The 72,089-nt window shown below is 40.5% G+C and overlaps 2 pseudogenes; one reads left to right on the plus strand and one right to left on the minus strand.

Moving 5' to 3' along the window:
• The first annotated feature begins 16,076 nt into the window (after positions 1-16,076).
• Positions 16,077-49,002, plus strand: LOC101599619 (annotated as a pseudogene).
• A 7,051-nt stretch (positions 49,003-56,053) lies between these two features.
• LOC101599910 lies at positions 56,054-56,688 on the minus strand (annotated as a pseudogene).
• Positions 56,689-72,089: the final 15,401 nt, after the last annotated feature.

The raw sequence follows: 72,089 nt of genomic DNA on the forward strand, positions 1-72,089 counted from the left end.
GACGGGGAATGCATTTTTCATGTTTGTAGAATAGCCTTCATAGCCTGCTTCCTGCCTTTAGAAGTTGGAAACTTACAAATCCTTTTAAATCTTGAATAGAATTGTTTATTTTTATACTAGGTTTGTAGGGTACTTCTTTTCTCAAAATTTTCCTAAGGATATATTGCCAATTTGTCTCATTAAAGCACAGTTACAGCCACTATTCCTGTTTTTTGTTCTGAGGTAGGGTATTGCTCTAGCCCAGGCTGACCTGGAATTCACTATCAGGGTGATTATCCCACCTCTGCCTCCTAAGTGCTGTAGTTAAAGGGATGTACCATGATGCCTGGTTCCTCTATTCTTTTATTATTATTTTTAAATTTCTTATTAATTTGCAAGCAGGTAGAGATAGAAGAAAGGTGAGAGAGGGAGGGGGAGAGAGATAGAGAGAGAGGGAGCTAGAGAGAATGAATATGGGCACATCAGGGCCTCCAGCTGTTGCAAACAAACTCCAAGATGGATGCACCACTTTGTGCATTTGTCTTTATGTGGGTACTGGGGAATTGAACATGGGTCATTAGGCTTTGCGGGCAAGCATCTTAATCATTGAGCCATCCCTCCAGCCCCAATATCCACTATTTTTATAGGCATACATATAGTTTTCTCTTTACACAGGTAGTTTGGTCACTTCAGGCTGGGACAAGATGTTTAATGTCCCAGTAGTCTCGCTGGGTATAGTTGAAAGGATCCCCTGTATGGTACCTCCATCCTTTCCAAGGTCCTACCAAAGGGTCATCCCTTTGATTTGATCCTTATCTCTAGAAAGTGTCAAGCTAACTGAGCTTTTGTGTTCTCTTTTCCTTGAGCTGGAGGAATGTGCATGTTGGGATTTGGACTCAGGATCTTGAACATGCTAGGCAAGTGCTCTGGCACTCAGCTTATATCCTTAGCCCTTAGATTTTAAAGACAGAGTCTCGCTACAGCCCAAGTTGGGCTTTGAACTCTTGACCCTCCTGTCTTTGCCTATCAAATGCTGAGATTATAAAAGTGTTCACCACCACAGTACTCTTGTTATTTGATGAGAAATAGTTTCGTTTTTTCCAACTCTGCAGCTTCTTTTATTTTCACACTCTTCTAAGTCCACTCAGCAGTGAATTCTTCCACCCTCAGGTCTTCTTGCTTTCTTCCCCTGATACTTTATCAATGAAGCTAGCAGCAATCAACGGCCTGCCTCAAAACCACATTGTAAGTAATCACAGATGGCAGATTTACCCAGGTCTTACAATTAATAGAGCATCACTTTCTAGCATATCATAATAGTTTCTGGGACACCTGGTGCCCTGTCACCATGCCAAATCACTTCTAGTTACATGATTCTGTATTAGTCAAACAAACCACCAGTGTGCTGTATAACAAGGCATTACAAAACCAGCTTCATATAAAGAAGCATTGATTTCCCTGTTGACTGACCTGAACACCCACTGTTGCCCAGCTAATTCTGGCTTGGTTTACCTGTTTAGCTGTGCTGTGAGTAGTGGGTCAGCTGCCTGAGATTCCAGCTTTGGGCTGAGCTCAGGTACACTCAGATATGTGTATTTTGGGTTCCAGATTGAAAGGACAGCAGCTACTAGGAGGAGACTCTTTTCATGGAGGATTACATGATAGGAGAGGGCAAGCCTGTGTCCAAGTGCCATTCAAGGCCTTGCGTATTACTAATATCCCATTGGCTAAAGTAAGTCCCACAGCCAAGCCCAAAGTCAAGGGTGAGAGGCACCTTGCCTTCCATGAAGCCACAGCAAGGATGAGGTATATAATACCCCAGGAGCATGAAGGGTTAGGGCAAATGATACTACACTTACAAATTGCTATTTTCATTTGCCTTTTCCCATTAGATAAGAGTCCGATTGATGTGGTATTTAATATGGGGAAAGGAGAAGCATTCTAAAATCCTGTTAGTGAACCTCTGTTCCTGGGCTATGACCTTCAAAATCAATCACTTCTCAGCTTCTTCATTCCCTCTTATTTTCCATGAGGAAGAGTGGCTGGAATTGAGTATTTCCATTTTCCCAGCCTGTTGGGCTCTGGAAGATACAGTTGCTAGGCTCTCATAAAACAGTTTCCCTTGAGGACAGGTGTTTTGTGAAGAAGAACAGAATGTTCTGGGCTTCTGCCAGTGTAGCTCTTTGACTCTCCCCAGTGTCTTCTGTGCCCTCTTTCTTCATTAGCTCTGGACTTGGCCATGGGACTTTGATCAGTGGAACATGGGTAAGTCGGAAGAAAGAAGTTCTTGCACATTGGTTCTTTCTCTCAGAACTAGTTGTTAGGAATGGAGCCCAGGCTGTCCTGATGAGGAGGGCACATGAAGAGAATCAAGGTACAACAGCTCAAGGTGACCACCAGACCTGTGAGAAAGGGTGAAAGGCTGTCAGGACACAGCCAGCTTTTAGCCAAACTACTAGTTGACTGCACCTGTGTAAGAGACCAAGTGAGACTTGTACAGGCACTGCGTAGGTGAGGCCAACCTGAACTGCTGACTGATGAAATAATGAGCAATAGTATGGTTGCATTAAGCCACCAAACTCTGGGGTGATGTTTCAAAACTTTTCTTTTATTGACAACTTCCATAATTATAGAAAATAAACCATGATAATTCCCTCCCCTCATCCACTTTCCCCTTCACAAATCCACTGTCCATCATATCCCCTCCCATTCTCAATTAGTCTCTCATTTGTTTTGATACCATAATCTTTTCCTCCTATTTTGAGGGTCTTGTGTAGGTAGTGCCAGACACTGTGAGGTCATGGATATCAAGACCAAATTGTTTATGGAAGACGGCATTGTAAGCAGTTCTACCCTTCCCTTGGCTCTTACATTCTTCCGGCTACTTCTTTCACAATGGACACTGAGCCTTGGAGGGTGTGATGGAGATGTACCAGTGCTGAACTCTCCTCTGTCACTTCTTCTCAGTACTACGGTGCCTCTTGAGTCATCCCAGTGGTCACTGCCATCCGAAAAGAGAAGCTTCTTTAACTAAAAGTGAGAGTAGCACTAATATATGGATATGAATGTTATAAAAAATGCTTACAGGGAAGTTCGGTGAGTATAATATATGCATTTAGCCAGACAAAAGCAGGAGTTACACCTCTAAGGCTTGTGACCCATCTCCCTATGCCATAGGCTTTTGACTAGGTTTGCAGTACCAGGCATGTATTCCCTTCCACAGAACAGTTGGTTTCCCCCATAACAGACATACTACAATTGCATGAGTTGGCTCATTTGGCCTGGCTGGCCAGTCTTAAATCTCGCAGTGTCCACTGCTGTTTATCACCACTGATGATCTCTCTCATAGGGCTACATACAGTGCAGTTTTTTCCAGGTTTCTGTCAGCTGGTCTATAGGGAGGAGGTTTTCACCTCAGCTCCAGATGGATTTCTCAGTGGCCTGCAGTCCAAGCATGTAGAGTCTTTAGCAATAGGGTCTTACCATCTATTTCTGGTGGGAAACTAAGAGCCTTGGCAATAGCCTATAATGTTTTGGGGGCATCAGAGACCTCCCTGGCCAACAAGTCACTGGAAGGTATCCCATCCCTGGCATTGAAAACTTTCTAGTAACAATCTATGGCTTCTGGGTATACCATTATCCAATAAAGTTGGTTTCCATATGGCTTATTCATAACATCTTAATTTTTGAAAATTTATTTATTTATTAGAGAGAGAGAGAAAGATTAAGAGTGAGTGAAAATGGGCACGCCAGGGCATCTAGCCACTGCAACTGAATTCCAGATGCATGTGCCACCATTTGCATCTGGCTTACATAGGACATGGGGAATTGACCCAGGTCCTTAGTCTTCACACACATGTGCCTTAACTGTTAAGCCATCTCTCCAGCCCCATAACACCTTAAATTTTGGTTAACCCTTCCTCACACTTTCATTACTCAATCTCTTCCCTTGACCTCACTTAGGCCATTCCACTCCCAGTAATCTGTTCAAGTACTTACATATATACAATACCATTTCCTTAAGTCCTCCCCTTTCCTCCCTCCCTTATAGCCCCCTTTTAGCTTACTGGCCTCTGCTACCAATTTTTACTCCAAATAACATACAAATCTAAACATTTGTAGCTATGAGAGAGAACATGTGATGCTTAGCTTTCTGGGTTGGGTTACCTCACAAAGTTTAATCCTTTCCAGATCCACCCATTTGCCAGCAAATTTCATAATTGTTTTTTCTTCAGAATTTCATTTTTCTTTACCACTGAATACAACTCAATTGTATAAATGCACCACATCTTAATTATCCATTCATCATTTGAGAGACATCTATGCTGGTTCTATTTCCTAGCTGTTGTGAATAGAGCAGTAATAAATATGGGTGAGCAAGTATCTCTAAGGTAGTTAGACTAATCCTTAGGATATATGTCTAGGAGTGATATAGCTGAATCATATGGCAAATCTATTTTTTTTTATTAGTTTTGTACTCAGTGTATACAGTCAAGTTGATACCATTGTTAGCCTCTTCCCTGTCCTCCTACCTCCATAGGGACCCTCATCATTGGGGAATATGGGTCGTGCATTGTAGGGTTAACCATCAGTTATGGGTAGGAGGCAATGTCTCTATATGTCATGACCCAATGTGTGGCTCTGACATTCTTTCCGCCCCCTCTTCCACAAATTTCCCTGAGCCATGTTGGGTTTATTTTAAGTCTGCTTCAGTGATGAGGTAGGTCACATAGCTGTCTCATGAACCTCCACACTGATTTCCACAATGGCTGTACCAGTTTACATTCCCACCAATAGTGTAGAAGAGTTTTTCTTTTTCCACATCCTCACCAGTATTTATTGTCATTTGTTTTCTTGATGTCAGCAATTCTGACAGAAGCGAGATGGAATTTCAAAATAGCTTTAATTTGCATTTTCCTGATGGCTAAGGATATGGAATATATGGAATATGTTTTCAGATGCTTACTGGCTATCTGTATGTCTTCTTTTGAGAAGTCTCTATTTAGTTCCATAGTGAATTTTTAATTGGGTTGTTTGATTTATTATTTAGTTTTTTTAGTTCTTTGTATATCCTGGATATTAATCCTCTGTCAGATGTGTAGCTGGCAAAGATTTTCTCCCATTCTGTAGGTTGCTTCTTTGTTCTACTCAGTGTCATTTGCTGTATAAAAGCTTTGTAATTTCACCCACCCCCACCCCACTAAAAAAAAAAAAAAAAAAAAAAGCTTTGTAGCTTTGTAATTTCATGATGTCCCAGTGGTTGGTCTGTGGTTTTATTTCCTGAGCAACTGGGGTTATATTCAGAAAGTCATGGCCTATTTCAAGATGTTGAAGTGTTTCCCCTACTTTTTCCTCAAGCAGTTTTTAAATACTTCTTAAAAACTATATTCCCTAGTATAAATATAGAATGAATGCATCGAAGATTTACTGAACTTATAACAAGAAAATCATGTAGATGGTAAGGCTGGTGTCAATCATTTGAAGAACTTTTAGACACTGAAAAAGGAATGACAAATATAAGATTAGATATTAGATTAGATATTTACCTAGTTAACATAATGACCAATGAAACTATAACTTCATGGTTATTCTTTCTGCAGTACAAATTACTTGCATCTCAACTAGATGAAAATCTATAAATTATCATCTAACCTTATAGTGTCTTTTCTCCAACCAATAGTAAACAGTAAATCAAATCATACTATATCTGTTAGAAAATGAAATACTTTTGAAATGGACCTGATAGACAAAGTTCCAGTATAACATGAAGGGAGAGGCAGTCCTCCTTTTGCCTAATTTCTGATATCGGGTAACTTCTCTTAACAGTGGTATATATCTCATTATCGTCTAGTGGCTTCTTTTTGTTTCTATTTTCAATGTTTGCATGCATACGTGTATGCATATGTATATGTCTATGCATGTGTATGTATGTAGATGTGTTTGGGTGCATACTTGCCATGGTGGTCACAGGTAACCTCAGGGTGTTTTTCTTCTTCTATTCTTTTGAGACAGGATCTCTCTTGCTGCTTGTGAGCTTCTGGATTTTCCTGCTCCACCTCCTATTGCCTCAGCTGTGTCAGTATTACAAATATATGCTCCAGTCAGGCTTGATGTGGGCACTGAAGAAGATCGGGCTATGTTTTGTATTTTTTCTTAGATGACAGAAAATTCCATTTATTTCATATATCTTGATGATTTCATTAGAAATTTGAGAGACTGAGCCAGAAGAGAGCAAATCATTCTACTTTTAGCATTTTTTTAAACTTTTTAATTTACCAAATGTCATGTAAGATTTTATATGTTTATACACACATGAAACAACATATTAAAACCATATTTTACATCAAAATGAATATTTGGATCTGTTGACTTTTCTTAAATTATTTTATAGAACAAAATGAGCTGTCTATATTATTGCGCTATAGGATGTATCATTATTGTCAGTAATATAATTCATTGAAGAAAAATAATTTTTGTGAAAATACCTTTTTTTTTTTATTAAGTAGAAACTTTGTATGGACACATCATTTGTTGGTACCATCATTTCCTTCCTCTGAACTCCCACTCCACTGAACGTCTCCTTACTGGGATTGCTGGTATTCATCATGTAGTTGTGGGTTATGAGTTGTGACAGCAGCAGCCTGTCACTGTGGGGAGGGCTATGTCTCTGGATATTGTTTCCCACTCTATGGCTCTTATGTTCTTTCCACCCCCACTTGTGCACACTTCCCTGAGCTGTGGTGGGTGTGCTTTCATTCCACTTTAGTGTTGAGTTCTCAGCAGCTTTTGGATTTCTGCTTTGGTGCATTTTGAGTCTCCTCAGTGTCTGTCTGCACCACCCTGGCCCAGGTTGTCAGGTTCACTGTGGAAGCCAAACACTTACTCACCTCACTAGCTCCTCTGTGGTTTCACCTGGGCGCTGGCTGCTATGTGAGGGTGATTCATCTCCTGTCAAGGAGTCAGATATCTTGTCTTGGTAAATTATGGCTGTCCTTGGTTCTTGCTGCTTTCTGAAAAAGAAAAACAGTTTCTCTAACAGAGAGTGAGATCAGGATAGGTTAAAGGTTAAAGGGGATAAGCATTGTTAGTTTAGAGAGAGATGATGAGTGTAGCCTCACTTTTAGACAAAAGGTAGTGGGAATTTCTCATACCAATGTTTGATTATATGGTTTTATAATATATGTTAAGTAGAGTAATGCCTCCTGCTCCCCCCCCTCAAGTTTTCTCTGACCATCTGAGGTTTCTTTTGATTCATATGAATGTTAGGATTTTCTTTTAGCCTTTAATGAATGACAATGATATTTGGATAGGAACTGAAATGAATCTATAGGTCATTATAGGTAGTTATGGACATTTAAACAAGATTAAATTTTTTAAATTTTTATTAGCATTTTCCATGATTATAAAAAAATATCCCATATTAATTCCTTCCCCCCCCCCCACTTAAGATTAATTTTTTAAGTTCATGGAAATGGGACTTTTTTTTTTTTAAACATTATTTATTTATTTATTTATTTGAGAGCGACAGACACAGAGAGAAAGACAGAGGGAGAGAGAGAGAATGGGCGTGCCAGGGCTTCCAGCCTCTGCAAACGAACTCCAGACGCGTGCGCCCCCTTGTGCATCTGGCTAACGTGGGACCTGGGGAACCGAGCCTCGAACCGGGGTCCTTAGGCTTCACAGGCAAGCGCTCAACCGCTAAGCCATCTCTCCAGCCCGGGACTTTTTTTTTTGAGGTAGGGTCTCACTCTAGCTCAGGCTGACCTGGAATTCACTCTGTAGTCTCAGGGTGTCCTTGAACTCATGGTGATCCTTCTACCTCTGCCTCCTGAGTGCTGGAGTTAAAGGCGTGTGCCACCATGCCCGTCTCTATTGTTATATTTTTTGTGTGCTATCTTCAGTTTCTTTCATCAGTGTTTTGCAGGATTTGTTGTAGAGATCTTTGCCCTTTTTGGTTAAATTTGTTTTTAGATATTTTTATTTTAAGGCAAGCCCAACAGACTGGCCTTTTAAAAAAATGTGATATGTAATTTGTGGATATTGCAAATGTGATTGCTGTCTTGATTCTTATTCAAATTATTGACTATGTGTGGAAAAACTCATATCTTTGAATTGGAGAATTTAACTCACTTATATATAAGGTAGGTATTGATAAGCAATTTTATTATTATTCGTAGTTGATTATTGTTTTCTATAATTTTCCAGTTATTTTCTTCCTATTTCCTTTTTGTACAGTGTGTTCATGGCTCTGTGATTTTATCTTATAGCGTGCCCTGATTTCTTGCTTATTATTTTTTTCACATCTATTATTGATTGTTTTCCTCTTTTGTTGAGGATGTCTGAAGTCCCCCTGGCATGAGCCCACAGAGGCCTTGCACAATTCTGGCAGGGCTTCCAGGGGTTTCTCGTGCACAGGGGAAGCCTGGCAGTTTGCAGGCTGACCAGTGGGGATCAGGGTGGACCGGGTTTTACCTTTTGGCTCCTACAAGGCTTACTGAAACATCCTTTGATTAGAACTACCTTCTTTGAAATGATGGCAGCTTAATATTGATTGTTAAGATAGAAAAATACACAAAGTACAAATACAATTCCACATTTAATACTGAATTCTTTCCTTCCTTCCCACATTGTGAATTTGTGATGTTCCATTTTACATGCTTTATACTGATTATATTTTAGACATATCAGTGTAAATATTACTTTGTTATTTTTCTTTTGAGTCTTTATTTTAAATATAAATGCTTTATCACTGTTTATAATAAAACATTTTGAATTTGTGCATGGTTACTCCTATCAGTGAGTTTTATAGCTTCCAACATTTTCTTCTTACAAGTTATTGTCTCTTTCAGTTTGAAAAATTCTCCTATTAGCATTTCTCATAGAACAGGCTTAATGGTGATAAATTCTCCCAGCTTTTGTTTGTGTAGGGATGTTTTTATCTCTCTTTAATTTGTGAAGTATAACTTTTTGGGGCACAGTATTCTTGGTTGGCTGGTTTTATTTTCTTTCTTCACACTGTGAATATTTCATCCCATCCGCTACTGTACTGTAAGGTTTCTGTGAAGCAGCCTGCTGTCAGGTGAGTTGGAACACACATTTTTCATTTGAATTCATTTCCCTTCTTGCTTCTTTTGGATTCTCAAGGCCCTTTTTTAATGCTTGAGAATTTGGTGTTAAGATGTCTTATTTAAGTTGAATCTACACTGGTGACCTTTGGTCTTCCTTTGTGGACATTTATTCTCCTCTGGATCTGTGAAGCTTTCTATTACTATATCTTTGCATAAGCTTTTTGCCCCTTGGTCATTCTCAGGTCCCTCCTTGAGCCTCAGTAAATTGAATGTCTGTAATTACATTTCTGTCTCACCATTCCCCTAGGCTTCATTCATTCCTCTTCATTCTCTTTTCCACTTCAACGGTGTATTTTCAAATAGCACAACTTTGAGCTCACTAAATTTTCTTGTTTGATTGGCTTTGCTATTGATGCCTTGTACAACATTTCCATTCAATTTTGTGTATATCTTTGTTCAATGATTTTTGTTTGATATAAAACTAGTCTAATGCCTGTCATCTCTGTTAAACTAATAAATTGTTGCCTTAATGTTTGTTTCCATAAAGCAGCTATTGCAAGTTCTGTGTCCAAAAGTGTGAACACATTGGTTGGCTCAAGGTTACTCTTTGATGCTTTATTTTGTCGTTTAGGTGAGGTCATGGCCGCCTGAAAGTCCCTGGTGCTTGTTGGAATACAGCATCATCTAGGTATTGAATGCTCTGGCTTTATCCCAGTCTTCATAGTTTGGCTTTCTTTCTTTCTTTTATTTATTTATTTATTTTTTTTAAGGTAGGGTATTGCTCTAGCCCAGGCTGACCTGGAATTCACTCTGTCATCTCAGGGCCACCATGTCTGGCTTTACTGGTGTCTGTTCTTCCAGGAATTCTGAATAGGCTGTTCTTTTTTCACTTTCATTTTTATTTTTTTTTTTCTTCACACTCTGCCATGTTGACTGTGAGGATCAAATCAGCTCAGCAGTATCAAGGCGCCAGGCAGAACGTCAAAGAGTGAAAGTACACCAGACATTAGAATACAGGTACATGAGTAGTAGAAACGATTGTGACTACAAATCCTACAAAACTATCAGACAGTTTCTAATGCAAGATGCAGTGTGGAGTAATATTTGTGGAAAGATCCCTGTGGGAATACAATAGCATATTTACACATTCTTTCCTTCCAAAAATCATAGGCATAACAATGAGAAATTTCTCTGACTATTTAAAGAAAATAAATTCATCACAATAAAATAAAATATCCATCCAGAAATGTACCATGCTAAACAAGAGCTTTAACCCTAAAACATAATACATTCTCCATGGAAAATAAGGCAAACAACAGAACTTAATTAGCGAAAGCCTTCTCTTCTTTTTCCTCTTCTTCCTTTCTTACAAAGAAATGCTTTCAGAATGCTTACGAGGCTGTTCTTTTCTGAGCCTGTAATCACCACCCCAATTTTAGCCCTAAGTCCATGTTCGTCCATGTTTGGTGTGTTTTCACTCTCTCAGCACCAGAGGGCACCCCAAAGCCATCTTTGTAGTAAATCTGCAGTTGATGTCGCTTTCTGGATGGACAGGGTATTAAAAGTGGTTTTAGAAATTAATGTAGAAATTTTTAAAGAAAGCATTTACAATTACGTAAAAATGGTGTAAGTTTTCTTTCAAACCAGATACCAGAATACCCAATTTGAGAAGTTACAAGATGAGGAGCGTCAGTCACTAAGAGCTTATTTGAAACCAGCAGCTCTGGAATAGAGTATCTTCCTGTTTTGTCATTCATCTTTGCTCTAAAATATTTTCTTGGCTAAAATGTCTTGTTTTGAGGTATCTGCCGTACACTATATGTACTAAGCAGAAAAAAGAGCATACTGCTGAACTCTAATAGGTCTACGTGCCCCACCAGCTGTGACGTGGCCCTCGTAGAATGAGGCCCTGTCCTCAAAGACTCGGAGCTCTATTCTGTCAAGACGAACAACAACCAAGAGAAGGAGAGAAAAAGGAGGAAGAAACTGCTTTATCTCCTGCAGCTTGCACTTTTAGATATTTTCATTCTCATTTTTTTTCTGAAAAGAAAGTGAGACTTAGAAATATGAAGTAACACATATAATATTGCTGGTAAGTCTAGGTTTATTAATGCCAAGATAGTTGTTTTTCTTTCATTGAAAATGACACATTACCACTTGCATTTAGGATGACCCAGCAAAGCAGATGATCCATAGATTCTCCTTGTTTCCAGCACTTGTATTTTCATCTAGTTTGTTAATAAAGTTTTGCTTCTGGAAGAACACAGTGAGCATTCGGTATATGCCAGCTATGACTTCCCTTATTTCCTTTGCATGATACCTCCTCCTATTGATATTAGAACAGATATGTACAGGTTTTATTAGAGAGAGAAAGAGAAAGAGGAAGGGGAGAGAGCAAGAGAGAAAGAGAAAGGGAGGGAGAGAGTGGGGGACAGAATGGGTGCACACGGGCCTCCAGCCACTGAAAATGAACTCTAGACACATGTGCCACCTTGTGCATCTAGCTTATGTGGGTCCTGGGGAATCAAACTTGGGTCCTTTGGCTTTGCAGGCAAGCACCTTAACCACTTAGCTATCATTTTAGCCCAAATGCAAACAGGTTTTAATTCCTCAAAGCTCTGCAACTTCCTGAATATATTTTTAAAAATATTTTATTGATTTGTTTATTTGCAAGCAGACAGAGATAGATATATGGAGAGAGAGAGAGAGAAAGAAAGAATGAGCATGCCAGGGCTCTTGCCATTCCAAACAAACTCTAGATGCATGTACCACATTGTGCACCTGGCTTTATGTGGGTACTGGGGAATTGAACCCAAACACACAGACTTTGTAAGCAGTGCCTTTAACTGCTAAGCTATCTTCCCAGCCCCATTTCCTGTATCTTACTTGATTCTTACAGCGATCCTGTGAGCAGGTATTGTTTCGGTTACTCTGCAGATACATCGAGTGGTCTTCCCGCAATAAGAACACGCAGTAAGAAGCTGATGTGGAACTTAAATGCAGGCCCCCGGGCCCGCCGCTCAGTCCTGCTGCTCCTGCCGTCACTGCAGCTTCTCTGCTGCACTCTCGCTGCTTCCCACATCAAGCCTGACTAACTGTGGTGCGCTTCACTCCTTACATTCAGTATTAACCTCCACCTCCTCCTGTTCAAATTTTATGAGTTTGGAAACTAAAAACAAAAAACAAACAAACGAGCTGGGCATGGTGACCTTTGATCCCAGTGCTCAAGAGGCTGAAGTAGAAGGATTGCCATGAGTTCAATGAGCTCAAGTCAGCCTGAGACTACAGAGTGAATTCCAGGCCAGCCTGGACTAGAGAGAGACCTTACCTCAAAAAAAACAAAAAAACAAAAAAAACAAAACAGGGCTGGAGAGATGGCTTAGCGGTTAAGCGCTTGCCTGTGAAGCCTAAGGACCCCGGTTCGAGGCTCGGTTCCCCAGGTCCCACGTTAGCCAGATGCACAAGGGGGCGTCTGGAGTTCGTTTGCAGAGGCTGGCAGCCCTGGCGCACCCATTCTCTCTCTCTCTCTCCCTCTATCTGTCTTTCTCTCTGTGCCTGTCGCTCTCAAATAAAAAATTAAAAAAAAAACAAAAACAAAAAACAAAAACCAAAAACAAAAAACCGGGCATTGTGGCACATGCATTTAATCCCAGCACTCGGGAGGCAGAGGTAGGAGGATCGCCATGAGTTCGAAGGCACCCTGAGACTACATAGTGACTTCCAGGTCAGCCTGGGCTAGAGTGAGACTCTACCTTGAAAAACAAATCAAAACACAACCAAAAATCAATAAGCAAACAGATAAACAACAACAACAACAAGAAGACTCCCCACATAGCAACAGTACCTAAAGCCAAAGGTCCTGTAGAGCAAGGAAGGCCTGAAGGCTGGGCGCACCCTCTGTTGTCCTTATGGGTAGAGCAGGAGCTCAGCAGGCTGGATGTGGGAGAAAGATGGAAGATACATAGCAAGTGGGGAGATAGCTCAGTGGTTAAAAGTGCTTGCTTGTAAAGTCTGTGGACCTGTGTTCAATTCCCTAGTACCCATGTAAATCCAGATACACAAGGTGGTGCATATATCTGGAATTTGTAGGGGCAAGAGGCCCTGGCTTGCCTATATTTTCACTCTCTCTTCCTCCTTCCCTCTCTCTTTCTCACTCACACACACTAATTCACAGTCCAGAGGAAATAAGTAATGGAGAGATTTGTTTTGTTCCACTTGTTATTTCTCAATACTGTGAGGGTTTGAAAAATTTAAGTGAGAGTTCTAAAAATAATAAGAATATGGTTTATATTACAAAAGAGCTTAGACTCCTTAGAATCAGACACAAAAGGGTTTAATACCACTCTCTTATTTTGGCCTTTGGGTAGTTACTACTCCCCTTTCTAGCCTCACTTCCCCCTTCTATGAAAATGAAATGTGCCAAGGGCCTCACATGGTATGTGGATGCATAGACACTCACTGGAAAAAATAAAGAGTAAAATCAAGAAGGAGGCTGGAGAGATAGCTTAGAGGTTAAGTGTTTGCCTATGAAGCCTAAGGACCCTGGTTCAAGGGTTGATTCCCCAGGACCCATGTAAGCCAGATGCACAAGGGGGCGCATGTGCATTGAGTTCATTTGCAGTGGCTGGAGGCCCTGGCGTGCCCATTCTCTCCCTCTCTCTCTCCCTCTCTCTCTCTCTCTCTCTCCTCTCTGCCTCTTTTTCTCTCTGTTGCTCTTAAATAAATAAATAAATAAATAAATAAATAAAATCAAGGAGTAAGCCATAGTGAGCATTCAAAATGCCCACTGAGACTGTTTTAATAGGAAACTATGTCCACTTGATAATATGGAATTATTTTATGTATGGTTTCCTGAATGTTGCTACTTTTATATTTTTAGGCACACATTGATTGCGTAGATTATTGAATTTTCCCTAAATGTAACAGTCTCCTTAGTTCCAACAACACTGTGCTTATGCATGTGGAGGCCAGAGGAGGACTTCCAGGCCCCTTCTCACTGCTTATCCATGTATCCCTTGAGGCAGGCTCTCTCGCTCAACCCAGAGCTGCTGCCGGTTTTGGTCAGCAAGCCCCAGTAGTTATGTGGCCCATCTCTTCCCTCAGTCCCATCATGTCATGCAGACTGAGGTTACAGATGTGCATGACAACACCCAGCTTTTTGTTCATTGTAGCATTTAAATTTTTTATTAATTATTCACTTTACTATATAAAAAAATCATGTGTTGGCCATACTCCCCTCTTATATCCTCTCTTTCATCTCTTCTCCCCTGCTCCTATTCCACTGAGGGGCCTGCTCAGTAGGGTTGTTGGTATTCATTGTGGGTTCATGAATTCATCATTCAGTCTCTGTGGATTGTGGGGAGTTGAACAGGAAGTCTTAGGCCATCCTGCTTAAGAGTCAAGTGCTTTTTATCACTGATCCATCTTTCCCGCCCTATTGTTGTCTTTGAAAGGAGAAATAAAAGATAACATCCTAATGACGAGACAGAATTCTGAGTCTGTGGGTGATTGGGCTTCACTACATGCCAGATCTTTTCTAGTAAGTTCTTAGAGGCTCACGCCCGGTACCTCAGGGGATGCACTCTGTGTCTTCATGCCACAGGGGCAGCAACAGCAATGACAGTGGCAATATTGGTAGCTGACAGCAACAGACAGCCTCCTTATTTCTTTCTATTTTCTTGTCACTCCTAATTCTCTTACGGGACTAATTTATTCTAACAAGTGGATTTAATAGACCTAAAAGAATAGTACAAGTAGCAAAACAATTAGGAGGGAACAAGTTTGAAGGTATTCATCATTTTCATGTTTAGCATAATTTATTTACAGTTTAATTTTTAAGAATGACTGTGTTTAAAAATGACTGCCTGCCCCAAGTCCCTTGAATCTAACAGCTGGCTTTCATGAGCTGTTATATATCTGGGGAATAATTCAAAGAACCAGCTACTGTATATTTATGAAGAAATGGGTTTAGGGTTACCCAGTGTGAATAGGTTTACTAGGAAAGGGAATAATGACTTTTATTTTGTCACTCATAATAGAAGAAAGAAAAATACACAATTTAACTTCAGTAAACCTGTAAGATTAGTGGCAATCTGGAGATATTTCCTAAGACTTGCTGTTGTCTCCACTCAGCCTCTCTGAATAGGATATTCTGGAGAAGACAGTTGTGTTGAGATATAATTTACATAATTATATAATTTGTCAGAAGGTTTCCCATTTGATGTGTGATCAGATGGTTTTGCATAGCTGTTCTGACTGACCGGCAGAAGCTTCAGTCTTTCTCTGGTGATTGGGAAGAAACTAAGTCAAGTTCCATTTTGATTCCCAATTTCAAAGGTTTATGACTATCTGATCATATTTTATAGCTTTTGCTTCCAGCACAACCTAGAAACATTTGCAACAAAGTGGTTTCTTCTTGGATTAGCCTCAAGTTAAAGGGAGAGACATCTTAACAGGAGAATGCCAGGTCCCAAGGCAGTAGTGGAGCTGGTTTATGTGCTGAGTACCTGAGCTCACTCCTCTAGCTTAGCAGCTCATATTTACTGGGTTTCAGGCACTGTCCGTTACACCTACTATCCCTCAGCTTGTGGACAGGAACATAAATGGTGACCATAGGACCGAAAACTAAAATTCACTAGAAACCTATCAATCTCTTCATATGCGTTATAATCAATGAAATAACAATTTGTTATGGTTTAGATATAAAACGTCTCTCAGAGGTTATGTGTTTGAATACTTGGTCTCTACCTGGTGGTGTTTTGGAAGGTTAGGGAATCTTTGGAAGGTGGAGGCCTAGCTGGAGGAAGTGAATCTAGGTGGGGGCCGACCTTAAGGGTTGTGGCCAGGTCAGGCTTCCTCTTCTCTTATACCCTGACCGTCCCTGATGCGAGCAAGCATCTTCATGCTTCTGCTGCCAGCTGAGAGCTGCTCCTGCCGCTGTGCCTTTCCCTTCAATTTTGAGCCAAATTAAATCCTCCCTCCAGCAGTGAGAATAGTAACTAGAATACTTTTAAATTCCGCATTTTAAAGATGAGGCAGTTGGGGCTTAGAGTGAATAGCCAGTCTGAAGTTACTCAGCTGATTAGTGGTGAAGCAGATACTGCAGTGATGCGATGTGAAACCCTATCTGGGTCCGTCAGGTGTTCTGGAAGCTCTTGGTCTGAGAGTACGGGCGAGAAAAGTAAATCACATCCAGAGCAGGTCTCAGTTTAACTAAGCAGAGGTGACTGCGTTCTCTGTGGTAGAAGAAGAGCGGTTTTCTCATAGCCCAGTGTTGCAGTCCGGTTCGCATTGCTGGTAGAAATCACCCAACCAAGAGCAGCTTCTGGGAAAAAGAGATTTATTTTGGCTTACAGGCTCGAGGGGAAGCTCCACGATGGCAGGGGAAAACGATGGCATGAGCAGAGGGTGGACATCACCCCCTGGCCAACAGAAGATGGACCACAGCAACAGGAGGGTGTGCCAAACACTGGCATGGGGAAACTGGCTATAAAGCCCATAAGCCCGTCCCCAACAATACACTCCTTCCAGGAGGCATTAATTCCCAAATCTCCATCAGCTGGGAACCTAGCATTCAGAACACCTAGGTTTATGGGGGACACCTGAATCAAACCACCACACCCAGGCTGTCCTTGAACTTGTGATACTCCTGACTTTTGCCTCTTGTGTGCCGCTGCAGTCAGGTTTGCACTGCTGGCAGAAATCATCTGACCAAGAGCAGCTTTTGGGACAAAAGGGTTTATTTTGGCTTAAAGACTCGATGGTGGCAGGGGAAAATGATGGCATGAGCAGAAGGTGAACATTCCCCCCGGCCAACATAAGGTGGACAGTAGCAATAGGAGAGTGTGCTAACCCCTGGCAGGGGGAACTGACTATAACAGCCATAAGTCCGCTCCAACAATGCACTGACTGCCTCCAGGAGGCATTAATTCCCAAATCTTCACCAGCTGGGAACCTAGCATTCAGAACAACTAAGTTTATGGGGGACACCTGAATCAAACCCCCACATGGGCTGGGATTATACGAGCATGCACCACTGTGTCCAGCATAAGAAGCTACCTTATTTAAAGAAAAGAGTTAAGTACAGAGAAGAAAAAAGAAGGCTCAGTTAGACATTCAACAAATATTTGTGACATGCTAATAGCTATACCTCTCCTTCACAGAACTTATACAAACTTTAAGGGGTGTTTATTGGTCATCAGAAAAAAAAAAAGACTAATATGATCTCGGATTTTTGTTGTTGTTGTTTTCGAGGTAGGGTTTCACTCTAGCTCAGGCCTGGAATTCACTGTAGTCTCAGGGTGGCCTCGATAACTCACAGCGATCCTCCTACCTCTGCCTCCTGAGTGCTGGGAAAGGTGTGTGCCACCACGCCCGGCTTGATCCCAGGTTTTAAAAAAACATTTATTACTTATGGACATGCTTAGTATGTTTGTAAGTTCTGGGGACCCACACTCCAGTCCTCATGCTTGTGCGGCAAGCACTTTATCCGCTGCACCATCTCCCCAGCCCATGATCTCACTGTTAAGAAATGAAATGGTGGAAAGGCCATCATAGGCACATTGCCATTTCCTGTCATAACATCAGCATTAAAAGTTAGAGCATATGTAGCCACTAGGTGGTAACATAGTAGTGCAGTTAGAACTAATGGTCTCAGATTTTGCATTTGCCAAAACCTTTGACTAACGATTATTAGCAGCTGCTCAGAGAGGTAGGTAAGTGCGTGAGGAAATAAATCAAATGTTTCCCACTACCAGATTCTATGTTCTTTCTTTTGTAAAGTGCTCGTTTGTCCACATAGCTGTTAGAACTCAGGCTTTTATAATAGTATTGCATAAAACAATTTATGGCTAAGATGTTGTTCTCTAGCTGATATTTTGATCAAGATAGCCAGGGCTGGGGTTGAGGAGAGATGGCTCAGTAGTTTTATGCATAGTCTGTTGGTCCATGTTCAATTCCCCAGCAACCCATGTAAAGCTGCAAGCAAAAATTGGCACGTTGCAGCTGGAGTTTGCAGTGGCTAGAGGCTTTGGCATTCCCTTCCTCTCTCTCATCTGCCTCTCTCTCAAATAAATAAATAAATATTAAAACATAAAAATATGTATATGAGGCTTAGCAGTTAAGATGTTTGCCTGCAAAGCCAAAGGACCCACATAAACCAGATGCATAAGGGGGTACATGCATCAAGAGTTCATTTGCAGTGGCTGGAGGCCCTGGCAAGCCCATTCTCTCTCTTCCTTTTTCTCTCTCTCTCTCTCTCAAATAAATAAACATAAGCCAGGCATGGTGGCGCATGCCTTTAATCCCAGCACTTGGAAGCAGAGGTATGAGGATCACCTTGAGTTTGAGGCCATCCTGAGACTACATAGTGAATTCCAGGTCAGTCTGGACTAGAGTGAGACCCTACTTTGAAAAATAAATAAATAAATATATATATGAAAGAGAATACATAATATTTGTCTCTTTGAATCTGGGTTACTCAACGTAATAATTTCCAGATCCACCACTTTTTCTGCAAATATCATAATTTCATTTTTTCTTATTATTGAACAAAATTCCATTTTGTTATGTACTACATTTTCATTATCCATTAATGTAAGAACCATAGTTTCTGAGGCTTGATCTGATCTTACCCTATATGTCTGTATGTATCTTATGTAACATGGACAACTTTGTAATCAGAAAGATTTGTGCTTAAATCCTTGACCTACTTCCTATCTGCATGACTTCAGGCAAATTACAGTTTCCTATCTGCAGAATGGGCTAATAACAATTTTTCTATGTAGTGAAAAGAGCCCTTTATATGGATGTTAAATGTTCTAAGTGAAAATCTGTCTATAACTACTGTCTATATCTCCATTAATATATGCCAATGATGTCACCATGCAATGATAGGCTACCAACAATTCCTCTACTTCTCATGCCAATCAGTTTTGTAGACAGATGATCTCACCTACAGATTTCTCATACACACCTTCAGCTGGTGTTGAAGTGGAACACAACTAGGAAAATGAATGTCCTTTCATCATTCTTCACTTTTGAAAATTTCGTCTTTTTCTTGAGATTCATCTCAAGCATGGCTTTCTCCTTGTCATAATTATTACATGCCTACACATTTTATGGTCTTACTTTGTTATTTCAGGTAAGGATATTTTGATTTTCTAAAATGAGGACAAAATTCCTCAGAACACCAGCAGATGTGGACCTTGAGTACCCTATTATATCAGCACAGTGCTGAGCATGTAAAGACAGGATATTAAAGAACATGAACTAAAACTAGGGCTCCTGGCTCTTAAGAGCAATGCATAGAAGGAACATTTTCTAGTGATATTTTTTACTAGTGATTTTTGATTTAGAAAATCATACCAATATTTTGATTTAGTTATTCTGATTCAGAATTACTCTCTATTCCAGCTTTTGGTGAATTTGTTTCATGGCTCTCAAAATATTTATTCACTGGTATGTATTATATATATTTATTGACAACTTCCATGATTGTAAACAATATCCCATGGTAATTCCCTCCCTCTGGCTTTCCCCTTTGCAACTCCACTCTCCATCATACTCATTCCCTCTTCTCAATCAGTTCTTTTTTATTTTGATGTCATGGTTTTTTTCCTCCTATTATGATGGTCTTGTGTAGCTAGTATCAGGCACTGTGAGGTCATGGGTATCCAGGCCATTTTGTATCTGGAGGAGCACATTTTAATGAGTCCTACCCTTCCTTTGGCTCTAACATTCTTTCTGCCACCTCTTCCGCAATGGACCCTGAGTCTTGGAAGGTGTGATAGGGATATTTCAGTGCTGAGCACTCCTTTGTCACTTCTTCTCAGTACCATGGTGCCTTTTGAGTCATCACAAGGTCTCTGCCAACTGAAAAGAGAAGGTTGTCTAACCAAAAGTGAGAGTAGCATTAGTATATGGGTATGAATATTAAGAGAAGTGCTTACTGGGCATTTTGGTGAGCATAGTATGTACATTTAGCCAGACATCAGTAGATGTTACACCCCTAGGGCTCATGACTACCCCTGTTATAGGTTTCCAGTATCAGGGATGTATTCCCTCCCATGGAGTGGGCCTCCAGTCCAATTAGAGGGCAGTTGGTTTCCTCCATAACAGACATGCTACATATTGCATCCATTGACTCATTTGGCCTGGGTGGCCAAATTTAAGGCTTGCAGTGTCCACTGTTAAGTATCTTCACTGGTGTTTTCTCCTTCTCCCATTGAACTGCATGCAGTGTGGCTTTTTCCAGCTTTCTTTTAGCTGGTCTACATGGAGGAGGTTTTCAGCTCAGCTCCAGCAGGATTTCTCAGTGATCTTGCAACCCAAGTATATGGAGTTTTCAGCAATAGGGTCTTACCAAGGGCCTTGGCATTGACCTGTAATGTTTTGGGGGCATCAGGGACCTCCCTGGTCAACAACTCACTGGAAGGTATCCCATCTCTGGCACTGAAAATTTTCTAGTAACAAGCTATGGCTCCAGTGTGTTCCATTGTCCAAAAAATAGGTTTCCATATGACTTATTTATATTCTCTTAGATTTTGATTAGCCCTCCCTCCACCTTTCCTTTACTCAATCTCTTCCCCTGACCTGTATACATGTAAGTAGAAGAACAGATTAATGGGGGTAAATATTATATTGATAGACATTCTATAAAGAAGAAAGTGTAACTAAAATATGTGGCATAATTTGATCTCGTCAGAAAATTTTCTTATTTGTTTACTTTTGAGATAGGGTCTCTCTCTCTCACTTCCTCTCTAGCCCAGGCTGGCTTGTAACTTACTGTGTAGCTCAGGTTGGGGCTTCAAATGGCAAGTCCCCTGCCTTATCTGCCCAGTACTAGAATTACAGAATCAAATGACGACATCTGGTTTGTACACTATTTCATTAAGAATCTGGCTGGTCTTGTCATTAGAAGACATTTAGCTTGTTCCTTACCATTGTTTTTGAGGTGATTCATCTTGACTGAACTTGAATCCCAATTTGTCTGTCCCTTTTCAGCCAGGATTGCCTTGTAATTGTGATATAGATACTCTGAGCCGATGTAGACTTATATTACAATTGATATTTCTCTTATTGATCAAAGCTAAACATACTTAATAAAGTCAAATTTCTGTGGAAAAGTATAAGATACAGAAATACAAACCAATTTTGAACTACATGCCATGTACCACTGACTCTATTGTCTTTAGTCATCTTTGATGGTTTACATTGCTTGTCAGCTTGAGAGGACCTAGAATCATCTGTAAGGGATTATCTTGATTAGGTTCATTGAAGTGGGAAGATCCACCCTAACTGTGGGCAGTACCATTCCATGGGTCTGGAGTCCTGGGCTGTATAAAAGAGACAATTGCCTGAGTGCCTTCAGTCATTCCTCTGTGGTTTTTATCAGGTTTTTGTCCTAGCAATGAGAAGGTAACTTTTTTTTATTTTTATTTTTTGAGGCAAGGCCAACAGACATTTTTTATGTGTGTGTGTGTGTGTGTGTGTGTGTGTGTGTGTGTGTGTGTGTGAGAGAGAGAGAGAGAGAGAGAGAGAGAGAGAGAGAGAGAGAGAGAGAGAGGGAGAGATTGGTGCACCAGTGTGCATCTGGCTTGTGTGGGACCTGCAGAGTCAAACATGAGTCCTTAGTCTTTGCAGGCAAGTGCCTTAACTTCTAAGCCATCTCACCAGCCCAAGAAGGTAATTTTATTACATCATCTCATCAGGTGTTCACTGACTGATCATGGTTTATAATGATGACGTATTTTGTGATATTTCCCCAAGATCCTAAAATCAGGAAGATTTGAATGGTTCCTGGCGGATTCTACAAGTAGTGTCTGTGTCCTCCCCTGAAAAGGAAGTCTTCTGTTCTTGTTTATTCTTGGAGAAAAAGAGAGAACTGTCTATGCAGGATCAATCTTCTAGCCTGCCTAACATCCAAGCAAATAAAATGAAATGGGATAAACATAGTAAGCTAAACATACTTCATTATAAATTTCTGAACTTAATTAAAAATGCAGTAATTATATCTATTTGTCTTTTTTTGCCTATTGTATGTGTGTGGCATATACACATACATGTATATATGTGTGTGTGTGCAAATATGTGTGTGTGCATGCAGAGGCCAGAGGACAATAGGACAATCTCAGGTGTCATCCTCACGAACAATGTTTACTCTTTTGAGACAGTCTTTCACTGGTTAGAAGCTCATCAATTAGACCAGTGAGCCTCTGGGACCATCTTGTCTTTGCCTCCCCAGCTCTAGGATTATAGGCACACAACATCACACTGTAGAGATAAAGCTAATCCACAAAAAAAAAAAAAAAAAAAAAAAAATACAGGAAACTCACAGCTTCTCCAGAGATTTCCTGATAAACATAAAGGAACAACTCATGATCTGATCTGGTGCGTACTTGTGATCTGTCTTGTGCTCAGACTCCCCATTGTTTTGACTACCTGAATCTAAATAAGAGCTGTGAATACAGTCAGTGGGGGAAATGCTCAAATACATCTCCCTGACCCTCCATTAAATCATATTTTGCCTGTTGTGTGTTTATTTCACTTTATCCAAATAATCGCTGGACCATGTGTACTCCAGACTCCTGACATTTTGTATGGGTACTAGGAATAGAAGTCAGGTCCTTATGATTGCAAGGCAAGTACTTTACCAACTGAATTATCTCCACAGTCTCATTTTCTCCTAACATTTCTTTTTTAATTCCTCTAAATTTAAAAGCTCCCCAGAATTTTAAGTCTAGATAACTGATTTCTGTGTGACTTTTCCTATCTATTCATTCCCTCACCTTGCCAAGTGTGGTGGTGCACACCTTTACTCTCAGTGTTGGGGAGGCAGAGGTAGGAGGATCACTGTGAGTTCGAAGCCACCCTGAGAATACATAGTGAATTCCCCATCAGCCTGAGCTAGAGTGAGACCTTATCTCAAAAAACCAAAAAATAAATAGATAAAAGAGTGCATCATTCCATCTCCTTCAGACAGAGCATCAGAGACATACCAAAAAATAATTCCACCTACCTATTTTGGTGAACCAATGAGTTTATTGAGATTACTTACGGGACCATGGTTGAGGGGCTACTTACAATAGCATAGGTGACTCAAGGTCAGCAACGTCACTGAAGACCCACCTCTCATGAGTGATGACTGCAAAGCTGTATTGCTGGAGGTCCCTGCACCAACTGCAGGCAATTCCATGGGAGAACTTCTTTTCCCCAGCAATTAAGTACTACTTACATGACCTTTGGGAAGGGGCCCTGTAAATCTTGTAATTCTCAGAACTTGAGTCTAGTAAGTTTCCTACGCAAAATTTCACAAACTTCCTAAGTTTTAGGAGTCTCCTGCTTCTCTCCTGGGAGAATTTTCAAGATTCCAAAGAAATAATCACACAATATGAGGGAAGAGGGAACTAGAACTATTGAGCCTTTGGTATGCCAAATCCCACATTCTTCAGATTCCTTTGGTGGTTTTGAGAGTGACATCCACATTTAGCACTAATGCAGTGTTCTAGAACAGGAAGATCAGTTTTCAGCAACAGAGGCCACAATGATGGCTCAGACCACAAAGAATGATGGAGGGGAGATTCACTGGGGAGGGGTACGAGGGAACTTTGAGTTGGTAGGAGTATTCAGATCTAGACTAGGGTAGTGCAACCATCATATCATGTCAGAATTATCAGACTCTACATTTAAAATAGACATATATAAACAATACCTCAATAAATTTAACTTATAAAGGAGAGAGAAAGGAGACCTCGGTCTTTATTCCTTTTTTTCACAGGAGACTCCTCAGCTCCTTGGCATACTTCTGTGTTTTTCTCTCTGACAGCTGTGAGGCAGCCGAGCAGTCAGGTGATTATAAGGAGGGGAGAAGGAGTCTTCATCTCTTTAGTGTTTCCAGCTTCATCGCACACTTAATAAAACCCCCTTAAGTAGAATTAAGATACTTAAGGGATCTTGTGAGACATCCCAGTCTGTGCAGAGAGCCTCACAAAAGTAAGTAATAGGCCATAAAGAGGACATACTATTGCAACTTGAGAACAAGAACGAAGAAATAGACTCGGAGTTCAAAAGCAATGCCAAGTTCAAACAAAGGTGCCAACAGATGTCCAAAAAGACTAGCAAATAATTTATAATAGTAGATTCTAGCAACTCAAAAACCAAAAATGTCATTTTAAAATAAAAAAAAATATTCCAACTCCCTCAAATAAAACTCATAATGCTTCCAGTAATTATTATTATCATTTGTTTTTTTTGAGGTAGGGTCTCACTCTAGCCCAGGCTGACCTAGAATTCACTCATGGTGATCCTCCTACCTCTGCCTCTCGAGTGCTAGAATTAAAGGCATGCACCACCACACCAGGCCACTTCTAGTAATTATTTTTTTTATTTTTTTAAAATATTTAAAAAAATTATTTATTTATTTATTTGAGAGCGACAGACACAGAGAGAAAGACAGATAGAGGGAGAGAGAGAGAATGGGTGTGCTAGGGCTTCCAGCCTCTGCAAACGAACTCCAGACACGTGCGCCCCCTTGTGCATCTGGCTAACGTGGGTCCTGGGGAACCGAGCCTCAAACCAGGGTCCTTAGGCTTCACAGGCAAGCGCTTAACCGCTAAGCCATCTCTCCAGCCCACTTCCAGTAATTATTGATTGAATAAAGATGGCTCCAAAAACTACTATAAATGTGACAACTAGGTCTAGGGAAATGGCTTAGAGGTTAAAGGCACTTTATTACAAAGCATGATGGTCCAGGGTCATTTCCCTAGCACCCATATAAAACTGTGCACAGGCTAGATTCGTGCAATGTCAAGAGACACTGTCTTAAAGAATGTGGAGTTTAGATAACTGTGATGCATGTACACACACAAATAAAAATTTGAAAAATTAATAATTATTTGACCAAAGTCTATTTAACTCACCAAAGCAGAATCTAATACATATGAACAAATAGCTCTCTCATCTCTGGATTTCACTATTTATTGTAGAGGATGTGATATTGAATTGAAGGACAAACCAAACCACTTCTTGCTTCACCATCTGTGGACTACACATCTGTACTTGTTTCTGAGTGCCTTTCCTAGCTTGTAATTGATGCTTCAAATACTCTCCTTTGCAGAACTGTGTGAGTAATTTTTGTTAATAAAGATTTTATTAGGAAGAAGCTTTGGAAGTTAGAGTTCCAAAATGAACTTCATTCAATCTCATCAGGTCTTTTAGATGATTTAAACAATCATAGGAAGCCTCAGTTTCTTTATTTGTAAAATGTAAAGATAATACCTTACACACCTGATATGATTCATTTCAATGAGAAAATCTCTGTTAAGTTTCATTGGCTACATTTTGTCATCTTGGGTCATACTATACTCAATGAATAGTAATTTGTCAATATTTAAAAGATTTTAGCACATTGTGATCCAATGAAGTACTTCATCTCAGTCTTTCGTTTCTGACTCCTCTTGTTTCATCATCAATATCACATGCTTCTCTCTTACCCCAGCTTGAATTTCAAGGTGCCTCCAGTTTAAATCGAGTTTCAGGTAGAAAGTTTCGAAGACGTTTGGAAATGTTAAATGAATTGCATCTACCCAGCCATCCAATATCTGTTTTGTCCATTTAGAAAGATAGAAGAGAAGCATATCTTGTCTCTTTAAATGTTGAATTTATAGTTTACATCATAAACCTGTTAGCATTTTATGGTATCACAATTCTGAAGGAATAGCAAAAAACTTCCCCATCAATGAGAATTCTTTCAGTCAATGATTCACAAGGACAATGATAAAAGAACCTGGAAAAGGGCCCTTAGAAATGGAACTCACTTTAGTATTCTGATTAGAACCCAGTTTTATTTTTCAGATGAGAACAATTAGCATATTTGAACTGTTTGCAATACCTTATGGGATGATTATTTGTAAGAAATTATTAAATCTGTCTTAATTGCGCGTGCGTGTGTGTGTGTGTGTGTGTGTGTGTGTGTGTGTGTGTATTGAGGCCAGAGAACAACTATTACTATTACTGTTACTATTGCTCAGGTGCCATCCATTTTTTTGAGACATGACCTCTCATTGGCCTGGAGCTTATCAAGTAGCTAGACTGGTTGGCCAGTGAACCCCAAGGATCTTCCCATATCTGCCTTCCTAACCCTGGGTTTAGAAGCACATGCTACCATGTCTTGTGTGTGCATGTGGCTGTCTGTCTGTGAGTATGTGTTTTTGAGGTAGGGTCTCACTCTAGCTCAGGCTGACCTGGAATTAACTATGTAGTCTCAGAGTGGTCTCGAACTCATGGTGATCTTCCTACCTCTGCCTCTAGAGTGCTGGGATTAAAGGCGTGTGCCACCACACCTGGCTTGTTGTTTTAAATGTAGATTCTGGGGATCGAACTCAGGTTTTCACCAACTCATTCAAAATTCCTTCTCATTTTCAGAGCCCAGAGTGTTAATCATTATTTCTTTCATTGCAACAATTACAAATAGCAAAATCATTATTGTTAATGATCTTGGATTTCTATTAGATGAAAGCAAAGACTCATTTTTATATAAAAAAAGACCCATCTTAGAATTTCTTGCTGTATAATCATCTAAATCCAAGTTTCTGCCTTTGGGAATTTGATAATGGATATTGTGTGTCTATTTGGCTTTTCTTTTTAAGTGTAAGTGATTACTTTATTTCCTTTAGAGTTTTGATTTCTTTTGTTGTGTAGTGATTTACTATTAATATTTAAACATATTCATAAGAAGCTATCCCAAATGAATAATATTTCTTACAAAACAAATTTTCCCTTAGCTGTTTATTGCACAAAGAAAATGTACCAATTGTATAAATTACCTAGAATGATGTATAAGTTCTGAACTTTTAGCCATCTAGTAAATGACAACATCTTTCCCTTTATTTTAAATAAAATCAGTGGATCTCAACTCCTTTCATATTCTTAAAGCTATCCAACCAACACATGATATATCCAAACAAAGAAAGTTCTTAATAAAAAATGAAGTTAAAAAAGCTATCAAAGACCAAAAGGACTTATTATGTGATTTATGTCTACTGGTATTTAGTATACTAGAAACTAAATGAAACATGAAAAATAAAATTTTACAGTACTTGCTCATCTAAAAATAAGAGAAATAAATACAGTGTATGCTGGCATAATTAAAATATTTTATGAAAAATACTTTTGTGCTCAGAACAAAGAAATTTTAATAAAAAGAGTGATATTGTTTTGCAGTTTTCAAAACCCTTTAATATCTGGCTTGATAAAAGACAGCTGGATTCTAATGTCAGCTTCTGCATCCAGTCTGTTTAATTATGCCAATTTGACTGAGGTTTATGCAAGAAAATCAGCCTAACCCAGCTGTGGTTGGAAAAAAATCATATTTGAATAGTCTTTGCATATAATCCTGGATATTCTCCTATGACATTAAAAACAAAGCTTCACAAGTGGTATTTTCTCATTGGTGATCTGAGGTTTGGAATCATGAACGGCTCTGGTTTATCACTTTAAAATCTATTGATCTGCCTTGCACTTTGTCCACATGTTTGAGGAAGTCATCATTCTGTAATATCATGCATTAGTCATTTATAAAATACCCTGAGTAGTGCATATTATCCAAATAGTGACATTATGCAATGTCAAAGGATCACATTTCTCATGAGGAAAGTTTTCAAGTATGAGGAGACTATCTAACATGCAGCAGTATGGGGGGGGGTTCATCATTCTCATTTTTGCTTTAATACTCTCACATCACTGACAACAAATGCTGTCAGATGTTTTCCCTTGAAGCTGCAGGCTTATTTCAGCCATGATTTAGAAAATGTCTGCCAAAAGCCTACGCCAGAATAACTAGAGAATGTGTGTCAGTCATTCTCTGAAACACAGTGGTATTCCATGAGAAAACCCTGCGCTCAGCTTGAAATTTAAACAATTGCACAAATTATTTTTCCAGAGATAATCACAGCATTTCAGAATGCAGCAGAAGTACTACATGCATACTTCCCTTTCTGTTGTACAGGATATCATGAGAATTGATGTTGATATTCCAGAAAATTAATAATTCATCAAAGTCATTGTTAGCTTAAGCTTTCTTTGAAGCCCACAAATGCATGAATGAGGAATGCAATGACAGCATGCATGGTTTGCTTCCACCATTTTTATTGGTTCTGAGGTATAAGCTTTTGTCCTCCATTGCTTTTATGACATCAGAGAGAAAAAGAGATTAGTATGGGCATATATTTTTCCCCTCACAAACTCTCCTCTCTGAGAAAGCCTCAGGGACCAGCAGATCAGCAAACTGTGCTTTGAGAACAGCTACTCTGTACATGTAAGAATACACTCTGTACAGCCTTACCTTCTGATGCTCAGGTTTCAAAAACACTGAAATTCCAGGAGCATGGCCTGGGGAAGGCAGGGAGGGGAAGGCAGAGTTGAAGGGAACAAGAGAACTTGATCAGACTGATAGTAAATGTGGCCACACTTACTTGAAAGGAGGAACTTGTTTATACCTGAAGATGACCACTAGAATGTAGAGATAAGATATAAATGTCCACCAATGCCATCTAGTAAAAGCTAAACATGATATTAAGTCTCCACTTGGGCAGCTTGGAGTCAAATTCAAGGTTCATATCTGGCTGCTGACTAGCATGTAAACAATGTGCTAGTTGGTAAGCTGAGACAAATGCTTAGCAATTATAGTTGGAACAAAATGGGGAAGGGTCTGAGGGAAGAGCGAAGTTTCAAACAATTGAATACAGCTGGGCACGTTGGCACACATCTTTGATCCCAGCAGTTGGGAGGCAGAGGTAGGAGGATTGCTGTAAGTTTGAGGCCAGCCTGAGACTACGTAGTGAATTTCAGGTCAGCTTGGGCTAGAGTGAGATCCTACTTTGAAAAACAAACAAAAAATACAGATAATATAAAGGCCACTAAAGTAACAACCAAACAAATCAGGTCTTGTGTATATAATAGAAAGATTAGTACTATACCATACTAACTGGCATCTGAGGCTATTTATGAACCTCATTCCTTGAAGAATCTTGTTTTGAAACCAGGAATGATATGTGCATATATATATTTTTCTGTTTTGTTTTTCAATTTTTGTTTTTCAAGGCAGGGTCTTGCTCTAGTTCATGCCGACCTGGAATTCACTTATGTCATCTCAGGGTGGGCTTAAATTCATGGCAATCCTCCTACCTCTGCCTCCCAAATGCTGGGATTAAAGGTATGCACCACTACATCTGGCCCTTTAAAATATTTTTATTTATTGGCTTAAGTATAGGGGTATATGAGAGAGGGAGACAGAGAAAGAGAGAGAGAGAGAATGAGAGAGAGCAAAAACATGGGTGCAACAGGACCTTTTGCCACTCCAAATGAACTCCAAATGCATGCATCACTTTGTATGTCTGGCTTTATTTGGGTACTGGGGAATCAAACCCAGGCCAGCAGTCTTTATAAGCAAGCACCTTTAACCACTGAACCACCTCTTCATCCCTGATATAAAAGTTTTAAAGACTATTCTATTCAGAAGGTTAAGATTGTTGGGGATACATGCCTGTACTCTCAGCACAGATGAAGCTCATGAGGTAGAGGATAGTTGGTCTACACAGAAAGTTCCAGGTCAGCCTGAGCCTTGTAGTCATACCTGTTCAAAAATAATCCACCCTCCCCCAAAACAAAGATTGACCTACTTTCTTGAACCAATTCAAAGATCTTATTTTGGTAATATTAACAACTTGACAAAAATTATCATTATTAGAATAGACATATGTAGAGCAGTGGTTTGCAAACTGTGATCTTCATAGCCTGAGATTCAGAGAGGATGGGTTATTACTGGAGAAAAGCCAGGCAGACAGGCTTGTGTCTCCTACACTCCTGTTTAGCTAAAGAAGTCCCATTTTTACCCCTGTTACTTATTAAACTTTCAGTAAGAATTCATTTATGTTAGTAGTAATTGTACCTATTACTATATATGACTGTTTGTATGCTATACTGATATATATTACTATATAATATATAAGTAATTATACATATTTTATATTATATATTTAATGCTTAATATTGTTTATATGTAAAACTGGTATATAATTATATTATCATACAATATTTAATATATTAAAATTTAAAAGGTCTAAAGAGCATCAAATTCAGTGTTTTTTCTGAATATGTAAAATCATTCTAAGGTACATATGCATAGTCCATTCCATAAAAAGTCATATACAAGGGTCAGTGCTTATTAACTAATTTTAAAAGTCAATTTAAGAGTGGGCATGAGCTGGGCATGGTGGTGCACACCTTTAATCCTGGCACTCAGGAGGCAGAGGTAGGAGGGTCACTGTGAGTTCGAGACTACCCTGAGACTACATAGTGAATTACAGGTCAGCCTGAGCTAGAGTAAGATCCTACCTTGAAATCCTCCCTCCCCCAAAAAAGAGAGGGTCACACCTCTGATCCCAGTATGTAGAAGGCCAAGGTGGGAAGTTTATGAGTTTGAGGCCAGGCTACACTAAATATGGACTTGTAGGCCAACCTGCTGAATTACAAGTTAAGACTGTCTTGAGAAAGCAAGCAAACAAAAACAAACACACAAAGAACAAGTCAATATAAGACCCTTTACTTCCAATAAGGCTAGACAAGAAATAGAACTTCATCATTTCTGGCAAAACAGCTAGGAAAGAATAGATATATCGCAAAAACATTCATGTTAAAGATATTGGAGAGCTTCAAAATGAAAGAAATTGAAAAAGCTAAAGTTCTAGAATTGAAAATGTCCTTTTTATGTGAAAAGAAACCATCATTTTCACTCCCCGAATGACATATTGGAATGTAGGGGAGTTGGAAGTTCATATCTATAATCCTTGCACCTGGGAAATTGAGGAATGAGGATAGACTCCAGAGAAACATCAGTTACAGAGCATATTTTGTCCACATCCCGCCCCCACAAGTGCTGGGGTAGACCACACAGAGAAGCTTGAACAGAGTGGAGTCACATGCTGTCTCATGGGGTTTAGGAGACAGAACCGTGCCAGAAGGAAGGAATGGGAACCACTGTATTCTTGTGTTCAATCTCAATGTCAAGATAATTAAAAACAGATGTAGTGTGGTTTAGCTGGTTCTACAACCCAGCCATGATAAAATAGCCTCTGTTGGGATTGAAACCAGCATCTCACACTAACTGTTCAATAGAAGAAATGATAAACCCCAACATATGTACAGGTTTACGTGATATGTGAAAAGACAGGAAAACATAACGGGAATCATGGATTAAAACAAACAACGAGAAGATTCAGGGACAATCTAAGTACTGGAGCTAGGAGATAAGACCTTAAACTAGATAATATAAACATGTTCATACAATAGAGGAAGAGATAGAGACAATATTGAGACAGATGGCTTAGAGAGTTGGAATGTATTTCAAAAATCAAATGGATATTCTATAACTGATATTTTCAACATCCAGTAATAAAAACTCACTCATTGAATAAACTTTTCAGCAGACTGGTTGGAACCACAGACATTATTTGACTTATCCGTAGAATATATTTTATATGAATCACAGAAATGAGACAGTATGTAGAGAACATAAGCAAGCATGTTGAACAGAGCCAAATTATATGATATGTACAATTAGGATCTCATGAAAACACAAGGTTAAGGATCAAGTAGAAACCCCATTTTACTTTTATTTAGTTTTTGCATGTGTGTTTGTATGTGTCATGTGCAATTATATGTGTACATGTGTTCTCTTCAGTGTGGGTATAAGGTGTGCACATGCACACGCACATGGAAGTTGGTGGTTGAATTAAAGACTCTTCTTTGATCAGTCTCCAGATTATTTACTGAAGCAAGGTCTCTCATTTGAACCTAGGGCTCACCAAGCTAGGTAGCTAGCTTGTCCCAAGGATGCCCAGTCTCTGCCTCCTTAGCAGTGGCATGAAAGGATCACAGGCTGGCCATCATGCTGCTCCAGTGCTTCTGGCGGGGGGGGTGGTTATGAACTCAGGTCCTCATGCTTGTGTGGCAAGAGCAATCTATACAATTTATTATACCTGATGGAAAATATCAACTCTCAGGTTGAGAAGCTTGACTAAACCCAGAGCAGGATAAATAAATAAAAAAACCAGGACTAGCTGTATTACAATATAACCAATAACCATAGATCAATAGGAAAACTTTCAGAAGCCAAAAATTATGCACTAACTTCTCAGTAGACCCTAAATGAAACTGGGGACCAAAAGCCAATCAAATGACAAATTCAGCGAGGAAGGGAGGGTGATTGTCAATTTAAAATACCATGTTCAATGAAAATATCCTTCAGAAATAAAGATATACTATTTAAAATTTTTTTAAAAAATATTTTATTTGTTTATTTATGAGAGAGAGAAAGAGAGAGAGGGAAAGAGAAGGAGACAGATAGAGAATGGGCATGTTAGGGCCTCCATCCACTGTAAATGAAATCCAGACGCATGGGCCACCTTGTGCATCTGGCTTATGTGGGTCCTGGGGAAATCAAACACAGGTCCTTTGGCTTTTCAGGCAATTGCCTTACCGGCTAAGGTATCTCTCAAGATCAGAAATACTATTTTTTAAATTTTATTTTATTTTATTAGAGAGTGAGAGAAAGAGGGAGAAAGAAGGAGGGGGAGAGAGAAAATGGGTACATCAGGGCCTTCAGCCTTTCCAAACAAACTCCAGACGCATGTGTCACCTTGTGCATCTGACTTATGTGGGTCCTGGAGAATCAAACCTGGGTCTTTTGGCTTTTCAAGTGAGCACCTTAACCGCTAATCATCCCTCCAGCCCTCTCACTTTTTAATGTTATCACTTTGGCAACACCTGAATTTTGGAAATGACACTTTCAGATCATGGTGTGTGTATTAAAAAACTAAATAGAAAAACAATAGTCATATATACATATATAATCTCCCTATCTGTCTCTACCTATCTTTCTGTTATGCCAGAGATTGGCATTTGAATGTAATTTTATCTTGAAAGGTATACAAATATAAAGAGTTTTGATTTTATTTGAATGGCAAAGTTTTATTTTAAATATTAGAAGTAGTTTTAAAAATCTAGTGTCAGAAAACAATAACATTAGCTCAATCTACATCCATGTTGTGTAGCCATTTCTTCTGAGTTGAAGCATCCTTCCTGGAGGGAGAAGGAAACCAAACTTTATAAGGCCTAGAAAGCTCCCCAACACCTTCTCCGAGGTTATACAAATAACAGTTGTTGAGTAGAGGAGACTCTGGTCTGCTGAGCTGTCTGGGTCATCATCAGTGCTGGAATGTGCTTCTCAGTGATGTAGCTGGCTTGTGACCCCTGTGTTCCTGGATGAAGCCCCTTGCCCACATTCCTGAAAGTAACTCCAATAAGCTCACCAGTTCATCAGACTTCACTTGGGTGAGATCTTTTTTTTTTCTTGATCTGTTGTTGGTGAATAGATATATTTGCTCACATCGTTACATGAAAAGTCACATGACACCTTAATTTTTGTTTCTGTATTGTGAGAGGAGACAGTAAAAGAATGGTTGCTCTGGAAAAATTAACTTGTTGGTGGCAGTTACATGGTATTGGAGTGAGCAAGATTATGTTGAGTTGAGGACTACTGGGCTCTGGCTGCAGAACTGGGGAAGAAGCAGTAGGAAAAGAACTGAATCAAGCAATATCTTGGGAAGTAGAATGAATTTCATTGGGATGAAAGCTAGATTATCTTAGTTTTATGTTTACTTATAATTATGGCCTTACTGTAGTTTCTAAAAATGGCTGCAACAAGATCTCCTATTGTGCATGATCCCTTAGAACCTTGCTATGTTTTTGTTCACTGAAAGGCAGAGAGTAATTCCATATGGATTTTGGATGAGTTTATACCTGACATGAAAAGAAAATGTGGATACCATATGACTTCAGAGATGAGGTAAGAAAACTCAAATCCTGACACTGTCCTGAGCTGCCAGGAGCACAGTCTGACTGCTTCAGGCTCCCATGTTATAAGGAACCCAGTTTAGTTCATATTCAGAAAGCACATGGCAGAACCTGAGGGTGTAGGGAGAGAGAGCTTCAGGCACATCTCTGCTGTCCCACCTGGCTGCAGTCTCATGAGAAACTTGGACCAGAGCCTTCATCCTTGCTGTTTTCAGGTACTAAGCTGTGGATGATTTATTAAGTGATAATTGCTAACCCAAATAAGGTGCTATTCTCACCTTGAATTATGTGTTCTTGCTTTATGCATTGGACATAAAAAGGATTTGAGAAGCTAATATTTGGTTTTCAGGTCTCACCATTCTTTTAATTTTTTTTTTTCCCATAGCTTGAAGAGAGAGCACCATATATAAAAGAGACCTATGGATACTCAAATTTAAATTGTTGCTCATTGACATATAATGAATGACTATTCACCTTCTCTTTATACTGGATTTACTGATTTTCTGTTATAAGAATGGGAGTTCCTGGCTTAATCTCCACACACAGCGTGGCTCCTGAAACCATGCACCCTATCAATTAATTCCATTGCTTTTGAGATGATGAACAGATACTAAAGCTTTCAGCATCTGAGGGCTATGATACAGAACAATATTTGATATGCATATGCATATCATGTGCATATAAAAACTTGAACTTTGAAACATACTTATTGGCAGATATTGAAAAATCACAAGCTCAGATGCAATCTGATTAAAGTGTTGGTTCCATCAGGCCTAAAGAAATCCAGATAACACTGTTTTGTTGCTCAGTATTGTGGTGGAAGTTTATGTTGCTACTATTGTATACATAACAAGGAATGATTACATCTCCTTAGCTTGGAGAGTGACATACAACCTTTTAATGAAATAATAATCATGGCAAAGCATAACTTTCTATAACTTCCTAGCGGAAGCTAATGGCTTCTTCTCCCCCAGTTTCTACAGAATAGACCATGTTTTAGTTTTGTCTTGGGATGTAGATTGGCATTTCCAAAGCCTAAACTAAAGGGATTCTGGATTGGTGTCCTTGCTGAAGAAACATTATTATTCATGTGCCTGTCTCCTATCAATATACAAAGAAAACAATATAAACCCAAGTTTGTTAGTACTTATTTGCAACTATTCCTAACACTCCTAATATTTTTCCTGTCACCTTTTTGATTTAGTTTATTTGAGCATTTGAGATATGCTTTGTTGATTTTGCTAGATTTAACATCAAAATAATTGTTTCCCTTGATGCTAACTACAGTAAATTTATAGGACCCAATGCAGAAGGGGAAGTATTATATGAACAACCACTACCTCAGGGAGCTTTTTTGTTTTAGCTGAATCTGTAGGCTACCGCAGATTTCCAGTTATGGTATGAAGAAGGAATTTAACTAGGAAGCAAATAAATAAGTAAAAATATTAAAAAATAAACTCAGAATTCTCAAAAGTATCCATTGGCTTTAGAAATCCACATTTGATGTTTCTGGTTGCTCTGCTCACTCCAATTGTGAATTTAGAAAATAAATACTACACTGTACCAATGTTGTTGTTTTAGACCATGTGTAGTGCAATTAAATTTGCTATTTTCTGACCATACTTTCTGATCAAGGAACTAAGAAGGATGTCATGGAGCATATTTTTAAAGAGAATAAAGAGAGCACTGTCCATGGGTGACCCATCACCTCAAATTTGGCTCCATATCTGTGTACCTGTTCTGTGATGAGGAACTCCTGGAAAAGAGAAAATAATATAAAACAATAATTTTCTTTTGCTCACCTGTAGTTTGTTAGCTCAGAAATGATTAAATGAGTAATGAGTCTTGGTATATTTTTCAGTTTTTGGTCATATTTACTCACTTAATCCTTCCAAATACATCTTTCTTTTATTTGTTAGCTTAAAACTCTTTTTGATTTCTTTCTCTTTTCAGAATTCTCAGTCTAAAAATTATGCAAAACATTTATATTTTCCATTGCTTATCCAAGCACCAAAAGTAAGAGGCTTTATGGGAGGCTAGTGTCAAGAAAATAGGTGTGAGGTAGTTAAATATGAAATTTATGGTCTAGCTGGGGTATTAATTCTCAGAAGTGCCTGAAAGTCCAGGCTTTAGGTATACTGTGCACTGTAAAAAACACCAAAATGTCATTTATACCTAGAGACAGAATTGTTTTATTAATTAATGATTAATATTCATGAAGAGCATGCTCTGGGTCAGGTCATGAACAGTTGCTATGGATGTAAAAATGAATAAAGCATGGTCCCTTATAGTGCTTAGTTAATGACTTAGAGTGAAACACAAGTATCAAATCCATTTCACTGTGCATCTGAGTTCACATGTGACACCTACTCTAAAATTTCCCAATGCATTAGATGATTTTCTTTAAAAGTTTTCCTGATGTTTTATGGCCATGACTTTGGAAATAGACACTTCTGAATTTTGATATCTGTAAGAATTCTTTGCTTTTTGTATTAGTTACTTTCTCATTGCTAGGACAAAATACTTGACCAGAAGCAACGTAGGGAAGAAAGAGATTATTCTAGAGGAAGGAAGCCATGGCAGGAACAGAGAACTGGCTCTCACATCCTCAGGCCAAGCAGAGGGATAACAGGAAGTGGGGCCCATCCCAGTGACTCAGTTTCCCCAGCAAGGCTCCTCCTCCTACAGGTTCCACAACCTTCCCAAGCAGTGCCACCAGCCGTGGACCAAGTGTTCAAAAACATGAGCCTATGAGGGCATTTTATGTTCAAACCACAATATCCGTTTAATGAGATCATTCTCATGAAGATATAACTATGATATATATTTTAATCTTAAAAAATTGTGATAGTTCCACATCTTCTACCTTCAGCCTCTATCCCTTTATCCCTTTCATCTTATAGTAAAACTCTTTAAAAGTGTTTCTTTTAAAAAATATTTGTGATTATTTATTTTCAAGGAAAGAGAAAGAGAGAGAGAGGGGGTGGGGGAGGAATGGGCACACCAGGATCTCCTACTACTGCAAATGAACTCCAGACACATGAGCCACTTTGTGAAATTGCTACCAGAGAATCAAACCCAGATGGTTAGGTTTTGCAAGCAAGCACCTTTAACAGCTGAGCCATCTCTCCAGCCCAGAGTATTTTCTATATTTATATTTTATGCTTCTTCTTTGCTTATCACATCTATCTAATTAGGATTCTATTCCCAATCTTCTATAAATTTCACTCTTCTCAAGGTCGATGACCTCCATGCTGATGAATCCAATGGCCATTTTTCAAGTCTTCCTCTTTGCTCACCTGTCTGCAATGTTCTATTCTATGCAGTGACTACTCCTGTCTCTTGGCTTTGAGACACATTTTCCTGGTTTTCTTCTTGTGGTGGCTTCTGCACTGGAGATCTATAAATACCGCATCTTAAATTCTTACCACTGAAGCTCTCTAAATCATTTTTATTGGTATTCTTTTGTAACTACACATGATTAGTATGCAATCACATCTGGTTTATGACTTTAAGTATCATCTATACTTTGATAACTCTGATTTTTTATCTTTATTTGGGAACTCACCTTTGAAATTCAGAAAGGCATATGTGTCTATTTAAATATTACACTTGGTCTTTTTGGTCCTGAGAACAAGGATTCCAATGTAAGATACTTATTTCAGATGTGGAAGAGATCTCAATTAGGAAGTGAGAGAGCAAGACAAGGAATGGAAGATGATGTGTGATGGTTAATCTTAATGTCAAAGTGATTGGATTGAGAAGTTCCTAGGAAATTACTAAAACATGTCTTTGGGTATTTCTATGAGGGTATTTCTAGAGAGGACTAAGGGGGAAGACCTTTCCTAATATGAGTGGTTCCATGACCTAATTTGGGAATCTGGATGGAATAAAAGGGGAAAAACAAGGATGCTTGTGAGTGCAGTTGCAATCTCTCTGGCTCCTGGTCACCAGAATGTGAGCTTCTCTACTTTGACATGCCCTCCCTACCATGTCGAACTGAAATCTCTGAAACTATGATCTTAAATTATTCTTAACACCCTCGAGTCATCTATAATTGTTATTATTATTATTAATATTATTAATGTGGGATTTCAAGGGAGGGTCACGCTCTAGCCCAGGCTGACATGGAATTAACCATGCAGTTTCAGAGTGGCCTTTAACTCACAGTGATCTTCCTTGAGTCATTTTCTAGGTGTTTTGTTACAGCAACAAAAATGTGACTTTACAGTCACTTGTACATAGAGGGATGACTGGGACTTAATCACATGGAGAAATTCTAGGAAGTAGTCCAGAAAACAGACCTTTGATTTAATCTACTCAGGGATCAAAGAAGCAGAATTAATTGTACTCCACATTCTTATAGAAATTGTTTAATGCTGGTTTCCAGTTACTTTTGGTTTACAGCCGTGGGAAGAGTACCTTCAGGGGGTGGGGGACACACATGCAAGTGATACACACTTTGATAATTGAAAGTCAGAAATTCTCATTGAAAGGGTTTAAGATGACTGACATGGATGAGCTATACATGGAAACACAGTGTCTCAAATGTTTCCTTTCTCTTGCCATACTAAGCAGACCAACTTTGCAGCCTTCTCTGTTCCTTTGGCTCCATGCTTGAGCTTTACTAGTAATCCATCTATTTTCTTGTCATCTACTCAAACAGGCGTGGTCCAAGCCCTGCCATCTTTTGCCTGGGTTACTACAAGGACTTCCTGCTTGGTTTCTTCAGTTTTACCTTTCCCCTTTGTCATGTGTCTTCCACCCAGCAGTCATAGAGATCCTTTCAAATTGTGTCACTCCTCAGTTCACAACTATCTTGGCATGGCATCCCCTCTGGCTGTTTGCTCCCTCTCTGTAACCAATTACTTTCCCCACCACTTCTTCCTTTCTGTTGTGATTTGAGTGTGGAATATCCTCATGGGCTGTGTCCACCAGGCGGTGATGCTGTTTTGGACAGCTGTGGAACTTGTAGGAGGTAGAGCCTCAGTGAAGGGAGTGGATCAGTGGGGACTGGGATTTTATAGGTCAGCCCCTATTTCCTGTTGGCTCTCTGCTTTCTGACTCTGGACCTGCTGTAACCAATTGCCTCCTGCTCCTGATATTATGTTTTCCCTGATGTGATGGATTGTGTTCCCTTAAGCTAGGAGTCAAAAATAAACTTTTCTTAAGTTACTTCTTGTCAGGTATTTGGTCACAGCAACAAGAAAAGTGACTAGTACACTCCAAATTCATTTTTTTTTTTTTGTGTATCAAACATGATTGACATTTTGGGGGAATGTTGCTCAAAATTGTTTCAGCTTGCTTCCTGCTGAAACCTGTGTGTCCATTCCTTCTTCCTCACTGGTTTTTATTGAAAAATCACCTAGGCACCGGGGCCTTCCCGGATATCCTAATATCTCAACCATACACTGCATACATTTCATGCTCCATTTTCTGTATTTTGTTACTTGCTCATAGTATACAATTTATTTTATATGTTACCTCATTTATTGCCTATTTCATTTGTGAGGGCAGGCATTTTTGTATGTTTTGTCTACTGTTATAGCATATAAGTTACCTATTTTGCTGAATGCAAATTTTACATTTTTTTTCAAGGTAGGGTCTTGCTCTAATCCAGGCTGACCTGGAATTCACTATTTAGTCTCAGGGTGGTCTTGAACTCATGGCTATTCTCTTACCTCTGCCTCCCAAATTCTGGGATTAAAGGTGTGTGCCACCACAGCCTGCCAACTTTACATATATTTATAGAGTATATATTGTCATATACCAGAACTTGGCACCCAATAACATCTCAGTAAGCATGGTAGTCACTTGTTTGAGGACCGGGGACATGCATGGGCATTAGAGCTGAACACATGAGACCCCTATTGAAGGACTAAAACTCCCCTGGACCTAGAAGGCCTTGAGAAACAAAAGCGACCCAGGGCATTCCACTCCAGACAAATTCACCGAGGCAGCTTGCTCTGACTCATTCCAAGAAAAAAAAAAAAAAAAGAAACCACAAACAGCTCCTGCTACTCAGTTACTTGTCTACTCCCCCCAGACTGTGCCTGGCTCCACTCAGATTCTTCAGACTGCGCTCTCAGAAGCTTGACTCCATCCCCCACTCAGGGCTTCAGCCTCCATCCTTTGGGAAGCCTGCGACCCCTTCTTCCCTCCCCGAAATGCTGGATTGCATGAGTTTGGTGGCTTGTTTGTGGAGACTGAGGAAATTCTGACCAGGGATATACCCTGGTGAATATCTGAAATCCCTTTCTAAGCTCAACCGGGACTCTGACCACCCTTTAGGTAACCCACTGGGTCACCCCTTTACCTTTCTCTCCCTTTTTCCCTTCAACTTTTGAACTCCAGACAAGAGGCCATTCACTATTTGACCAACTTTCATCCCACATCCTCATCACATTCTGGCCTTCAGGACAAGGTACATCCTCTCAGTCTGCAGTGGATGGCGGTCTGGGTTTCAGACCCTAAAATTGCAGGAGTTCCTCACTCTTTCCCTCTGTCCATGAATGATTGGAGGCTCTGGGAGCCCCTCCCCACAACTAACTTGTCCACCAGACACCTCAAGAATTACAAGTGTAGGGATGTTCCCTCCAAATTCTTGGGTCTCTCCTCAGCTCTCCATAAGCCTTGGAGTTGTCTGTGGTTGTGGGACTAGCCAATCAGTTTATTCTGTGTCCTACAAATTATATATTGTCTTTTCCAGGGCTGGAGAAATTGCCTAGTGGTTAAGGCATTTGCCTGCAAAGCCAAAGGACCCAGGTTCGATTCTCCAGGTCCCACATAAGCCAGATGCACAAGTGGCACATGCATCTGGAGTTCGTTTGCAGTGGCTAGAGACCAGGGCATGGCCATTCCTTCTCTCTATCTCTGCTTGAAAAAAAAAAAAAATTAAAAAATATCTTTTCCAAAAGACACTCCATTGGCATGTCTCAGAGATAATTTAAAGGAACTCTAACTGAGCTCCTACCCACCAAATTACCAGAACTTTCTGTTTCCTGGACAATGGCTGCACTGGCCAGATTTGTTACTTTCATTTTCAACATTATCACTGATCTGGATAACTTTCTGCCATGCCATGGTAAATAGTCCAAGGTTCCCTACATCCAAGGCTTCTTTGCCCTCTGCTCCCACTCCTCCTTTTGTGTCCCTTGCTCCACTTATCAAATTCCTCTTTGCCACCAGAAGCCTTCTGGAGCTTTCTCTTAATGAAAGTCTTCCCCAGACCTACCTTCTTTTGACCTAGCAGACGTACATCCTCCTTACAATCGCTCCATACCTCCTAACCCTTCATCTAACCTCCTATCTACACCCACCTCCTTCCAACTCCCTTCCAATCCTCCTGCTTCTCTACCTCAGCCCTCTGAAACTCTCACCCTTACTATGTACACCCCTCTTCCTTCTCTTTCTCCCCTTCCTTCCTCACCCCACACTAGATCATGGGGAGGACCAATGAAGGGGGAGTCATGAGAGGTTTCCTCTACGTGAGGTAGCAGGGAGAGACAGACCCACAGGCATCCATGTTCCCTTCATTTGTTTTGCTGTTGTTTATTTTTATTTATTTGAGAACGACAGACAGAGAAAGAAAGAAAGAGGGAGAGAGAGAGAGAGAGAGAGAGAGAGAGAGAGAGAGAGAGAGAGAGGGAGAGAATGGTGTTCCAGGGCCTCCAGCCACTGCAAAGGAAGTGCATCTGGCTAACATGGGTCCTGGGGAATTGAACCTCAAACCAGGGTCTTTAGGCTTCACAGGCAAGCGCTTAACTGCTAAGCCATCTCTCTAGCCCCCTTCATTCTTATTGAAATGGACTCAATTAAACAAAAATTGGGGTCTTTTTCCCAGAATCCCTTCCACTAAGAGATCTTTCTGAGGCTTACCCGAACCTACTCCCTCATTTGGAGGGATGTTTTTAACATTTTAAACTCAGTTCTTACCCATGATGAAAGAGAACATATTTGGAAGGCAAACCCATGCTCCTGCCAATAGGCTCAACCAAGAAAATCCCCAATCTCCCCCTGGATGAGGCAGTTCCACTGACAGACCCTAGTTGGAACTACCAAGTGGGAGACTAGGCCTCAGCCCACCTGCAGCTTATGGTGACCTAACCAACCGAGGGGATGCATCAAAATGCTTGTGGTAGAATTAATTTTGACAAGTTAAAGGAAGTAACTCAAGGCTTCACTGAAAATCCTTCTCTTTTACTCAACCATCCATCCAAAGCTATTACAAAATTCTCTAAAGGGGATGTAAATTCCCATGAAGGCACCTTACTTTTTCACATTCATTTCCTGGGACAGTCAGCTCCTGACATCAGGCGCAAACTCCAATGTCTCAAAAATGGTCTTATGACTCCTGAGACTTGGCTTTCAAAGTCTTCAATGGCAGAGAGGGAGAGGCCAGAAAAGGAAGAGAAATACTGAGAACAAAACAGAAAAGTATGCCAAGCTGATTTTCAGTTCTTGGCCACAACTCTATGGTCCCAGTCAATGCCTTTACCATCAATTGCTAGTAATTGAGGACAGCTTTCCATCCCTGTTTTTAAAAATTATTTTTTGTTCATTTTTATTTATTTATTTAAGTGTGTGTGTGTGTGAGAGAGAGAGAGAGAGAGAGAGAGAAAGAGGCAGATAGAAAGAATGGGCCCGCCTGGGCCTCCAGCCACTGCAAATGAACTCCAGACGCATGCGCCCCCTTGTGCATCTGGCTAACGTGGATCCTGGGGACTTGAGCCTCAAACCAGGGTCCTTAGGCTTCACTGGCAAGCACTTAACCACTAAGCCATCTCTCCAGCCCCATCCTTGTTTTTAATGTAACCAAACTGGCCACTGGGCAAAGGAATGCCCTAATCTCTGCCCTCCCCCCTACCCCCGCAACCAAGGCCTATCTCATCTGTGGACATTGGGGACATTGGAAAATGAATTGTCCGATTAACCACTCTTGATGTTCCTCTGGCATCAACATCAGCACTCCATCATATGCCTTATTCCAATGATGGGACCCAAGTTCCTAGCCCCAAGTCAAGTTAACATCTGGTTCATTGGAACTCAGTGTACAAGGCATAGTGGCTGATGATGAGATCTCTTTCATCTTGGATACTGGGGCCTCTTATTCTTTACTTACCTCCTGACAGGGACAGACACTTTCTACTAAGATCCTTATTACTTATATAAGACACCTCATAACCCTCACTGTACTTTACCTGTCCTCTGTGGATTTGGAGCCTTAATTTTAACACACTAATTCATTGTTATGCTTCAATACCTCCTCCCGCTCCTTGGCAGAGATCTATTATCAAAACTCAGAGTCTCCCTGCATATACTCCTTTTAAAAGCAACCACTGTTTCCTTCCTACATATGGACTCAAACCCATCACAGATCTGTTCTCAAACTGTTGCCTCCCTGCTACACTCTGACAACCCTGTAATACGGGATGCCTTTCACCATGACATCATCTCCCATCACCCTCCCATCCTCATAACCCTCAAAGACCCTTCTGCCTATGTCTTCCAAGACCAATACCCTCTGCCTCCTCCCATACACTGGGTACTGAAACCTATTTTTTAGTGCCTACTCTCAGTTTCTCTGCTCATCCCTATTCATTTACCTCATAATATTCTCATTATAGGCATTAAAAAACCCAGTGGGTCCTATCACTTAGTCCAGGACCTCTGAAAACTAAACCATGCTATCATTCCCACTTTTCCATTGTTGCCAACTGCTATGTGCGTCTTTCCTCCATTTCCTCTTCTTCAAAACACTTCTCTGTCTTTGACCTCAAGGATGCCTTCGTTTTTAAAAAGTTTTTTGTTTATTTTTATTTATTTGAGAGCAACAAACAGAGAGAGAGAGAGAGAGAGAGAGAGAGAGAGAGAGAGAGAGAGAGGGAGAGAAAATGGGCACACCAGGGCCTCCAACCACTACAAATGAACTCCAGACGTATGTGCCCTCTTGTGCATCTGGCTAACGTGGGTCCTGGGGAATCGAGCCTCAAACCAGGGTCTTTATGCTTCACAGGCAAGCGCTTAACCACTAAGCCATCTCTCCAGCCCAAGGATGCCTTCTTTAGTATCCCCTTACATCCCAAGTCAAGACTACTCTTCACCTTCACCCGGGAAGATCCTGCAACCCAGAAACAACTGATCTAGACAGTCCTACCTACATTAAGGACAGCCCTCACTATTTTGGCCTGGCTCTACAACAAGACTTAGCCACTCTAGATGTCAAACCTAGCTTTCTGCTTCAATATGTAGATGATCTCCTATTATGCACTCCTTCCAAAGACACAAACTTAACCCACACTACCCTACTTGTAAATTCATTGGCATCCTGGAGATATAGAGCCTTCTGGGATAATACCCAAATCTGCAAAATCTCTATTCTTTACCTCGGAACTCTCAATCTCACAAGAAGGGAAAGCCATTCCAACCTCCAGAATTAAAGACCTCATTTATTTCTCCCTACCCCCGACCAAATGTGAATTGCATGCATTGCTTGGTCTCTTCAACTTCTTCCGTATCTGGATTCCAAACTTCTTTCTCATAGCCCACCCCCTATATGAGGCCACCAGGGGATCCATTGATGAGCCACTTCTGTCCACTAAATCGCTCCAAGCCCCCATGAACCTTCTCACACAATCTCTATGCACAGTCTCTACCCATTTCCTACACAACATAAACTTTTCCCTTTTTCTACACATCAACAAGATCAAGTCCTGGCCATCCTCTGTCAAAGAGGAGGTGACACTCTTTGTCCCCAGCTTACCTCTCCAAACAATTAGATATGTTCACACAGTGATAGCCTTTGTGCCTCCAGACCCTTGTCCTCTTGTCCCTGAAGCCAACAGTATATCCCTCCACAGCCCTCTGTACATTTTCATCTCCCAATATTTAAAAGATCTCTTAAGTCATTGAGCCTTTCTTTCTCTTCACCCTTTCCACATCCAGACACTCCATGCTTATCTTCTTGAACCCAGTCTTACTTTGATCAATCCCCACACTTAAATCCTGATATTCTCTTACCTACCACACATTCTGCAATGTTACTTGATCCCCTTATCCATACCTGCACAGAAGTCTTGGACCTTTCTTTAAATCTGTTCTCACATATTCATGACATCCCCTTACCTAATGTACCTGACTGGTTCATTGATGGTAGAGCCGTTAAACAGGAGCCCTTTATAAGAGGCTATAACACCCTCCAGAGTGACCCTTAAGACCCATATCACCCACAAATAAAAGCAACAAATCCCTTATCTCCCCATACCACTTCACACTGAGGCTGAATTCATTGCTTTGACTTAGGCACTTACCTGGGTGACTGTTCACCGTGCTAACATCTATACCAATCCCAAATATGCCTATAACATTGTACGCTCAAACATTCTCATCTGGGCAGAAAGGGACTTCCCCACACAAAAGGGATTCCCCAACATCAAGTCATTCTTGAACTCTTAGACTCAGCCTTATTGCCCACCCAAGCAGCTATCATGCATCGTAAAAGTCATCAACCAAACAATAGATATCTTTTTTCAGCAAATGAAGCTGGCACTCTCACTCATGAGATGGCTTTCACCTACCTGAACAGTCACTGGAATGAGCTTTCACCCTTCCTCCACCCTTTGGAAATAATCCTAACCCTTTGCTCTTAGCCTAAAGCACAACCCACCGTATCTCTGACCACCCATTCAACAGATGCTTTCATATCATCGCTGTTCCATTCTGCTGACAACACCTTGCTGTCCTTCCTTCGGGGCTTAGATAACCTCACTCCTGAAGATAAGCTTTTCTTCAGAATCTAACTGTTGCCTGTGCTGTCTGCCAAAAAAACAACCCCAAGTCCAACATATGTCCTCCCCAGTTCCCAACCCACCAAATGAGAGAGGCCTCCACCACCATGGACTGGCAAATAGACTTTACCCATAGATAGAGGCTGAAGGTAGATGCTTTTGATATCTCTCAGTTTTTATTGACACTCTTTTGGGGATGGGTGGAAGCCTTCCCCACTACAAACAAAAGAGCTTCCATCATTGCCAAGCTCCTCCTTACTGAAGTAATCCCCCTATTTGGCTTGCCTTTCTTTTTACAATCTGATAAACTTTCTGAATTTATCTGCCATCACTCAACCTTCATATACTGTGGAAGTTTCATATCCCCTACCATTCCCAATCCTCTGGGAAAGTAGAATAGACCAATCGTTCTCTCAGAGAAATCCTGATTAAACTAATCTTGGAATTGAAGTTAGACTGGATTAAACTCTTACCTCTGGCTCTCCACTGTCTTCACGTTCTTCCCCCAAACCTATCAACATCAGGACACTTATCACCCTCCTCTCCCCAGGACTCCTTCCTACAGATTCCTATCTGCCCTCTACCCTTGCTCAAGTCTTTCTCTCCTTTTTCAGGATGGAGTTATGGAAGACTGCAGACTCAAAATTTCCCACACCTATCCCTAATGCATCCTCCCCTCCCTCCAAGTTGGTGACTAGGTCTATGTCTCTCCTCCAAGCACCCACTCTTCCTTATAGCCTAAATGGCAAGGATCTCATAAGGTCATCCTCCTTACTCCTACTGCTGCTAAACTCTAAAATCTTGCCCCTTTGTTTCATGTCTCACACCTTTAAAAGTTGCCTCACTCCCATTCCTCCACCCCACTGGGACCTACCAAACTCAAAACCTCCTGCCTTCAATTGATTCCTGAGGAGATAGCCAAGAGCTCCACTGATATGTGCTTCCTTTAATATTACCACTTCCTAACTGATCTAGAGGACATATGGCTGATACCATGATCATCCACATTTTTTAAAAAATTATTTATTTATTTATTTGAGAGTGACAGACACAGAGAGAAAGACAGATAGAGGGGGAGAGAGAGAGAATGGGCGCGCCAGGGCTTCCAGCCTCTGCAAACGAACTCCAGATGCGTGCGCCCCCTTGTGCATCTGGCTAACATGGGACCTGGGGAACCGAGCCTCAAACCGGGGTCCTTAGGCTTCACAGGCAAGCGCTTAACTGCTAAGCCATCTCTCCAGCCCGATCATCCACATTTTTGACCAGCTACTCAAGGCCACTGAGATCCTTTGGTTATAAGGAATGTTTACAAGGAATGTTTATGTCTTTAGAACTCACCAGACTGAATTCCTCACCCTCACCCTCCATGTTGCTCTTTATGGGGAATGAGCATGCTTTGCCCCTCTTCCCTCTCAGCCTCTCCCTCATTACCACTTCCTCTACCTCACTACCAATTCTTACCATTGGCTTTATCACAGCCACCCTCTCCTCTGACTGGCCTCGTCCTGAAAACATAACACTCATTCTTTTATTTTGTTTATATTTCACCATTATCTTAATTACAAAATATCACTCATTTTTCTATCCATCTTATTCCTCCTACCAGTCCCTGTTCTTTCAACAACCACCACAAACTAGTCCTGGAAGCCACTTTCCATAAATCCTGAAATTATCAACAAAACCTTGTGCCAGACTCACAGCCCCTGTCTTTGTTCACTTCAGTGGTGCTGGCATTTTGGCAATTTATGGCTCTTCCCCAGCACACAACCTTGCTGAACCACTAAACCATGCCCCACTTCATACTAGGGGAGTATTGCTGACTTCTGCACCTATGGTCATGGCCCCAAATCAGAATCAGAATGTGGAGGTGAATCTTGGGCCTTCCTCTAGTGTTGGTCTTGTGCAGACACCCCATACAGAACAATATTCTCAAGGAATTATCTGGGAATTTCCATGGTTGACCCTCTCAACTGAGGAGTCTGCAACTTCCGTTTAAGATGGACTTGAAAAAGGGACTGGCACTGGTGGGGATACAACCCTCTTAGAACCCTCAAGCTAGAAATAAAGACAGTCAACAGCTCCCTCCTTGTTAGCAAAACTAACAACCTGGCCCCCTGGGCCTCCCCAACCAAACTCCTATAAACAAAACTCTTCCCCCCATCTTGATCTCCCTCTCATACAAATGTTAGCTCTAGCCAATACCAGCCATGATCTCCTCAAACAAGCTGACCTAGGTCACAGCCTGGGACTGTGGGATTTGCCTCAGAGTGAGCCAGATCTCTTATATTGGAATGGGGCTGTCTAACCTAACCTTGCCTAATAATACTAAATGCAGCACCTGTCTCACAGGACACCCCCATTCAAGTTATTGGGGAATCAGAAGGTGTTGTCTCACTCATATACTCATCAGTTCCATGTCTCCCAATGGCACCTACTTTACCTACTCTGGGGGTCTTTTTACTTCCAGGCTTAGACGTGCTCCTGGAAGATGATATCAAACAATACATACAGCCACTGAACAGAAAAATGAGATCTTGGCCAGACGTTCTTTGTAGAGAGTTGCCGAGGTTTCCTGCTTCAGCAGTGCTTGAATGGAACCCGCACTACAGCTGGCTGCTCACAGTCAGAGCCCTTTGCCACCACCTCACAGAGTCCTTGGATCACCCCAAGGCCTCTGCTGCAGCAGCTCCAGCACCGCTCGTCCAGCCACTGCCACGACCACCACGTCTCCCTCACAGGTGTCAGAGCTACCAGCAGGACTCGGAGGCTGCCATCAACCGCCAGATCACCCTGGAACTGTACGCCTCCTACATCTGTCTATCCATGTCTTACTATTTATTGACCATGATGACGTGGCTCTGAAGACTTTTGCCAACTACTTTCTCGCCAGTCTCCTGAGGAGAGGGAGCATGCTGAGAGATTGACGAAGCTACAGAGCCAGCGAGGAAGCAGAATCTTCCTGCAGGACATCGAGAAACCAGACTGTGATGTGTGGGCAAGCGGGCTGAACGCAATGGAGTGTGCATTACACTTGGAAAAACGTGTGAACCAATCACTACTGGAAGTGCACAAACCGGCCGCTGACAAAGATGACCCCCACTGTGTGACTTCACTGAGACCCATTACATGAATGAGCAGGTGAAATCCATCAATGAATTGGGTGATCATATAACCAGCTTGTGGAAGATGGGAGCCCTGAATCCGGCATGGTGGAATATCTCTTTGACAAGCACACTCTGGGAGACAGTGATGAGAGCTAAACTGACATCTCCAAAGCCGTGGAGTAACTCCCCTGGTCACCAAGGCAGTGTATGCATGTTGGGGTTATCTTTACCTTTTCTAAAAGTTGTACCAAAGCATCTGCTTAAGGCCTTTACTTTGTACTATTCCTTCAAATAAAGACATTTGGTACCCTCACCCCCAAAAAAGAAAAATAATGAGACCTCCAATACTGATTCCCTGTACTTCTAGGGGTGGCTATCACTGAAGGCATAGGGACAGGAGCAGCTGTTACCCACATGCAAGATTCCAACACAGCCAACTAACATACCAAATCAAAACAGACCTCTCTCTAGTCAACAAATCACAATAACCCTCCCAAACCAACTCAACTCCTTCACTGAGATGATCTTTGAAAACAGGATCGGGTTTGACCTCATAACCTCCCAAAATGGGAGAATCTGTGATATTTCTGGGAGAAAAAAATATTACTATTATGCTAACCAATCAGGTATAGTTAGGGAAAATGCTAAACAACTCCTGGAAAATATTAAAACCAAATATGAACCTAATAATCTCAATGGAAAGACACATGGTTCTCCTGGAGCCCTTGGCTCTCCCCCTTCCTGGGTTCATTATCATACTATTAACGCTTTCCTTTGGAACTTGCCTATTCAGATGCCTTACGGGAATTTCTCCAGGAGAGACTATGAGCCTTTACTTAACAACTCCGAGTTCTTCATGAGTACTGCATAACGATCCTGATAGGGCTGGACTATCTGCTCTTTGCTCGACTACTACGCAGGACCCTCTCCCTAAGAACTGATGTCCCCCTCCAGCAGGAAGTGGTCTGAGCTCAATCTAGTCACCCATCACAATTATTTTAAATCTTCTCAGAGTCCACATATGAACTACTAGAACTCCCCTGGATCCAGAAAACCTTGAGGAACAAAAGCTATCCAGGGCATTCAGCTCTTGATAAACTCACTGAGGCAGCTTGCTCTGACTCATTCCTAGAAAAACCACAGGCAGCTACTGTTACTTAGTTACTTACCTACTCCCCCCACATGGCACCTGGCTGCTTTTCAAACTGCAACCTTATAAGCTTGACCCTGTCCCCAGCTCAGGGCTTCAGCCTCCATCCCACAGAAAGGCTATGCTTCAAAAAAAAAACAGTCTCTGTCTGTTGAATCAAGTCCTGTGTGCATTCTCTTTTACTCTCCTTACAAGTATGGCTTTTAAAGTTGAGGCATTTGGAAGCCAGACAAACTAAAATTCTGAAGCTTGTCCCGTGTGTTCCAGTACCTCCTCCAGATAGCTCTTAATGGCACACCTGCCATTGATTCTCGTTCTAACCACTCCAGGTCTTTGTTGTGCCATGAGCTTTTGTTTCATAAAATAAAGGAAAAAAACAAAAACAACTCTTTTTTTAAAAAATTTTTATTAACATTTTCCAAGATTATAAAAAAATATCCCATGGTAATTCCCTCCCGCCCCACCCCCACACTTTCCCCTTTGAAATTCCATTCTCCATCATATTACCTCCCCATTACAATCATTGTAATTACATATATACGATATCAACCTATTAAGTATCCTCCCTTCCTTTCTCTTCCCTTTATGTTTCTTTTTAAACTTACTGGCCTCTGCTACCAAGTAACAACTCTTGATATGAGGATAAATCAATTTCTACTAGCTGGTTTAGGTAGCATCAGAATTTAGTAAGGTGTATTTATTTTCATTGCCTTCAAGTTAGCTATTGTAATCTTTTTCTCCAAATATAATCTCAGACAACAAGGAGGAACAAAAATTTGCTCAAATAAAATTATAATCTCAGGAAGATATTTAAATTTTACCTTTCTAAAAGCAAACTTAAAATTTATGAAAATAGTCCAGACTTAGAAATCCTTATTAAGCGTTGATTGCTGAATGAATGGTGTGAAGGAATCTCTTCTGTTACTGCTTGATATGTGTGGCCAGAGCCACAAAAACTGGCTCACTTCAATTGTAGACTAATGTAACACCAACGTGAATTACTTTACTCTGACCTATGATCAAAAGACTCATCTTACCCTTTCCCTTAAACCTTTTGTATTCCAACTCCTTTGGTATTCAAATTTCACCCTGTCATCAGCACCACAAAATGCTTTCTATTTGTCCATGTAAATGAGCTGCATTGAAGAGCTAGTTAAAGATCCACTCAAGCACTGCTGGCTCCAAGTCTGCATCCAGGGTGTGGGCATTTCAGCATGGCCCCCACATGGAGACACCCCACCTCCAGTTCCCACTCTGGCTTATCTACTTCTGTGTTGTCACATGTTACCATAGCAAAGTGCTTCTTACAGCCTCAGCTCAGCTGGTGAAGACTTTGAAGGATTATAAATCTCCCTTCTTGCTGCATACTGCTTAGGAAGAAGTCTTACTGTAGCCCTGATTCTGCCTATCCTATTTTGTTGTACACATTTTGCTGAGGGCTCTGAGAAGTATATTTTCTCTTCTGATGAGCTTTTCAGTAGCTTAGATATATGAGAAAGTATGGAAAATAATGTAAACCAGAGATTCTCAGTTCTGTGCAGAGGCAACTGAGCTATGAGTGTGCTGGGATATTATGAATTTCTTCAGTTCATGATCATGGCTGGTTGTGACTCAGTGCTGTTGAGTCCTCCAGGCCAGTTGCATTAAACTCCTAGTAACTTCATGTGCTCATTTACTGTTCTATTAACATTTTATCTTCAATGTGTGATATGAACCACAGATTATTCAGAAGCACTCACATAAGGCATGTGTGTATATAGCAGCTCTAGTTAACACATACAGTCATTTGCTGAGTTTGATTTGGAATGTTTTTTGAGGAAATAAAACACTGAGACAACTAAAGCTTTACTATCACTTCTTACTCTTTTTTTCTTCCATTATGTTCTGAATGTGTTGTAACCCCATAAGCTCATTGCTGAGGATTTGGTCCCCTGCTGTGTTTAGTTTGGGAGGTGGAAGAAACTTTAGAAGGTCAATTCTAGCTAGAAGAAATAGGTTACTGGGTGGGTACATTCAATGGAAGGCGGTATCTTTCTGGTCTCTCTCCACCCCCCATACTACCTCCTATTTATTAGGAGTTTAACAGCCTCTACTACAGGATACTGCCATGTTATAATATTCTGCCTCACTATGGGCCCAGAGCCCCTGGAGCCAAGGACTATGTACTGAAACATCTGAAGCTATGATTTGAAGTAAATATTTTTCCTTTTAGTTAATTATGTTAAGTATTTTTTATAGTGACATAATATCTGGCTAATATACTTACCTCTTCAAAAACTCTAATGTCCTAGAAGTGGTAAACATCATTCTTACGCACATAAAATACTATTGTTACACATGCATGTACACTTAGCAATTTATATTATTGTGTGCTTGTCAACTTTACCTGTTATCTCACACTAGGCATTATTTTACACCAGTTTTTAATTAGGTTTTATGTTTTTGAGATATTTTTTGTGGTTTGCTAAAATTGTAGTTTCTAAGCTTACTAAGATATTGGCGATTCATTGCTGTCTCTTTTTTTTGTGCTTCCTATTTTACCTTGTCTTCTCTTAATTCTATTTTCTCTCTTTACAATGGCTAACTTTAATTGTTGACTGGCTTTGGAATCATGTAGGAGACACATCTTGTGGTTATGTCATTGAAGGTGTTCTCAGAGAAGTTTAACTGAAGGCAGAAGGTATTCCTTGAATGTGGGTGGCACCATCCTTGGTTTGTGAAACTGGGCTGAATCCAAATGGAAAAGAAGAAAGAGCCAGCTGAGAAGTGGCATTCCACTGTCAGTTTCCTGAATCATGCAGAGGGTAGCAAGCTCCATGGAGATGTGGAGAATTCCATATCCTGTTGCATGTTCCTACCATCACTGGAGCCACCTGCCCCCAGGCTTTCCCTGCCATGGTAGATTGTATGCCTTCATGCTGTGAGACAGAGTAAACCCTTTTTCATTTATATTGTTTCTGGCCAAGTATTTGGTCACAGCAACAAGAAAAATAACTAAAACACAACATGACCTTTCAATTAGATTCCATTTTGTTTTTCACTATCTTCTTTCCTTGAAGTGGTTTGGAAGTCACATGTACATGTACATGCCCAGTCTTTTAATGATCCCTACTAAATTTTGACATGAATACTTGATTAGTTTTAATGACCAATGAATAATGTAAGATCTTCAGAATACTTTTTCATCACTGCTTCTGTTCATAATTCATTTAAAACTTGGAGTTACTGGTGTTTGGTATTTCATCATGATATTTTCAAACTCATCTCCAAATTGTAATTACTATTAATTTTACATAATTAAATATTCTTTAAGAATATCTGTTGGTTAGTATTTTTTGCATTGTCATTCCTTACCTAACCATTCTGGTTCTGTTTCCTTTACACTGAAGATTATGCTTTTATATTTCCTTTAGTGAGCCAGTAAGTTGCATAGACCAGTAAAACAAAAAGCTGAATAGTCTTCATTTTACCATCTCAAATTATAGTCAAGTGGTATATAGAATTTCTAGGTTCAGTGCTCTTAACATTCTGAAGACATTTTCCTGTCTCTGTCATTCTAATTATTATTTCTTTGAAAATAATTGTTCTTCCTATGTGTATATTGAGTGCTTTAAAATATTTTATCTGCCAGGCATGGTGGTACATGCTTTTAATCCCAGCACTCGGAAAGCAGAGATAGGAGGATTTCTGTGAGTTTGAGGTCACCCTGAGACTACCAAATGAATTCCAGGTTAGCCTGGTCTAGAGTGAAACCCTTCAATGACCCATTCATCATTCAAATCTTGGTCCTTTGGCTTTGTAGGCAAGTGCCTTAACCACTAAGTCATCTTTCCAGCACCTGTATTTGTTAAGATTTTCTTTGTGCCCTAATATATGGTCTATTTTAGAGAATGTTCCATGTGCTGATGAGAAGAATGTATTTCGTAGCATTTGGATGAAATGTTCTGTAGATATCTTAAGTCCAGTTGTTCTATGACTTCATTTAATCCAGATGTTTTTCTGCTTATTTTTTGCCAGTATGACCTATAGATGAGAATGGTGTATTGAAGTCACACGCTGCAATTGTGTTTGGTATTATCTGTGACTTTAAGTCTCATACTGTTGTTTGATGAAATCGGGAGCACCCATGTTAGGTGCACGTATGTTTAGAATTGCAACATCTTCCTTTTGAGTTGTTCCTGATTAAAGGAACAATCTAAAGTGAACTTCTTTATGTTTCCTCACTAATGTTGGTTTGAAGTCTGTCCTGTAAATTATTAGGATAGCAACCCCTGCTTATTTCCTAGGCCCATTTGCTTGAAATACCATTTTCTATACTTTCCTCCTAAGATAATGTCTGTCTTTTATGGAGAGGTGAGTTTCTTGGAAACAAGAAACAGAACAATCCTGCATTTTAATCCAATCTGCAAGCCTATGTATTTGGTTTGGGGGCATTGAGGTCATTGATATTAAGAGTTATTATTGAAAGGTATGTATTTATTCTTGACATTCTTCTTGTTTTGTAGTGCTTCCTGTTTTCTTTTTACTCTCTTGTATTGTTAGTGAAATATGTTTTTTTTTCTCCTGTTTCCTCATGCGTGTGCTTTCCTTTTTCTACAGTGTAAAGACATCTTCAAGTATTTTCTTTAGAGCTGGCTTAGTGGTCATATATTCCTTTAGCCTGATTTTTTGAGGAATGTCCTTATTTCTCCATTAATTTGGATGGATAGCTTTGCTGGATAAAGTAATTTTGTTACCTTTCAGAACCTGGAATACATCATTCCAAGCCCTTCTGGCTTTTAAAGTTTGTGTTGAGTTATCTGTTGTTATTGTGATGGGCTTGCTTTTATAAGTGACTTACTTTTTCTCTCTATCTGTTTTCAACATATTTTCTTGGGTTTGGTAGTTGGTAGTTTAGTTATAATACAGAGAGGAGAACTTCTTTCCAGGTATTGTCTGTTTGTTGTTCTATAAGCTTCCTGTATGTGCATTGGCATCTCTTTCCCAATTTAGGGGAAATCTACTTGTATGATTTTGTTGAATCAGTTATTATGCTTTTCAAGTGATGTTCTTCTACTATAACCTGAATTCTTATTTTCATACTTTCATGAATATCTCAAAATTCCCATTTATACCTACTTATTAGCTTGTCTTTCTCTTTGTTAGACTATATTAGGTCTGCCACCTGGTCTTCTAGTTTAGAGATTCTGTTGTCTTCATCCATTCTATTTGTTATAATTTCTACAGAGCTTTCATTTGTGTTTTCATTTCTAATCTTTATGATTGGTTTTCTTCAGTATTTCTATTTCCTTATTCATGCCATGATCTCCTTATTTCATTAAGTTGGTTTCCCATGTTCTCCCTTAGGAGTTTGTTTTCATCTTTGATTTCTTCTTTGGTTTCTTTGAACATAGTTATAATCATTCTTTTGAAATCTTTTTCAGGCATTTTGTCTAAATCAGTCTCACTGGAGGTCATTTCTGTTGGATTTTTTTTTTTGTACTTTCAAAATAGGTTTTAATCATACACTTTATATACAAATTGCTATACAGTCATCTTATCAGAGTGAAATAGTAAGTGAAAGGTAGAAAAAAAAACAGCTGGCACCTTCCCCTTAGTGAAGTATCAAAGCATTGCTCCTTGCACCCAAATAGCAACAAAGTGAATGGACAGTCTATACACAGGCTATGGCAGGCACAGTAGTAAACTGACTCCCGAAGGCCCGAGGCCTCAATGATCACCACCCAGATTGGTTCTGTGGGAGAACTAAGGAACATGAAGACCAGAATCTTCTCACAAACCTGGGAACTCATAAAAACGTGGTTCTGGATTCATTAAAACTGGCTTATGGTAGTGTAGCTCAGCTTCTTTTATCCCCAGTCAGTGCTGAGCTAACCCGCAAGTGAAAGCATGAAGATGTTTAAGGTGTTAATAAGCTGTGTCCATACTGCACTAGGTAAGTGAACACTTTGTTTCTGGATACTCTGCTTCCAGGTACTTGAATTGCATTTCCAGGCCCTCAGTACTCGGGCAGGGACAAGCAGCTGGTAATGTGATGCGCTCTTGGCTCATTTGGAGTTACTGGAATCGAGATTCATAGAGGAGCTCGGCAGCCTTGTGTGTGCCCTGCTCCTGCCTGCCTCCTCTGCCACCTGCCTCCTCTCCAGCCGTCAGCCTCAGCGGGGCGACTCTCTGCACCCGGTACTGTGCGCTGCAGGAACACGCCTGTGGCTGTAGCGCTGCCTCCAGGAGCGAAGCCTTCTGCGAGAATCTTCACGATACAGATGTGTGCAATCTCAATTTCATCGAGGCTGTCCCCACCCAGAATCAAGCATCTCTGAATTTCCAAAAGCTACAAGGAAGGTGGCTCCACTTAAGAGCACCTTGAGCTGCTTGTCATAGAACTTGGCCTCCCTGTGGGGTACCAGGGCGCACTTGGCACATTGCCTCAGGGGGTCCACCAAGCACAGATGCGGAAGGGGCACCTTCTGGCTGCAACACCTGTCGCAGAAGCACTTCCCACACCGGCGGCAGTGGTGTTTTCTGGTGATAAAGTCAAACTTGGCATCGCACTCCATACATCTTGGACACTCCTTGTCCGGGATCCAGGGCAGCTTCTCCAGGCCAAACGGGCTTCCGAAGGCGGGGTGCTCTGGCTCCATGGGCAGGCCGCTGGGGGAGTGTACCCGCTTCTTGGTGTCCAGAGGTGCTGCCACCCCCAAGACATGTCATGCTTCAGCCCCTCATGCCGCAGTAGGATTTATGATTTTTGGTGCAATTATATTGTCTTGACTTTTTTGTATTTGTGTTATAAGGCAGAGATTTTTCTATCTTGGGTTAATTTGATGCTGGGTTTTCTAATTATCTGCAGTGTTCTTAGCTGTGTAAATCTGACCTTATGTATCTTCAGGGCAGGATCTTAAGGGGCCAGGTGTGGCTTTGAAATGGCTCCCAGAGTAACAGCAGAAGTGATCATTGGTGTTGGGTTTGCCTACTATGTAAGCAAAATACAGGCAAATTCTAAAACTCAACTAAACAATATACATATTCAATCAAAACCAGCACAGAGTATTTATGCAAGAGTGGGTATTAAAGCAAAGAGATAATCTAACAAAGTCAAAGTCCCTAAGGGTGTGTTTTGCTCCACACCCTTAATCCTGTCAACTGGGAGGCTGAGATTTCTGGTCTGTAAAGGGTTCTAGGTCAGCCTGGGGCTGAGTGCGACCCTGCCTCCAACAAATGACAGAAGACAAAGGCACTATAAGTCAGGAAGCAACAAAGAACAACCCCAAAATATAACTTACTTAAGAGTGGTAAAACTGATCATCAATCAAATCTAACACATAACCTGCCCTGAAAGGAAGGTGCAATTAGCACCTAGGTACCAGGATTTGTGGTGGGTACTGACCTGGTACAAATAGGCCCTTTTACCTTTTGGGATGGCTTTGGTCTCAGCTGTGCTGCATGCCTGCTTGGGTCCCTCTTTACCACACTGGGGACTCTGCTGGGCTGGCTGGGTCAGTGGGTCCACTGCTCTGATCACCTGTGCTGGGTCTGTGTAGCTGATCTCCCTTTCCCAGGTGTTCAGTGGTTGCCTGCACTGGCAGTTGGGGAAGAGGAGGCTGTGAAGAGTGCCTGAAGTTGAAGTGGAGCTGTGGAGCTGGTCCCTACGACCCTCTTCCTCGCAAGATACTCACTTGCTACCTGCCATCTTCTCTTCAGGTTTCTTGAGTTTGGGAGGAAGCTGGTGTGAGCGGAAAATCCCTTCACCTGGCTTCTCCTGTGGCCCAGACGGAGTCTGGTGGCTGGCACCACTGAAAGATCTGACTCTGCCTGCTTCTGTGATTGCGAGAAGCTCAGGGTCTTTCCTGCTTCTCTGCTGAGGTTGATAATTCCTTACACACCTTCACTGTTTGGCAGAAGAGTGGATTTTGCTGCCTTTCTGCTTATTTCCTCCTTAGGCTTCTTTGGTGTGGCTACTATGCCACCATCTTATCCAGAAGTCCCCTGTACACCATTTTTATGTGTTGGAAATTTCATACTTTTTTTTTTTAGTCATTTTGATAAACATCAAACTAATCTAGTTTCTATGACTTTTTCACTTCTAGAAATTCTGTTATTTTTATGATTATTTTTCATGGTTCATATTCCTTTTAGTTTCTTTAGTAACTTAAATTTTATATTATTTGATATCTGTATTTTAAAAATTGATTCCACTTTTGTATATTATAAATTCCTTGTTATATCAAACACATGGGAGAGCTATTTGTCCTGTTTTTGTGTCTATTGACATTGTCTAATCTTGTATCATTTCCAAGTTTGTATCTGGTTTTCAATCTTTTATTATGACCTTATCTTTAGTGGTGATTTTTCTTCAGATGTGGTAATGTACATAATTTATGTTCTCAAAGAACAGTTTTATATCTGCTCTTGCCAGTTGCTTTAGCAAATTTGTGCTTTTTCAATTATTTCTACTATTTTTGCCTTAGGAACTTAGGCAACATACACAGAGTACTATTTTGTCCTCCACACCTATGTCAAATGCTTTGATGTTTTTATCATGGGAATCTATTTTTTTTTTTTTTTTGAGGCAAGCCCAACATGCTGACATTTTTTTTTTTTTTCTTCACAGGCAAGTGCTTAACCGCTAAGCCATCTCTCCAGCCCCCTTTCTGGTTTTTTTTTTTTTTTTTTTAATTTTTATTAACATTTTCCATGATTATAAAATATATCCCATGGTAATTCCCTCCCTCCCCACCCCCACACTTTCCCGTTTGAAATTCCATTCTCAATCATATTACCTCCCCATTACAATCATTGTAATTACATATATACAATATCAACCTATTAAGTATCCTCCTCCCTTCCTTTCTCCACCCTTTATGTCTCCTTTTCAACTTACTGGCCTCTGCTACTAAGTATTTTCATTCTCACACAGAAGCCCAGTCATCTGTAGCTAGGATCCCCATATGAGGGAGAACATGTGGCGCTTGGCTTTCTGGGCCTGGGTTACCTGACTTAGTATAATACTTTCCAGGTCCATCCATTTTTCTGCAAATTTCATAACTTCATTTTTCTTTACCGCTGAGTAGAACTCCATTGTATAAATGTACCACATCTTCATTATCCACTCATCTGTTGAGGGACATCTAGGCTGGTTCCATTTCCCAGCTATTATAAATTGAGCAGCAATAAACATGGTTGAGCATGTACTTCTAAGGAAATGAGATGAGTCCTTTGGATATATGCCTAGGAGTGCTATAGCTGGGTCATATGGTAGATCAATCTCTAGCTGCTTTAGGAACCTCCACACTGTTTTCCACAATGGCTGGACCAGATTGCATTCCCACCAGCAGTGCAGAAGGGTTCCTTTTTTTCCACATCCCCGCCAACATTTATGATCATTTGTTTTCATGATGGAGGCCAATCTGACAGGAGTGAGATGGAATCTCAATGTAGTTTTAATCTGCATTTCCCTGATGACTAGTGACGTAGAACATTTTTTTTGGTGCTTATATGCCATTCGTATTTCTTCATTTGAGAACTCTCTATTTAGCTCCTTAGCCCATTTTTTGATTGGCTTGTTTGATTCCTTATTAGTTAACTTTTTGAGTTCTTTGTATATCCTAGATATTAATCCTTTATCAGATATATAGCTGGCGAAGATTTTTTCCCATTCCGTAGGTTGCCTCTTTGCTTTTTTCACTGTGTCCTTTGTGGTGCAAAATCTTTGTAATTTCATTAGGTCCCAATGGTTAATCTGTGGTTTTATTGCCTGAGCAATTGGGGTTGTATTCAGAAAGTCTTTGCCAAGACCAATATGTTGAAGGGTTTCCCCTACTTTTTCCTCTAGCAGTTTCAAAGTTTCCGGTCTGATGTTAAGGTCTTTAATCCATTTGGACTTAATTCTTGTGCATGGCGAGAGAGAAGAATCTATTTTCATCCTTCTGCAGATATTTATCCAGTTTTCAAAACACCATTTGCTGAAGAGGCTGTCTCTTCTCCAATGAGTATTTTTGGCATTTTTATCGAATATCAGGTGGCTATAGCTACTTGGGCTTACATCTGGGTCCTCTATTCTGTTCCACTGATCTACATGTCTGTTTTTGTGCCAGTACCATGCTGTTTTTGTTACTATGGCTCTGTAGTATAGGTTAAAATCAGGTATGGTGATACCACCAGCCTCTTTTTTGTTGCTCAGTATTATTTTAGATATTCGAGGTTTTTTATGATTCCAAATGAATTTTTGGATTGTTTTTTCTATTTCCATGAAGAAAGCCTTTGGAATTTTGATAGGGATTGCATTAAATGTGTAGATTGCTTTAGGTAAGATTGCCATTTTCACGATATTGATTCTTCCAAGCCAGGAACAAGGGATGTTTCTCCACTTTCTAGTGTCTTCTGCAATTTCTCGCTTGAGTGTCTTAAAGTTCTCATTGTATAGATTCTTTACTTCCTTAGTTAGGTTTATTCCAAGGTATTTTATTTTTTTTGATGCAATTGTGAATGGGAGTGATTCTCTGATTTCATCCTCTGTGTGTTTGTTGTTAGCATATACGAAGGCTACTGATTTCTGTGTATTTATTTTGTATCCTGCTACATTGCTGTAGGTTTTGATCAGCTCTAACAGCTTGCTAGTAGAGTCTTTAGGGTCCTTGATGTATAGAATCATGTCATCTGCAAATAATGATAACTTGATTTCTTCCTTTCCAATTTGTATCCCTTTTATGTGTGTCTCTTGCCTTATTGCTATGGCTAAGACTTCCAAAACTATATTAAATAGAAGTGGAGACAGTGGACACCCTTGTCTTGTTCCTGATTTTAGTGGAAAAGCTTCCAGTTTTTCCCCATTTAGTAATATGTTGGCTGTAGGCTTGTCATAAATAGCCTTTATTATATTGAGATATGTTCCTTCTATTCCCAGTCTCTGTAGGACTTTTATCATGAAGGGATGTTGGATTTTGTCAAATGCTTTCTCTGCATCTAATGAGATGATCATGTGATTTTTGTCCTTCAACCCATTTATGTAATGTATTACATTTATAGATTTGTGTATATTGAACCATCCCTGCATCTCTGGGATAAAGCCTACTTGGTCAGGGTGAATGATCTTTTTGATATACTCTTGTATTCTGTTTGCCAATATTTTGTTGAGAATTTTTGCATCTATGTTCATGAGGGAGATTGGTCTGTAATTTTCTTTTTTTGTTCTATCTTTGCCTGGCTTTGGTATCAGGGTGATGCTGGCCTCATAGAAGGAGTTTGGTAGGATTCCTTCTTTTTCTATTTCCTGGAAAAGCTTAAGAAGCAATGGTGTTAGCTCTTCCTTAAAAGTCTGGTAAAATTCAGCAGTGAATCCATCCGGGCCTGGGCTTTTTTTAGTTGGGAGATTATTGATAACTGCTCGGATCTCCATGTTTGTTATAGGTCTATTTAAGTGATTAATCTCATTTTGATTTAATTTAGGTAGGTCATATAGATCAAGGAAATCATCCATTTCTTTCAGATTTTCATACTTTGTGGAGTATATGCTTTTATAGTATGTCCCTATAATTTTTTGAATTTCTCTGGAATCTGTTGTGATGTTACCTTGTTCATCTCTGATTTTATTAATTTGTGTCTCTTCTCTCTTTCTTTTGGTCAGATTTGCTAAGGGTTTATCAATCTTGTTTATCCTTTCAAAGAACCAACTCTTTGTTTCATTAATTCTTTGGATTGTTCTTTTTGTTTCTATTTCATTAATTTCTGCCCTAATCTTTATTATTTCTTCCCGTCTACTACTTTTTGGTTTGCCTTGTTCTTCTTTTTCCAAGGCTTTAAGGCGAAGCATTAGGTCGTTTACTTGCGACCTTTCTAATTTCTTAATATAGGCACTTAAGGCTATAAATTTACCTCTTAGAACTGCCTTCATTGTGTCCCAGAGATTTTGGTATGTTGTGTTCTCATTATCATTTGACTCTATAAATTTTTTGATTTCCTTTTTGATTTCTTCATTGACCCACTCATCATTTAGTAGTGTATTGTTTAGTTTCCATGATTTTGTGTATGCTCTATAGCCTTTCTTGCTACTGATTTGTAGTTTAATTCCATTGTGGTCAGATAGAATGCAAGGAATTATTTCAATTTTCCTGAATTTGTTAAGATTTGCTTTGTGTCCTAATATATGGTCTATTTTAGAGAATGTTCCATGTGCTGCTGAAAAGAATGTATATTCTGCAGCCTTTGGATGAAATGTCCTGTATATATCTGTTAGGTCCATTCCTTCTATGACCTCATTTAGTCCAGATGCCTCTCTGTTTATTCTTTCCCTGGATGACCTGTCAATTGATGAGAGTGGGGTGTTAAAGTCACCCACCACCACCGTGTTTGGTGTTATCTGTGACCTTAGTTCTAATAGTGTTTGTTTGACGAATTTGGGAGCCCCCATGTTAGGTGCATATATGTTTAGGATTGTAATGTCCTCCTGTTGTAGTGTGCCCTTAATCAATATAAAGTGACCTTCCTTATCTTTTTTGACTAACTTCGGACTAAAGTCCACCCTGTCTGATATTAGGATAGCAACCCCTGCTTGTTTTCTAGGCCCATTTGCTTGAAACACCGTCTTCCAACCTTTCACCCTAAGATAATGTCTATCCTTTGTAGAAAGGTGAGTTTCTTGAAGACAACAAATTGTAGGATCCTGCTTTTTAACCCAGTCTGCAAATCTATGTCTTTTCGTTGGGGCATTGAGACCGTTGATATTAAGAGATATTATTGAAAGGTGTGTATTTATGTTTGCCATTTGTGTGTGTGTGTGTGTGTGTTACTTGTTCTACCTGTGCTCTCTTCTGTTAACTGGTATTTGAGTATGGCTGGTTTTTTCTAGGTTCCTTATATGTGTGCTTTTCCTTTTGTTCAGCATGGAGGATTCTATCAAGTATTTTCTGTAGAGCTGGTTTTGTCTTCAGATATTCCTTTAACCTGCTTTTGTCATGGAATGTCTTTATTTCTCCATCTATTTGGATGGATAATTTTGCAGGATAAAGTAACCTTGGTTGACAGTTGTTATCTTTCAGAACTTGGAATATATCACTCCAGGCCCTTCTGGCTTTAAAAGTTTGTGTTGAATAATCTGCTGTAATCCTGATGGGCTTGCTTTTGTAGGTAACTTGATTTTTCTCTCTAACTGCTTTCAATATTTTTTCTTTGGTTTGTGTGTTTGGAAGTTTGAGTATAATGTGGCGAGGAGAGTTTCTTTCTGGGTTTTGTCTGGCTGGGGTTCTAAAGGCTTCCTGTATCTGTATTGGCACCTCTTTCCCAATTTGGGGAAAATTTTCCTCTATGATTTTGTTGAAGATGCCTACTATGCCTCTGGAGTGGAATTCTTCTCCTTCTACTATGCCCTGAATTCTTATATTGGATCTTTTCATAGTGTCCCGAATATCTTGAAATTCCCACTCATACTTTTCTATCAGTTTGTCTTTCTCTTTGTTGGCCTGCATTAGGTCTGCCACCTGATCTTCTAGCTTAGATATTCTGTCCTCTCCCTCATCCATCCTACTGGTGAGATTTTCTACAGAGTTTTTTATTTCATTAACTGTGTTCTTCATTGCTAGTAATTCTGACTGGTTTTTCTTTATTATTTCTATTTCTCTATTTATGTCTTGTATTGCCTTCTTTATTTCATTAAATTGGTGTCCTGCCTCTTCTTTGATTCCTTTGATTTCCTCTTTGATTTCTTCTTTGATTGTTTTCATGTGTTCTTTGACCTCTTTGAACATATTTATAATTATTCTTTTGAACTCTTTCTCAGGCATTTCCTCTAACTCTTTCTCACTGGAGGACATTTCTGATGCATTAATACTTTTAGGTGGATTTATATCGTCTTGCTTTTTAGTGTTTCTTGTGTTATAATGTATATATTTTTGCATCTTGGATTAAGTTAATGCTTGGATTTTCTAGCTAGCTGTGTATTCTTAGCTGTATCAATTGATTTGATGTAATATATTTTCAGGGTAGGACCTTAAGGTATTAGGTGTGGCTCTTAAGACTCTCAGAGTATCTACAAAGATGTTCTTAGGGGTTGAGTTTCCCTGCTATAGGAGTATTCAAGCAGGCTGAGTGGAATAATATACTGGTAGATTCTAAAATTTAACTAAACACTGTACCCATTCCATCAAAAACAGCCCCGAGTATGTATGCAAGAGTAGTTATTATAATGACCAGATCCTGTATCAACAAAGAGGTTTAGATTTCTGGTCTGTTGAGGTATCCAAGTCAGCTTGTGACCAAGTGAGACCCTTCCCTGGTGCAATCCCAGTTACCTTGGGTGATTGTGGTCTCAGTCAAGTTGCTGCCTGGGTCGTCGGGCTGCTGTTCTGATTTCTGGAGCTGGGCACTTGCTTTTCCTACGGGGCAAACTGAGCCGCTGCTGCCGCCTCTGCAGCTGTTGTAGCTGGCACCCCCGGAGCCCCCACCGCTGCTGAAGCTGCCGTTGCTGTGTCCACCGCTGCTGCTCACCCCGAAGCCGCTGCTGCGGGATCTGCCACCGCTGCCGCTCCTGGGTCCGCTGCTGCTGGGGCCACTGGTACCGGTGCTGGAGCCGCTGAAGTTGCTGCCGAATTCTGCTCCTGCTTGGGTCCCACTGTCAGCCCAAGTTGGCGTGGCCGGGTCCCGGGCCGCTGCTGTGTTCGCTGGAGCTGGGTTCAGGCGGTTGGGGAGGGGAGGGAGCCGTGGCTGCTCTGGTTGTATCGCTTCTCCACGTGTGCTTCTACCTCGCGGTCTGCTCCTCCCTCCGTTGCTCGCTGCCGCTCTCCCCTCACGTTTCCCGAGTTGCGGAGAGCGCGGTGTGAGGGGAAAATCCCATGCTGACATTTTTTATAAGAGAGAGAGAGAGAGAAAGAGAATTGGTGTGCCAGGGCCTCCAGCCACTGCAATCGAACTCTAGATGTGTGTGCCACCTTGAGCACATGTGTGACCTTGCACACTGGCATCACTATGCATCTGGCTTATGTGGGACCTGGAGAGCAAGTGCCTTAGCCACTCAGTCATCTCTCCAGCCCAGGAATCTGTTTTTTTTTTTTTAATGGTGTTGGGAGCTATATCCAGGGCCTTGTACATGTTAGGCAAGTAGTCTACCACTGTGATAGACTTTTTTTTTTCCCTCTCTCTCTCTTCTCTTTCTCTCCTCTTTTTGAGAAAGGGTCTCACTTTGTTACCTAACCTAGGCTTAACTCCTGAATTCAAGTAGGCTCCCACATCAGTCTCCTGAATAACAGAGACTACAGACACATGCCACCATGCTTCTCTTGGGAGTCAATTTTACATGATTCAAGAGGAAAAGGTAAGCCTTTGGTTCAGGAAAACATCATTAAGAAGTCAATATTCTAGTCACTATTTTACTCAGTAGGTAGCTTTATTAAGATTATGGCTTAATATAAGGGTTATACTTTGAGATGCCCTTGCTCATGGTACTCTCACTGTTTGACTATAACTTTCAGCCTAAGTCTCCTCTAATCATGTTGATGTCATGTCATGAAATTACTCCTGTGGATTTAAGTGTTTCAACCATCTTTTCCTGAATTCACCTGATATTATTACAATTCCTTGAAGGGCTTAAATTATTGCTAAAGTAGGCTCAGTTTTTCAGGATACTGGGTATGTATAGATCCTACTAATTATTAGAATCCAGAGCCTTTTAATAATCTTTTCAAATCTCCCCTTACTTATACATTAGATGTTAAGATGTGCTTAACTGCATACATATTTATTTGCATATTTCCTATGAACAGGGTATAGGTACACACACATAAGCTTTGTGTATAGAGTGATGCTGATTTTTCTCCATAAACCAGGAGAGAAACTGTAAAGAGAGACTACCATGGAGGGAGAACATGGCCAGGGGAATTTTATCAGGCCACTGAGTGAATCTGTCACTCAAGTTGGAGCAGATATAGAAGGGACTATCAATGAGCATAGCTCCTGCAGTACCCAGGTCAACTGTGTCTGCAGCAGCAGATGGAGCTCACAGACTTATGGGAGCCATGGAAAAATTCACTACCTTGAGTAGTAACAGGGACAGGTCAGCTGGAAGCCCTTAAGGTATGAAAAAATTTCTGCCAGATATTTAGCAAACTGAGTGCTGGGATGCTGGCAGGCTCTCCAGGCAGGCTCTGGTTCTGCTCTCTGCTGTAACTTCTTGTCTTAGCAAGGGGCCGGATGAGTTTCAGTCTTCTTCCTTTGAGGGCAAGTCCTCCTAGTGAACCCAATATTCACGTATTTTATTCTTTCATACAACTCTGTGCTCATGGGAAGATATATTGCTTCTTTAGCATGTAAATGATCAATTACTCCTATTAATCTATTACTTTGTATCAAAAATATATCTTATAAGGAAAGAAAAATAATATTTTGAGTTTCTACATATGTCAGACACTATATTAATTGGTAGGATTTCTATTTCACTCAAAGGTTACTTTTTGGACTCTGTAATATTCCAGATACTGGCAATTTGGAGTGTTAAGATAGAAGCACAAATTAGGTACAGTACCTGTTCTCAAGATTTTATTTTTTCAGGCTGGAAAGATGGCTTAGTGGTTAGGGTACTTGCCTGCAAAGCCAAAGGTACCAGGTTCAATTCCCCAGTAGTAATGTAAAGCATATGCACAAGGTGGCTCATGTGTTCAGAGTTGGTTTACAGGGACTACAGGCCCTGGTGCACCCATTCTCCCTTTCTCTGTCTAAACTAAACTAAACTAAACTAAACTAAACTAAACTAAACTAAACTAAACTAAACTAAACTAAAATGGCATCTAATTTTTCAATTATTTATTTATTTATTTATTTATATTTTTTTGGTTTTATTTTTATTCATTTATTTGAGAGCAACAGACAGAGAATGAGGCAGAGAGAGAGAGAGAGAGAGAGAGAGAGAGAATGGGCACGCCAGGGCTACCAGCCACTGCAAACGAACTCCAGACGCGTGCGCCCCCTTGTGCATCTGGCTAACGTAGGACCTGGGGAACTGAGCCTCGAACCAGGGTCCTTAGGCTTCACAGGCAAGCGCTTAACCGCTAAGCCATCTCTCCAGCCCTAATTTTTCAATTTATAGCAATGTGACTTGCAGTGTAGTACATGGTAGCTTTGGGGATTAGGAAAGGAGGAAGATGTATTCTGTTTCAGAAATGGGAACTTTGGGTGTCTTATAAATATGCATCCTTCTTACTTGGAATAGAGATCCATCAATAGCAAACTAAAGCTAGTTAAATAGGCTGCCACTCCTTTGTGTGTGTGTGTGGTGTGTTGTGTGCATGATGTGTACACATGGTGTGCAGATGTGTAGGTCCCATGTGCATGGGTGTGGAGGAGGCCAGAGAACATTGAGTACCCTCTCTATGACTCATCCATATATTTCCTTGAGATGGGATCATTCCCTCAGCTGGTAACTGCTGTCTTTCCCATTGATTCTCCAGTCTTTGCTCCCTGCAATCTGGGGTTACAGATATACCTGATGGCTGAGCTTTCCATGTGGTTTCTAGGGAGTTAAACTTGGCAGTCTCTGGCTCAAGGGGCCCTCATTCTTTTTTTTTTGAGGTAGGGTCTCACTTTAGCTCAGGCTGACCTGGAATTCACTATGTAGTCTCAGGGTAGCCTCGAACTCCCGGTGATCCACCTTCCTCTGCCTCCTGAGTGCTGGAATTAAAGGCATGTGCCACCACACCCGGTTTGAGGCCTTCATTCGTAAGTGGCAAGTGCTCTTAACTGCTGAGCCATCTCTCCAGTCCCACTCATTTCATTTATATTGTGACCAGTGTTTTTGGTCAGTGGCTCTGTTTGTGGTAGAGCATTGTACACTGATAGAAACTACTGTCCTAAAAGAGAATCTCTGGCTTCAATCTCCTTCTAGAGCTGTAGTTAAACACTTAGAATTGTCTGTTTCCTTGTTTTTGCAAAAGAGCCCTACTAATGCCATGTGCTGAACTGACAATGTGTAATTGCAGAAACATATCTTGTACAGGAACATGTAGAGGAGTAGAGTCTATGTCTGGGTTCTCAGCCTTTACAAATGCCCCCCCCCCCCCCCCCCCGGGAACATTCCAGTCCTGTGTGGCTACCTTCATAATGAGCTGATTGTGGTGGGGCTAGGCCTAGAGCTAAATGAGCCTGCCACTAGCTCAGGAGTCCTACAAAAGCCTACATATCCTTCAACATGTGGGGTAATGTTTGTGCTTTACCTAGCACACTGCCTGTAACTAAAGAGGTCTAACACAACCAAACCCCTCATAGGAACTGGAAAGACAACCCTGGGGCCCTCAATGCCTCTCAAGCACAGGTGAGTCAGCAGCCACTCTACTGCATCCCGTAAGAGATTGCAATCTTCATCAGTTTGCATAGTACTGTTGTAATAGAACAGATAACATCAGGGACTGGGCAAAGAGCGAAGTATTGAGCCACCATGCATGACAGATACTAGACCTCTGTATACATCCCTGAGGCAACATGTGCCGTGTAGAGTGCCGTCCCTTTCAACGTGAAGGGGCCCTGGTTTTTCAAGGGAACTTTAAAGGTATGCCAAAAAGGATATTAGCTGAATCTAAAGCAGCATAGACAAAGCCAAGGTGGGGTTTGATTTTATTCTCTACTACTTGAGCAATGTTTGACACTGCAGCACCAGCAGGGATATTACCTTATTTAGCTCCCTGTAGTATAAAATAATTCTTTACTGTTCATACAGCTTTTTAAATCTTCCATGCAGGACCATGAAAAGTATTATGGTTACACTGTAAAACTCCAACCTACTCTAATTCTTATCTGCTGCCTCTAATCTCAGCATGTCCACTTAACAGCATGAACTGCCCATTATGTACTTACCTAGAGATAGAAAGCCTAATGGGGTCTCATTTGCTTTCTTCCTCCACACCAAGTTGAGTACTTGAAATTCGGGTTGACATATCCTGACAGAGATCTCCAATGGCTTTCCTGATAGAACAATCCTCAACAAGAGCGAAAGTGAGTAAGAGAGAGAGAACTAAGTACTACATGTGGAGTGGGTGCTACTTTCCCAATTCTTCAGTTCAGTCATAGCTGTTTTACTCAGCTAGTCTTCTGCTCATGCTTGGAGGTCTACGACATGCTTTGCTCTGATTATCTTCTGCATTTCATGGAGGACCAGAAAGTAGTGATTCCCACATGAGGCCTCTGTTAAACCTTAGTATCTTTTATTTATTTATTTTTAAAGTTTATTTTATTTTATTTATTTATGAGAGAGAGAGAGCACCAGGGCCTGTAGCTACTGAAAACGATCTCCAGATACATGTGCCACCTTGTGCATCTGGCTTATGTGGGAAATGGGGAATCGAACCTGGGTCTTTTGTCTTTGCAGGCAAGTGCCTTAACTATTAAGCCATCTCTTCAGCCACTCAATATCTTTTGTTGATGTAACGTTGGTCCCCAACCCAATCTTGGGGGTTGGGAAGAATGCACTTTTTATAACTGGCAACCACAGTGTCTTCCTCTATGAGAAGTGCAGACAGGAAGTTTTGGAGCTGTCATCCAGGCTTATGCTCCCTTCACAAAGCTACCAAGACGTCATGAGGATTTTTTTTAAATTTATTTTTGTTTATTTATTTGAGAGTGACAGCAGAGAAAGAGGGAGAGAGAGAGAGAGAGAGAGAGAGAGAGAGAGAGAGAGAGAGAGAGAGAGGAGAGTGGGTGCACCAGGGCTTCTAGCCACTGCAAACAAATTCCAGATGTGTGCACCCCTTGTGCATCTGGCTAATGTGGATCCTGGGGAATTGAGCCTTGAACTGGGGCCCTTAGGCTTCACAGGAAAGTGCTTAATTGCTAAGCCATCTCTCCAGCCCTGCATGAGGATTTTGTTTTTTAAATCCATCTTATCTTTTCTCTGTGGGTGTCAGCATAAAGCAAATCATGCCCTATCTGCCTTTTGTTATTTTAACCAGCGGCTCATTTCTTTTATTTCATTTCCCTTTTTCTTTTTCTTTCCTTTTTTTCCTTGTCAGCTTTTGTGACAAGGCAGACCCTGTTGCAATCATGCTTAGGCTTTCCCAGCTTTGCAATAACTTTATCCATATAATGAACATTCTCTCCAACAATAAGGTTCAGGAAGGAGAGGGATACTCTCTGGGCTTCCTCAATGCTTTGCCATGAGGACAAATGCCCTGCTAGAGTTCTCTCATTTGGTCATGTCTCTCTCATGCCACAAATGGTCTGATTTATAAGGAAATGATTTCCTTGGATCTGGTAGGCATCATGAAGACAGTGCCTAAGGACTATACAAGCAGTATTAGAATTTATTTTCCCAGTTTCATTTCCTTCCAGAGAAGTACCATCCCCTTGAAGATCTCAGAATCTTGTTATCTAAGCAGTTTGATGTTTACAAGAAAATGGTTTAAAGATCTTTGCAGCATCTGGCAATTCTGAACCAGTACATTCTTGAATGACCAGAGATGATTAAACAGGAGGTCCTTGCTACTGGTTGTGAATATTCTATACCTTATGTTACATTAATGGTCAAGTGAAAAATCAAGGCTCGAAAGTGTGTGTGTATGTGTGTGTGTGTGTGTGCCTGTTCTCTTTTGCTTCAATGTCAAGTCCTTTCTCATCCCCTTCCATGTAGGGATTCCAGTTCTGTTCATGAGATAAATCTTGTCTCAGTTACTCTTCTAGTTCTTTCTAACTGGTTAATAAAGTCAAAGTTAGAATTCCTAGCTTGGAATTCTTGTCATCCACCTTTTCAGCCATCCCGGTTAGAGAAGAGAAGAGAGAGGGGAGAGGAAAAAGAAGAGCATTTTGTTTCTCCTATTTTTTTCACCCATTCCTTCATAGTCAGTTTGGCATTGATTGTCATCCAAACCGCCCACTGCAGTGGTCAGAGAACACTTTTCCTTACCTCAGAGGGATGAATGCCTTTAGTAACCAGCTGCTTCAACCCAAGAGGTTGTACTTATTTGATGGGGAACAAGAACTTAATATCCAGATTTCCCCTCTCCACAGAGTTGGAAGGCAAGCACAAGAATTGCCTCTGAAGTTTCTTTCTCTTTTCCAACTTGCCAGTCTCTTGGCTGGCTTTCAAATTTCTCTGGAGTAATTGGTCACAGCTTATCATGTGGCACTATGAGACAGTACTGTGAAGTGATCAAAGAAAGGACATAAGTGATATAAAATCCAGGACTGAAAAGCATGCAATTTATTTGCAACCTTGTGACAGAAATGTACTCCTTTGTGGGACCTAGACCAGTGGATCTTTAATTTGGGAAGTTGAGGGCCTGAAAATTTGTCAGGACAAAGTGACTTCACTTAAATCAAGATGGACTTGGTTAATCTCAAGCGAATATCAGAGACCTTAGGCACATTCTTGGTACTGATGGTATCAAAGCTCCACATAGCACTCATGCTTTTATCTATTTGTAGACAATTTATATTGCTGAATAACTATGGGGGGAAAACAAGGCAGGATCACTCAGGAGCAACCGTGGTGGTTACAATTGAAGATACAATTGAAGATGGCCGTCATCATGTGGAGCTGCGTGACTACAGTTGCTGATGTGTTCCAGTTTGCAGAACTGCCTGGAGCAGGCACGGACATCTACTCATTGAATGAATGCATGGAGTGCCAAGCGGCACGGATGTGGAAGCCAGAACGTTACATCCAGAGGTGTAGTTTTACCTTAGTAGAACTTAAGAGGACAAGCTAGGGATTGATTCAAGTCTTGGGTAAAGATTTAGCTAGGCAATGCTGTGGAATACGAAGTTTCAAGGACTGTGAAAATCTACATGGTATGATTGATTTGGGGGCAGGGTATTTGCATACACAGAGTGGGAAAGTATGCAGGTGACTAAAGTTTAACCCAGCCCAGATTCACATCGCATTGCAGACTCCACCCAGGGATGGCAACAGGGCTTTGTGCAGTTATTCCCATCAGAACAGATCTCGGAAGGATCTGGGAATGGCTGAACCTGGAGATGACACCTTGTGATAACTTGCTGCCGGCCAGCAAAGGGAGAAAAGAGAAGCCAAAAAGCACCTGGAGCATATTCTAACTAATTAGAGTGTTTTGTAATAGAGAATTCTCTCAGGTTTCATGAGGGTGTGGTTTTATGTGTGCTCTGTTAG

This window comes from Jaculus jaculus, chromosome 1 (assembly GCF_020740685.1).
Source record: "Jaculus jaculus isolate mJacJac1 chromosome 1, mJacJac1.mat.Y.cur, whole genome shotgun sequence".
Lineage (NCBI taxonomy): Eukaryota > Metazoa > Chordata > Mammalia > Rodentia > Dipodidae > Jaculus > Jaculus jaculus.